Raw genomic sequence first — 72089 nt, forward strand, 5'->3', positions numbered from 1 at the left:
TATCATGATGTGTTGGGTGTTCTGGATCCGTGGAACGCATACAGGTCACCAACACTTGAAATAGTGCAACACTATTTTATTGAATCATTAACTGTTTAACATACTCAGACTATGGGTTTACACAATACTAGCTTTAACTAATGACCTTTGTCTTGTCCGGTCCAGTCTATGCACTCAGCACATGGTGAATGTCTGTGTTGCAGGTTGTGAGCTCTGTCCTCCTAGCTAGCTGCAACTCGAATGAGCGGGAACTCTGATGCCCCCTGGCTTTATAGTACGTGTGCTCTAACTGGTGATTGGCTGCGGTGCTGTGTGTGTTGATTGGTCTTGCTGTGTGTCCATCAGTGTGTATCTGCACCATGATGTACTGGTGTATATTATGACAACTGGGACACGTCTACCTTTGCAGGTGGCTGTAAGGTTCCTAAGGCACGATTGCAAAGGAGAGCAGGGGAGCTTTCCCTGGTTTCCTATATCACATCCATTAGCTGTGAAGCATTTTGAGACTGTTATGATCACATGAGGGGGGATAAAATGACTCCCCAGCTTTGACGGTAACAGGGCATTTTGTGAATTTAGAAAGGATGTGCTTTGGCAATTCTGTAAGAGTCTCACTATTTTCACTTTCAGATTGTAAAGAACTAGTTCAACAGATTTTCTTCGGTTAAACAAAAGCAAGATAAATTGATTGTAGATTTCTCTTCTCAGGCTAGTTACTTTGCTGCAGGCGCTGGGAAACACTCCGCTAAACGCGCCTGAAATGGGACTCTGTTTTTGTCCTGTTGAATCGCATCCAACACACATTTTTAATCAGGTTCAACAACCCTTGAAGTTAAAGAGATGGATTAAAATGGGGTTAGAAGGTGAGTGGTTCTGGAAAAAGAAACAAAGTAGAAAAACACATGGATGTTGCCTAGCGACAGTGGTCAAATGACACAGAGACACAGAGAAAAACAGTGATGTATTCAGTGTGTGTCAGAGAATGAAGACCGGGGATCGATTCTCCGCTCCCGCGCCGGTTGGGAGAATCGCCTGGGTCGCCAAATTTTCCCGTGATGCCGGTCCGACGCCCTCCCGCGATTCTCCCAAGCGGCGAGAACGGCCCCGTCGAGTTCCGCGCGGCGCAGGCCGGAGAACCGCCCGAGACACCCAAAATGGTGATTCTCCGGCATCCCTGCTATTCTCAGGCCCGGATGGGCTGAGAGGCCAGTCCAAAACGGCGGGTTCCCGTCGGCGCCGTCCACACCTGGTCGCTGCCGGCGGGAACAGCGCGGGAACGTTGGGGGGCGGCCTCCGGGGGGGGGGGGGGGGGGGGCAGGGGGGGATCCTGTACCGGGAGGGGGCCTCAAATGGGGTGTGGCCCGCGATCGGTGCCCACCGATCGTCGGGCCGTCCTCTCTGAAGGAGGACCTCCTTTCTTCCGCAGCCCCGCAAGATCCATCTGACATCTTCTTGCGGGGCAGACTCGGAGAGGACGGCAACCGCGCATGCGCGGGTTGGCGCCGGCCAACCCGCGCATGCGCGGGTGACGCCAGTTATGCGGCGCCGGCCGCGTCATGTATGCAGCGCCGTCTTTACGCGGCGCCAAGGCCTGCCACGCGTAAATGACGCGGCGCTGCTCCTAGCCCATTATTGGGCCCTGAATCGGTCGGGATAGAGGCCGTTTCGCGCCGTCGTGAACCTCGACAGCGTTCACGGCGGCGCGAACACTTTACCTCCATTTCGGAGAATCCCGCCCATGGATTTTCAGTTTAGGGAATTCATGTTTGCTCTGCAGTTGAAGCAATAGTGGGTATAAAGTATGGTTTTGTGTGTCTCAGTGAAAAATACGAGTTGGATAAGAAGCATCAAAAATTCATTGGAAGAAAACTGTTTGCCTGTCTGCCAGTCTCAAGCAAGGAACCTTTTGTGTGAAACTAGTTGTAACTCTTCACTGGTTTATGTGCTTGTAAAGTTATTGCTGGGAAAAGGAATACTTGGAAATTGTATCCTCTTCTTGTGTTTGTATTGAGATCTTTCCAGTCTTTTTGTCTGGTACAATATAGTTCATTTTTCTTGTTTTAATAAATATTTCACTCTTTGTGTTAAAGGTTTACAAGCAGACCTCTGTGAATTTGTTCCTCCATGGTTTATTAAAAAATATGTTCCGATCTACCAAGTCAGATCCAGAATGAAACCTGACTTGACAGATAACTTGTCCAACATTAACATCAACTGAGATCGCAACACCTTAAAAAGAGCATTCTTGCAACAGAGACATCTGGTGGTCATGAAAAGTACTATATAAATGCAAGCCTTTCTTTTTTTTCTTTTTGATGTTATTGCAAATAATTATTTTATCACAAATATATTTAAAAGAAGGTCATGTGGTCACCATCAATTTTCTGTTTGTGGGAACTTGCTTTGGACAAATTCACTGCTGTGTTTCTGTCACTACAGTTGTGGCTGGACTTCAAACGTACTTAACTGATGTGACAAACCCCAAAGAAAGCAAGAGGAAAAAATGTATCTTTAAATTGGAGATCGGGACCTCAAGAGTTCAGGAACCGACTTTGGCGATCTCTGCCCGTGCTCGGCTGCACAGTGGTCACATATGTGCAGTTCATGTTTTTATTTTTATTTTTGGATTTTCTGTGCAAATGCTGGTTAGAGAATAGCCGCACATGTGCTGTTGGTGCATTTCCTTGTTTCCAGCAGGGAACCAGTCCTGCAAACATGCACAGTTCATTTCTTTTATATTTTTAGATCGGGAAGTCAGCTCTGTGCTGCGCAGAAGGAAAACAACAACAAAAGTTAAATAGTGTGAAAAAGAGGCCAGGTGACCTGGAAGAGGAATGCCATTCAGGAGAAGCTGTCCAAAGGAGCAAGATATGGAAGGGGGACTTTCTCAGGGATTTCTTATGAGGAGAGATTGACTAGGTTGGACCTGTACACAATGGAGTTTCGAGGTACATAGGATTCTTAGGGGGCTTGACAGGGTAAATGCTGAGACGGTTTCCCCTTGTGGAAGAGTTCAGAACCAGAGGTCATAATCTCAGAGTAAGAGGTTGTCCATTTAAGACAGAGATAAGGAGGAATTTCTTATCTCAGAAGGTGGTGAAACTGGAATTCTTTACTGCAAAAGCTTGCAGAAGCTGGGTTGTTAAATATGTTCAAGGCTGAGATGGACATAGTTATAATCGGTCAGCAAATTAAGTATTTTGGAGATAAGGCGGGAATGTGGAGTTGAGGGCTATCATATAAGATTAGCCATGGTCTCATTGAATGGCGGAGCAGACTTGATGGGCTGAATGGCATACTCCTGCTCCTACATCTTAGGTCTTATGGGACAGAGAACAGCTCCCAAATCAAGTAGAAGGTCCCAAACCAATGAATGGGATAGCAATGGATCCCAAGAAGACAGTCTAGTTATGGTACAAGGACAGAAATCTGAAGCGACAGGTCTTGTTCAGTAAAGTTAAAAATAAGGAGTAGAAGAAAAGACTCTGGATTAAAGAGACTGTAATAACTCCGTCAAAGAAGAACAAGAGCCACAGTCAGAGTACAATGCTTGTGACCCAGCCTGGGGACCATCAGGAATGCCGGTCCGGGTCTGGGCTGCAGCTTTTAAACTCTCACCAAATAGTTCCTATTGGATGAGCCTCCGCTCACTCAATAGGTGAACTCATATTCCATGAACCCCACGGGGAGACCTATCGATGATTCCCCGTGGCCTTTCATCATAACATTTTACATTCCAGTAAGCATGCAGCATCCAATATGTATGATTGTCCTATGCTGCTGTGTTGGGAATACTTCATCAGTTCTCAGTTGGCAAGGTTATGTGAATATCTGCCATGGACACAGTGTCAAGTACTTGAGGAATCCAAAAGCGTATTTAGATATCTCACAGACATAATTGTTTCCTGTGTGGGAATGGGTGCAAGATTTTCATCCTTCCAGTATCTATTGGACTTTGCTCAATGGGTTGGAATCCTGGTGGAATGAGAATGTCCCCCATTTTCCATTTCTCCACTGGGAGATCCATTTGATTTCCACCAAGGTTAAATCAGAATTTTGGACATTCATTGTTCTGCTTAAATAAAGATGTCGAAATTCAGGTTTAGATGTAATCCTGTATAGCAGTGGGGCAGAGAAGGGCTGGAAAAACTGATCATAAAAAAATCTTATGGTGATGTAACATTAGAAGAAAGTATTTGAAAAATCCCTTTGAGCGTGTTCTTGAGGAGAGCGATTGTGCTGGTGTGCTCAACCTAAACCCAAAATGACATGAAAGTGCTTTTTCTCCATGTCAATCACCCCAACCAGAGTACCTACATTTAGACATAGCAGCTCCAGGCAATGGGTTTTCACCTTACTCTTAAAGCAAGAGGCACTAAGCTGCACAATGGGCCCTGCAATTTGTTCCTGAAAGGGACAGGCACCCAAATTACAAATAAGGTCATTTTCTGTTGCAAAGTTTCTGACCGTGCTTTGGACTGTTTTTGGATTTGTTAGAGAGCATTGCAGTGGGCGCTCACGAGTGGAGCGGCCACGTTAAGAAGAGGCTCCCGCCGGTTCGCAATATTCCGGTCTTCTTCGGGGGTTTCCCCGTTGTTTTTTTGGAATCAAATTTCTTCGGCCTTTGTGGCCTGAGGGATGGGCGCCGGGTCGGGCCGGTTTGGAGCTGGTGAGGAGCCCCGCAGGAGTGTCCGGCGGCCGGAGGAGCAGGGGGCATCGAGCCTGAAGTGAGCGGCGGGGGCGGAGCTTGACACGAGGCATGGCCCGAATCCAGGACGCAATGTAGAGGGGGAGCAGAGCACATTGGGTGGTCCCCGCTGAAAATGGATGTTTGAGAAGTTTGAAGTCCGGTCCCAGGGGAAGAGATTTTTTTTTGATTTTAGAAAAAAAATGTATTTTTGGGGGGGCGTTTTTAAAATTTATTATTTATTTATTTTATGACTGAAGAAAGAAGAGAAAAATAATAAGCCGCTAAAAGATGCCAAAAGCAGCTGTGAACAAGGGAGGAAACACGGGCTCACCATCGAACGAGAGGACCAGTAAAAGCGCTGCCAAGATGGCGGATTCCGGACTGCATGGTGGGACCGCACTATTTACGGTGGAGAAGATGACCGAGGTGATGGCTGTGGAGCTGGAGAAGCAGTTTGCGAGGCACATGGAGGCTTTGAGGAAGGAGATGGCGGTCGCACTGAAATCATTGGTGGAGGAGGCAATCGCCCCGGTGAGGGTAGCTGTGGTAAAGACATCGGCCGAGGTGAGAGAACAAGGTGAAAAAATGAAGGAGTGGAAGAGGCCGTGTCGCAGCACAGCGACCAGCTCACCCCAATGGGGGACGAGCTGTGGAGGGTGGTGGAGGTCAACAGAGGGCTCCGAGTAAAGCTCGAGGACTTGGAGAACCGCTCAAGGAGGCACAATCTGAGGATTGTGGGCCTGCCTGAAGGGGCAGAGGGCTCGAGGCCAACAGAGTACTTCGCTAAGATGCTGGCGGAGTTGATGGGGGAGGGTGAAGACCCCTCCCAGCATGAACTGGACCGAGCTCATCGGTCGTTCAGGGCGAAACCCAAAGTAAATGAGCCCCAAGAGCAGTAATTATCTGCTTCCATAAATATCACGTGAAGGAGAAGGAGTTAAGTTAGGCGAAGCAGAAGCGGGAGGTGCAGTGGGCTGCTGCTAGAATTCGGATTTCCCAGGACTTGATGGTGGAGGTGGCGAAGAGATGAGCGGCGTTCGGCCGAGTGAAGGCGGCACTGTACAACAAGAGGGTACGATTTGGTATGATATACTCGGCAAAGCTGAGGGTGATGCACAACACCTAAGATTTTTATTTTGAAACAATGGAGGCGGCTGAGACGTTCGTGAAGGCAGATGGCTTGGGACAGAAGTGAGGAGTGGAGCTGGAAGAGAGATCGTGGACTGTGATTGGGGAGCTAGAAAATGTATAAATGTTATAACTTTCTTTTCATTGACCTGTATCATAACTTACTTGAGTTCACATTGTTATAGAGTTTAAGTTTCTGTTTGGTTTGATTTTCATTTTTATTCCATATTTTTGTTGCAAAGGTTATATGTTATTTTATTGAATTGTACGGGTTAGATTGTTTTTCTTTTTCTTCTGGAACTGGGTGGGAGGGGACGGTATGCCTTGGAGGGGGGCCACCCACGCTAGCAAACTAAAGTCGGCTAGTGAACGGAGGTGAGAGGAGGGCTGCGGACATTGGAGCCTGGTTAGCAGGTTTCGATGGCCAACGAGGCAAGCAAGGCGGGGGGGGAGGATCGATACTGGGTGAGATTTTTTCGAGGGGAAGTGCGGTGCGGGGGATTCTGGCAGGAGGGGAGGGTGTTCGATGTTCATAATGGACAGGGGTGCGTCAGGCTCATGGGACAGGGACCGGTGGTATGATGATGGTGGATAAGTGGATAAGAAGGGAGCGGGGGGGTGGGGTGAGAGACCTCCAGTTTGGATAGTCACGTGGAACGTGAAGGGGTTGGGAGGTCCAGTCAAGAGGCCAAGGGTGCTTGCACATCTTAAAAATTTGAAGGCCGATGTACCAATGCTGCAGTAGACTCACTTGAGGGTGAAGGACCAGGTGAGACTTAAAAAGGACTGGGATAGCCAGGTGTTTCACTCTGGATTTGATGGAAGGGCTCAAGGGGTAGCGGTAATGGTCAGCAAAAGGGTACGGTTCCAGATGGAGAAGGTGGTTGCTGATCGGGAGGGTAGATATGTGATTATGACGGGGGTGCTGGAGGGGAGGCTAGTGGAGCTGGTAAGGTCCCAATTGGGATGATGTGGGATTCGCGGAGAAGGTGTGTGGGGCCATATACGATTTGGACCTTGGACTCACACAAACTGATAGTGGGGGGGGGGACTGGAACATGGTGCAGGAGCCAAGGTGGGACAGGTCACGGCCGCGCTCGCTGTTCCCGTCGGGGGGTGGGGGGGGGGGGGGGTGATGGGAGGGGGAGCGGGGGCGAAGGTGTTGGCTGGGCTAATGGTGGAAATGGGAGGGGTTGACCCTTGGAGGTTTCTGCACCGGAGGGAGTGGGAGTACTCGTTTTTCTCACCGGTCCATAAGGTACACTCGCTGATCTACGTTTTTGTGGTGGGGAAGGCGCTGCTGGCTGGGGTTAAGGGGTCAGAATACTCGGCAATTGCAATATCAGATCATGCTACACATTGGATGGATATGGTACTGGAGAAGGCGGTGGTACAGAGACCGAGGGATCTGTGACAAAATTGAAAAATTAATCGAGGAATACGAAGGTTTCAACTGCACGGGTGAGGTATCGAAGGCGGTTGTCTGGGAGGTCTAAAGGCGGTGGTGAAGGGTGAGGTACTCTCGTTCAAGGCTAGGTTAGACAAAGAGGAGAGGTTCGAATGTCGGAGGGTAATAGACGAGATGCTGGAGGTAGATAGGATGTATGCAGAAGATGGGGGCCCAGCAAAGTTGGAAAAGAGGAAGGAACTACAGGCGAGCTTTGACTAGCTTTTTACCAGGAAGGCGGTACGCCAATTGAGGCGAGCAAGGGGTGCAGTTTACGAGCATGGAGAGATGATGGGGCATATGTTGGCAGGTCAGCTCCAGAGGGAGGCTGCGACAAGGGAAATTATCCAGGTGCGGGACAGGACAGGGAAGTTGGTGATGGCTCCAGATCTGATTAACAAGGTCATTAAGGAATTCTATGAAAGTTGTACAGGTCAGGGCCACCTGGGGGAGGCCAGGGGATGCAGGAATTTCTAGATGGGCTGGAGTACCTGTGGTTAGGGGAGGGGGACAGGGCTACATTACAAGGGGCGATAGTGGAGCAGGAGATAAAAGATGTGATTGGGACAATGCAGTCGGGGAAGGTGACAGGGCCGGATGGGGTTCCGGTGGAATATTATAAAAAATTCAAAAATAAGCTGGTATTGCTGATGGTGGGGATGTTTGAGGAAGCGATAGGGAAGGGGGTGTTACCACAAACTTTGGGATAGGCATCAATTCCAGTGTTGCTTAAAAGATATAAGGGGCGTCATTCTCCGACCCCCCGCTGGGTTGGAGAATCGCCGGGGGCTGCCGTGAATCCCGCCCCCGCCGGTTGCCGAAGTCTCCGGTACCGGAGATTGGGCAGGGGCGGGAATTGGGCCGCGCCGGTAGGCGGGCCCCCCCGCTGGATGGGCCGAAGTCCAGCCGATAAATTGACTGTCCCGCCGGCGTGGATTAAACCACCTTTTGAACGGCGGGACAAGGCGGCGTGGGTGGGCTCCGGGGTCCTGGGGGGGCGCGGGGCGATCTGGCCCCGGGGGGTGCCCCCACGGTGGCCTGGCCCGCGATCGGGGCCCACCGATCCGCGGGCGGGCCTGTGCCGTGGGAGCACTCTTTCCCTTCCGCCTCCGCCACGGTCTCCGCCATGGCGGAGACGGAAGAGACTCCCTCCACTGCGCATGCGCGGGAAACTGTCAGCGGCCGCTGACGCTCCCGCGCATGCGCCGCCCGGAGATGTCATTTCCGCACCAGCTGGCGGGGCAACAAAGGCCGTTTCCGCCAGCTGGCGGGGCGGAAATCCCTCCGGCGTCGGCCTAGCCCCTCAATGTTGGGGCTCGGCCCCCAAAGATGCGGAGCATTCCGCACCTTTGAGGCGGCGCGATGCCCGATTGATTGGCGCCGTTTTGGGCGCCAGTCGGCGGACATCGTGCCGTTTGGGGAGAATTTCGCCCAAGGATCCGACGGAGTGTGAGTCGTATAGGCCCATATTACTTTTAAACGTGGACGCAAAGATACTGGTGAGGATACTGGCAGGTAGGCTGGAGGAGTGCCTCCCGAAGGTGATAGGTGAAGATCATATGGGCTTTGTGAGAGGGAAGCAGCTCTTTTTGAACATTTGGAGGGCATTGAGCGTGGTTATGGCACCAGTGAAGGGGAAGGAAACAGAGGTGGTTGTGGCATTAGATGCTGAGAAGGCGTTTGACCAGATAGAATGGGGGTTCTTGCTGGCAGTTCTGGAGGGGTTTGGGATTGGACCAAGATTTGTGGACTGGCTAAAGCTACTGTATAAGGAGTCGAGGGCGAGTGTCCGCACAAATAACATCAGCTCGGAATACTTTTCTCTCCACCGTGGGACTAGGCAGGGATGTCCTGTGTCCCTCTGTTGTTTTCACTCGGGTTTAAGCCTTTGGCCATCGCGTTAAGAAGTTCGAGGGTATGGAGAGTGATAATGCGGGGCGGGGGGCGGGGGGTGGGGGTGGGGGGGGCGGGGGGGTGGGGGAATGCAGATAGAGCATAGTGTGTCCTTATATGCCGATGACTTGTTGTTATACATGTCTGAACCGAGTGTGTCAATAGGGGGAATACTGGAGCTGCTTCGGCAGATTGGGTCTTTCCTCGAGGTACAAATTAAGTCTAGACAAGAGTCAATACTTTGTGGTGGCTCAGCCGGGGATCGGGCAGGGGCGGGGGGGGCTGCCATTCTGTAAGGCAAGGACTCACTTTAGATACCTGGGGGTGCAATTTGCTCGGGATAGCGGGGGTTCCGCAGATACAACATCACTAGTTTGGTGGGGAGAGTGTAAGCTGATCTGGCAAGGTGGGATGGTCTCCCTCTGTCACTGGCGGCTCGAGTACAGCCGGTTAAAATGAACGTGTTGCCGCGATTTCTGTTTATTTTCCAATGCCTACCGATTTTCCTGCCAAAGATATTTTTTAGAGAGATTGAAGGGATGATTACCTCATTCATATGGGGAGGGAAGGTGGCCAGAATTAGCAAGGTGCTGCTACAGAGGGGAAGACAGGCAGGGGATTTGGGTCTTCAGAACCTGATGTATTACTACTGGGGGCAAATGAGGAGAAGGTGCCGAGCTGGGTCAGAGGGGTGGACTCCCAGTGGGTCAGATTGGAGGAGAGTTTGTGTATGGGGTCGGAATTGAAGGGACTAGCAACAGCACCGCTCCCGATGTCCCCGGGGAAATACTTAGGGAGACCGATAGTAATTGCTTCATTGAGAATTTGGAGGCAGTTTCGGCAGCATTTCAGGTGGGGGGCAGGGTCAAGGGAAATGCCAATTCGGGGGAACCATAGATTAGAACCAGGGCAGTGGGAATGACATTTTCAGAGTTTAATGTAAGGGTGGATGGAGAGTTGAAAGGAATTAGGACACAAAAAGATTTGTTTCTTGGGGGCCGGTTTGCAGGATTGAAGGAGCTGGGAGCAAAGTATGGGCTGGAGCAGGGGGAAATATTTAGATACATGCAGGTTCGAGACTTTGTCAGAAAGGAGATACAGAGCTTCCCGGTAGAGCCGGCCTCCACATTGCTGGAGGAGGTGCTGATGACAGTGGTCTGGAGAAGGGAGTAGTGTCGGCGGTTACAGGGTTATTTTGGAAGAGGAGAAGGTACCACTGGATGGGGTCAAGGGGCAAAGTGGGAGGAAGAGTTGGGAGAGGGTATGGAGGAGGGGTTCTGGTGTGAGGTGCTCCGGAGGGTGAATGCCTCCACCTCGTGCGCAAGGTGGGGGCTGATACAGCTGAAGGTGGTATATAGAGCACGCCTCGCAAGGGCGAGGATGAGCTGACTCTTTGAGTTGGTAGACGATGTGTGTGAGCGTTGTGGGGAGGGGGGGGGGGGGGGGGGGTGCGCAAACCACATTATTATGTTTTAGTCCTGTCCAAAGCTGGACGATTACGGGAAGGAGGTTTTTAGGGTAATCTCTTAAGTGGTGCACGTGAAACTGGACCCGGGCCCTCGGGAGGCCATATTCCGGGTGTCGGACCAGCTGGGGTTGGAAACGGGTGCGGAGGCAGATGTTGTAGCCTTCGCCTCGTTGACCACCCGAAGGCAGATCCTGTTGGGATGCAGAGAAACATGTCCACCCTGTGCCCTGGCGTGTCGGGGGACCTGCTGGAATTCTTGACTCTTGAGAAGGTCAAATTTGAACTGAGGGGAAGGATGGAGGGGTTGTACAATTCATTTGCGTTATTCATTATGCACTTTCGAGAATTGGATTACATTGAACATTAGGGTGGGGGTTTGGGAGGGTTGGGGGAAGTGGGACTTACGTGTTAATGGTGACTATGGGTGATACCTGATTCTTCTTTGTCATTTGTTTATGTTAACATGGTGGCTAATGTTTGGGGGTCTGGTGGGATGATGGGATTGTTGTTATTGATGTGGGGATTGACATTACATTTGTTACTGATTATTGTTTATTGTTGGTGGGTGTAAATTTGGGAGAAAATGTGAAAAAGGAGGAGAATAAAACTATTTTTTTAAAAAGGTAGCATTGCTGCATCTTCACAGAAATGATAGAGGGGTAAGACTCATGTCACACAAAGGCTACAATGAGCAGGAGTGGCAGTATCTTTGGGTCTGCAGAACGAAAAGCAGATGACGTACATTCTGCGTAGAGGGCAAACTCTGCGCCATTCCCTCTGCCGACTTGGAACCGGGCTCCATGCTCCTCGACAGTGACAAGAGCCTGTCTGCTGGGCCTCCCATTGCTTTCAGCATCTCTCCTTGTTTGCCCATCAATGTTCTCCTGCATTCTGCTCCATTGAGGTCCTTCTCTGAGACCCCGGCAACAGAGGTGATCTGCGATCTCTCCCTCCAGTGAGCTGGTAAACAAATTATCCTTTTACCCTGGCCTGGCTGCATGCACAGATGATTCCCCACATGCTGCTCCGAAGTCTATGCTTGGCTCCAAGGTAAGTGCAGTGTCAGTTTTCCAGCTGATGTTTGCGAATGTTTGATCAAGTGACGATGTTGTGTTGTGGCCTCCTTCTTCTTCCTTTGGCTGTTGTGCTGGACAGTTGGCAATTCTTGGGTGTCTAAAAGCAGGAACTCAGAAAGAAAATGGTTGGTTCAAGGCAAGGATGGGTGGGGAGGAAAGGACGAGGTCCATGGTCACATCAGCTGTAACTCCTTCATCACAGCAGTTAGCAGGGCAGTGGTGAGCTGGATGCTGAGAAGAATCATAAGGCAGAAGATCTTCAATGTCCTAATGCTCTCAGTGATGTGGGTGCTGTGGCTTTTTTGCAGCTGACTCTGTGCTGCTGAGAGCAACTTGCCTTTCAGGCTCCGTTGTTGCAGGCCTCCTTGTTATCTTTTCCTCTGCTCACTTCTATTGCATACCATCTTATCCTGCAATAGAAAAGGAATAAGGTTAGTAATTGTGTAACATTATGTTTGGGTGACATGCACGCTATTGCAGAATAACTGGAGGTATGTGCAGTCAGCAAGAGGTGGATGTGAGACTGACATCATTGGGTGATAAAGGAAGGCAAGGTGAAGCCCCTGGATATTTGGCTTGAGTCTTGAGTGCCTGCATGTGACAGTAAATGAGTGATGGGAGTCTGGTGCATAGAACAATGTGAGAGGCTGGTGCTTTGGTGGATAATGGATGTCTTGTGAAGATGTAATTACTAACCTTGATCACCTTTGTGAAGTCTTTAGATTTCTTTCAGTATTGCGACCAGGTCCTCAGTGCCAGACTCTGACAGCTGACCACCCTGGCTACTGATTCCCATTCCTTCAGACAGCCTCCGCCTATCTCCACTTCTGCCCAAATCTACTACTAATGCCTTCAGTCCTTTAAGAGGGACAGACTGTCTTTAAGAACAGAAGACTAGCTGCATCATGTGCTCTCAGCACAACCCTGTACAGTCGGAAGCTGAGCATAGAGGCATCCAACAACAGGGCAGAAGAAGCAAGTAGTGAGGACCCTGAAGGGCCCCACCCTGCAATCATGGTAACTTACACCAAATTTGCGTGATGCCTAGCTCCAATAGAACCAATATGGCAGGTCAAAATTTGTGATTCCTTGCTGAGAAAACAGGGCAGTTTAATAAACGTGTTGAAGTTATCTCCACGTCTGAACCTTCCTTTGTCAAGTGCACCACAAGGAAGCCGCTTATGTTACACCTACAACATAACAAATCAACTCTCTTGCTGTTGTACTCTACACCTAGTGGGCAGCACGGTAGCATAGTGGTTAGTGCAGTCGCTTCACAGCTCCAAGGTCCCAGGTTCGATTCCCGGCTTGGATCACTGTCTGTGCGGAGTCTGCACATTCTCCCCGTGCCTGCGTGAGTTTCCTCCGGGTGCTCCAGTTCCCTCCCACAGTCCAAAGATGTGCAGGTTAGGTGGATTGACCATGATAAAAGCAAGACAATGACAGTCCACCCACATTGTTTGCACCACCAGATGAAGTCTCTGACCATTTACCCAACACAAGTGAACAACAAGCAGCTACTGAGGCTCTACCCACAGTATGTGAGACGAGTGACGACAGCATCCCACTTCACATGAAAGATGTGCAAAGTGACAGACCTCAGCTAGTGTGTACAGAGGCACTCGACGATCACTGTGAGACCACTGGTGACTCCAGTGACACCACGATTCTTCCACCCTCATTCGCTCGAACCTCTCCACAAGTCAATGCATTCCTGCATGTTCTGACTCCAGACGTGCAGCTTCAAGAAATCTCAGCTGACTCCAGTGAACCTGCTAAGACTCCGGACGGGGAGCATCAACAAACCAACACTGACTCAGTTAAAATAGACCAGATTCCAGATGGGGAGCATCCAAACACAGACTCTGATTCATGTAAGCCGGACTTTACTCCAGACAGGGAGTGCCGCAACCTCAGTGATGGCACGCTCAGGGTGACAGCAGATGCCACAACGACAGGAGATGGATCACTTAACAATTACATTGGGTCAGTAATAACAAGCAGCGGCTACAGTCCAAGAGGAACACACCAATATTCACCACAGCTATATCCACACATTTTTTCCACACCAGCAGTGTGGCCAATGACAGCTCATGCTGGATAAACCCAGCGTTCAGACATGCAGCAGCCAGCAGTCTATGCAGCATATTCTCAAACAGGCCAGCACTACGGATTGCCCACTAATGGAATCAAGACCGAAGGAGAACTACTGCAAGCGCAATCTGCACTACAGACTGGATGCCTTAGTTACAGCCCAGGATTTGCTGCACCCCAGCCTGGCCAGACGGCATATTCCTATCAGATGCATGGTTCTAGTTTCACACCATCACCAGGTATTTATGCGAGCAGCAATTCTGTTTCCAATTCGACAAGCTTCAACGGTTCTCATCAGGATCACCCTTCCAGCACAGCACGTGGCCAGAACAAGTATCTACAGTCTTATCCAACTTCAACATATGGCACATCCATGACCTCGAATGATACTGTTGATGGTACCACTTCAACATCAACACCTTATCAGCCACAAGATGCCATCCGACAGCATCATCACAAACATCGAAAAAAGAAAGGGACTCCAAATCAGACAGCAAAGTGATTTGACCACTTCTTGGTTCCTGTGGCACAGGGACGTTGATGGCGTTCATAATCAAGAGAGACATTTGACCATGATGATTGATGGTTTTTGGACTCACACGAATGATTTGAATTTATTGTTTAATCACTGTTCCCATGACTTGTATATACCTTACCTTATCTACCTGTTCATTGTTCAATTTTCTTAAAGTGTACAGAAAATATGAACATATGAAAAAGGGAGGATGTAGTGATGTGCATCAATGTAAATACATGTAGGCTAGCTAGACACTAGATGGAGCACAAGTGACATCACACACACACACACTCAACCAATAGATCAAGTAGATAGGACACGACCAATAGACATTCACGGTACACAAGAATGTGACACGACCACAGGAGGGCATTACACCAACCCATATATAAAGGACACCACACACATGATCTGCCTCTTTCCAGTGGAGACAGTCCGTGAGTACAGACACAGGGTTGATTCAATATTATACCCACCACGTGCAATGCAGCAGCTGGTTAGTCAGTCTGGGTAGCTATAGTAGGATTAGCAGTAGTGTTGAACCCGAGTAATAGAAGTGTAAATAGTTTAATAAACGTATTGAAGTTATCTTCACGTCTGAACCTTCCTTTGTCAAGTGCACCACAAGGAAGCCGCTTATGTTACACCTACAACATAACAAATCAACTCTCTTGCTGTTGTACTCTACACCTAGTGGGCAGCACGGTAGCATAGTGGTTAGCACAGTTGCTTCACAGCTCCAAGGTCCCAGGTTCGATTCCCGGCTTGGGTCACTGTCTGTGCGGAGTCTGCACATTCTCCCCGTGCCTGCGTGAGTTTCCTCCGGGTGCTCCAGTTCCCTCCCACAGTCCAAAGATGTGCAGGTTAGGTGGATTGACCATGATAAATTGCCCTTAGTGTCCCAAAAATGTTAAGTGGGGGTTACTGGGTTACAGGAATAGGGTAGATACGTGGGCTTCAGTAGGGTGCTCTTTGTAAGGGCCGGTTCAGACTCAATGTGCCGAATGGCCTCCTTCTGCACTGTAAATTCTATGATTCTATGAACCTCTATTTATAAAGCACAGGATCCCACCTGCCTTTTTAACCAATTTCTAAACCTGCCCTGCCACCTTCAGTGACTTGTGCACATATACCCACAAGTCTCTTTGTACCAGAACCCTTTTGGGTTTGTACCTTTTATTTTATACTGCCGCCTCCTCATTTTCCTCCAAAATGTATCACTTCCTGCATTAAATTTCTTTCCTCTTTCCCAAGTCCTCTTGCAGTTAATCACTGTCCTCCTCATCATTCACTACACATCCAAGCTTTCTGTAATCTGCAAATTTTGAAATTGTGCCCTGTATCTCCAAGTCCAACTCATTAACGCACATCATGAAAAGCGGTGGTCCTGGTAATGACCGCTGGAAAACCCCGCTGGATACATTCCTCCAGTCCAATAAACAACCATTCACCATGACTCTCTGTTTACTGTCATTCAGCCAACCTCATATCCATGCAGTCACTGTCCTTTTGTTTCAGGGGCTGATTAGTTGACTATGTGACACTTTATCAAAAGCGTTCTGGAAATCCACAGACTACATCAAATCTCTCATTTACCTCATTAAAAACTCAACCAATTTAGTTAAACATTATTTGCCTTGAACAAATCTTTGCTAACTTTCCTTAATCCAGCCATACGTGTCCTAGTAAAATCTTTGAAAAAAATGTGCAAGCGTGTCCACTAGATGGCACTGTAAGCTTTCTATCACTAAAATATTAGCATGCTGAAAATTCAGATTTGAAATAGTAGATTTTATAAAGTTTATTTGTGATGTTTAGACATATAAATAGTGGACAGGGAGTAAGAAGGTACAGTTGGATGGATTGGGAATCAAAAAGGAGACTCATGCACGGAGGTAGAGGGCATGGATAATACATCAGACAATTTGTCCTGGCTTTACCAAGGAAGACAATGCTGCCAAACTCATAATCAAAAATGAGGCAGTTGGGATACTGAATGGGTTAAAATCTGAAACAGGAAGTACTGAAAAGGCTGCCTGTCCTTAAAATACATAAATCATCAGAACTGGGATACATCCTAGGTTTCTGAGGGAAATTAGGATGAAAATTATGGAAGTGCTGGCAATTCTCTTTAATTACAAGAACATGCCGGAGCACTGGAGAATCACAAATGTTAGACCCCTGATCAAAAAATCATGTCTGAATAAACTCAGTAATTACAGGGCAGTCAGCTTAACCTTCATGGTTGGAAAGCTTGAAACAATAAGGCAGGACAAAATTTACAGCTACTAGGACACGTATGGCTGGATTAAGGAAAGTTAGCAAAGATTTGTTCAAGGCAAATAATGTTTAACTAAATTGGTTGAGTTTTTAATGAGGTAAATGAGAGATTTGATGTAGTCTGTGGATTTCCAGAAGGCTTTTGATAAAGTGCCACATAGTCAACTTATCAACTAATAAGCCCCTGAAACAAAAGGACAGTGACTGCATGGATATGAGGTTGGCTGAATGACAGTAAACAGAGAGTCATGGTGAATGGTTGTTTATTGGACTGGAGGAATGTATCCAGCGGGGTTTTCCAGGGGTCATTACCAGGACCACCGCTTTTCATGATGTGCGTTAATGAGTTGGACTTGGAGATACAGGGCACAATTTCAAAATTTGCAGATTACAGAAAGCTTGGATGTGTAGTGAATGATGAGGAGGACAGTGATTAACTGCAAGAGGACTTGGGAAAGAGGAAAGAAAATTTAATGCAGGAAGTGATACATTTTGGAGGAAAATGAGGAGGCGGCAGTATAAAATAAAAGGTACAAACCCAAAAGGGTTCTGGTACAAAGAGACTTGTGGGTATATGTGCACAAGTCACTGAAGGTGGCAGGGCAGGTTTAGAAATTGGTTAAAAAGGCAGGTGGGATCCTGTGCTTTATAAATAGAGGTTCATAGAATCATAGAATTTACAGTGCAGAAGGAGGCCATTCGGCCCATTGAGTCTGAACCGGCCCTTACAAAGAGCACCCTACTGAAGCCCACGTATCTACCCTATTCCTGTAACCCAGTAACCCCCACTTAACATTTTTTGGACACTAAGGGCAATTTATCATGGTCAATCCACCTAACCTGCACATTTTTGGAGTGTGGGAGGGAACTGGAGCACCCGGAGGAAACTCACGCAGGCACGGGGAGAATGTGCAGACTCCGCACAGACAGTGACCCAAGCTGGGAATCGAACCTGGGACCCTGGAGCTGTGAAGCAACTGTGCTAACCACTATGCTACCGTGCTGCCCACTAGGTGTAGAGTACAACAGCAAGAGAGTTGATTTGTTATGTTGTAGGTGTAACATAAGCGGCTTCCTTGTGGTGCACTTGACAAAGGAAGGTTCAGACGTGAAGATAACTTCAACACGTTTATTAAACTATTTACACTTCTATTACTCGGGTTCAACACTACTGCTAATCCTACTATAGCTACCCAGACTGACTAACCAGCTGCTGCATTCCACGTGGTGGCTATAATATTGAATCAACCCTGTGTCTGTACTCACTGACTCTCTCCACTGGAAAGAGGCAGATCATTTGTGTGGTGTCCTTTATATATGGGTTGGTGTAATGCCCTCCTGTGGTCGTGTCACCTCCTTGTGTATCGTGAATGTCTATTGGTCGTGTCCTATCTACTTGATCTATTGGTTGAGTGTGTGTGTGTGATGTCACTGGTGCTCCATCTAGTGTCTAGCTAGCCTACATGTATTTACATTGATGCACATCACTACATCCCCCCTTTTTTATATGTTCATATTTTCTGTACACTTTAAGAAAATTGAACAATGAACAGGTAGATAAGGTAAGGTATATACAAGTCATGGGAACAGTGATTAAACAATAAATTCAAATCATTCGTGTGAGTCCAAAAACCATCAATCATCATGGTCAAATGTCTCTCTTGATCATGAACGCCATCAACGTCCCTGTGCCACAGGAACCAAGAAGTGGTCAAATCACTTTGCTGTCTGATTTGGAGTCCCTTTCTTTTTTCGATGTTTGTGATGATGCTGTCGGATGGCATCTTGTGGCTGATAAGGTGTTGATGTTGAAGTGGTACCATCAACAGTATCATTCGAGGTCATGGATGTGCCATATGTTGAAGTTGGATAAGACTGTAGATACTTGTTCTGGCCACGTGCTGTGCAGGAAGTGTGATCCTGCTGCGAACCGTTGAAGCTTGTCGAATTGGAAACAGAATTGCTGCTCGCATAAATACCTGGTGATGGTGTGAAACTAGAACCTTGCATCTGATAGGAATATGCCGTCTGGCCAGGCTGGGGTGCAGCAAATCCTGGGCTGTAACTAAGGCATCCAGTCTGTAGTGCAGATTGCGCTTGCAGTAGTTCTCCTTCGGTCTTGATTCCATTAGTGGGCAATCCGTAGTGCTAGCCTGTTTGAGAATATGCTGCATAGACTGCTGGCTGCTGCATGTCTGAACGCTGGGTTTATCCAGCATGAGCTGTCATTGGCCACACTGCTGGTGTGGAAAAAATGTGTGGATATAGCTGTGGTGAATATTGGTGTGTTCCTCTTGGACTGTAGCCGCTGCTTGTTATTACTGACCCAATGTAATTGTTAAGTGATCCATCTCCTGTCGTTGTGGCATCTGCTGTCACCCTGAGCGTGCCATCACTGAGGTTGCGGCACTCCCTGTCTGGAGTAAAGTCCGGCTTACATGAATCAGAGTCTGTGTTTGGATGCTCCCCATCTGGAATCTGGTCTGTTTTAACTGAGTCAGTGTTGGTTTGTTGATGCTCCCCGTCCGGAGTCTTAGCAGGTTCACTGGAGTCAGCTGAGATTTCTTGAAGCTGCACGTCTGAAGTCGGAACATGCAGGAATGCATTGACTTGTGGAGAGGTTCGAGCGAATGAGGGTGGAAGAATCGTGGTGTCACTGGAGTCACCAGTGGTCTCACAGTGATCGTCGAGTGCCTCTGTACACAGTAGCTGAGGTCTGTCACTTTGCACATCTTTCATGTGAAGTGGGATGCTGTCGTCACTCGTCTCACATACCGTGGGTAGAGCCTCAGTAGCTGCTTGTTGTTCACTTCTGTTGGGTAAATGGTCAGAGACTTCATCTGGTGGTGCAAACAATGTGGGTGGACTGTCATTGTCTTGCTGTTGTCCTTCATTTGGACTTGGACTGTCATCGTCGCTTTGTTCTTCACTGTAGCATGATAGACCGTCATGGTCGTCCTGCTGTGCACTGGAGCGTGGTAAACTGTTATAGTCTTCTTGCTGTTTATTTGAACATAGCAGACTTGCATCGTCTGCTGCTAGTTGGTCAGAGGAGATTGCTAGACCCTCATGGTCTTGTTCCTGCAAGGACTGCGCGTCAGAGTCTTGCGTTGCTTCTATCATGGAGGCTGTCCACGTGCTCGCTGCGGAGGCTTGTGAGACTGGAGTCACTACTTGTTCGTGCAAGGACTGTGCTCTGGAGTCTTGCGTCTCTGCAATTGTGGAGTCTGTCCACGAGCTCGCTGTGGAGGCTTGTGACCCTGGAGTCACTTCTTGTTCATGCAAGGACTGCGGTGTGGAGTCTTGCGTGTCTCCTTTCATAGAGTCAAGAACCCTGAGCGGTGCGTGGACCATGCTCTGTGTAGCAGCAGGCCGCTCTCTCTGGGCTTGTACCGCTCTCTGTCTCTTGGTTTCAGGCTGCAGCATCATCCTGCACTCACGAGTTGGGATGTCATATCTGCTGGGCTGAAGATCCTCAACTCCGAAGAATGAATCCACGGCTGCGTCGGATTCAATACGGGGGTCGTCAATGTGCAACACGTCTAGTTGCGGTTCGGATTTGGTACTGGTGTAGCCTCCCAAGTTGAAAGGTTCGTCCGAGTTATAGTCTTCTAGGACCATATCATCATTGTTTGCGTCGGAGCTGGCATTGGGCTCGCGAGGTCCAGAGAAAATGTAAAGGTCAGTATCGAAGTATTCAAGGTCGGAATCATCGGTTTGGGCGTAGGTAACTGCTTGTTGCAAGGTTCTTCGGAGGTTAATTTTATTTCCTGGTTCAATTTGAGGCATTGTGCTGTCATTCCAGGTGAAGGAAGTTTGTTTTACAACTTTAAAAGATTTTTTCTTTGATTTGGGACGTCTCCCCTTTAAGTGGGCGTGGTCCGGGGCCTCTGATGTAATGACGCATGTGACGTAGCGCGTAGGAAGCGATTGCGCATGCGCAGATCGCGATTCCTTTACTGGGGGCCGTTTTCGTGATTGCGCATGCAAGGCTTCTCACGCATGCGCAAACAGACATTCACGTTCTGTGCGCGTCTTGCGCAACTGCGGTCCCTGTAGAAAGATGGCCGCCGACCAAAATTGTTCTCTGCTCTGGGATTTCGGCCTTGAGGTGAGTACTGGCGCTTCTCTTACCTTTTCTTGCTGGTTGGAGTGTGTTTTCCACACAGTATTTGCCAAATTTGTCCATGACTGCCTGGAAGTCGCTCCTGTTTTGCCCCTTGGGGAACTTGTATTTTTAAAAGGTTTCTCCTGCTCTGGCACCGGCGATGGTGAGGAGAAGCTCTGTTTTTTCAGGATCAGCCGCTTCTTCTGGTTCGGCTGCCACCAGGAAGATTTCAAACTTTTGCCGGAATGCCCGCCAGTTTTTGTGGAGATCGCCGTGGCACTGGAGCTGCTGCGGAACCCGGATCTTGAACATCTTGCCTGGGCATCATTGCTGGTTGTCACTGTACGCTGAGGTATGGCTATATGAATTGAAACAGTTCACTTCTGGTACCATGATTTGTTATGTTGTAGGTGTAACATAAGCGGCTTCCTTGTGGTGCACTTGACAAAGGAAGTTTCAGACGTGGAGATAACTTCAATACGTTGATTAAACTATTTACACTTCTATTACTCGGGTTCAACACTACTGCTAATCCTACTATAGCTACCCAGACTGACTAACCAGCTGCTGCATTCCACGTGATGGGTATAATATTGAATCAACCCTGTGTCTGTACTCACAGAGTCTCCACTGGAAAGAGGCAGATCATGTGTGTGGTGTCCTATATTTATGGGTTGGTGTAATGCCCCCCTGTGGTCGTGTCACCTCCTTGTGTATCGTGAATTTCTACTGGTCGTGTCCTATCAATTGATCTATTGGTTGAGTGTGTGTGTGTGATGTCACTGGTGCTCCATCTAGTGTCTAGCTAGCCTACATGTATTTACATTGATGCACATCACCACAAGAGTGATAATGAAACTTTATAAAACACTGGTTCGGTACCAAGTGAAGTATTGGGAGTCCTGGCTGAGGCGTAAAAACCGGCATGCAGTTAACAGGCTGCACAACCGAGCATTCTCTTCAGAATTTGAGGCACTGTGCACCAAAAATCTGGAGGTCTGGTTTTTGCCATCACGCTGGTGAGGCGGGACCTGATATAGCCAGCAATGCTGGCTCCACAGAGGTCAGGCGTGTCCCTCTTCCCCAGGGACTTAGCTTTGCGCCCCTGACCAGTTCCGCTTGACTGCTTCATGTTTTTAAAAAGCATTTGAAAACCTTGCTGAAGTCAGTCACATCAGCAAGGTTAAAATTCTGAGTGTGCGTGGAACTAATGACAGGGAAGCCCTTTAATTATATTCTAATTTATTAAAAATACACTTAAATTAGGTGTTTGTGCTCATGGCTCATGCGGGTGCAAAATCACCCCCCTGTGTCCAATTCTGGGTATTACATTTTAGGGCAGATGTGAAGGCATTACATAAGGTGCAGAAAATATTGGTCCATTTAGCAGAAGGTTCTGTGGTGACTTACCAGGCCTAGCTTTTAGGCCTGACACTTGCAAAGAATGCAGGGAAAATTGGACAATACTGAGAAACAAGCAGGTGCAAGGTCTGTCTGTTGATTAGAGCCTTAGCTCCCAGACAGGACAGAAACTGCTCAGCCATCTACATACTAATGAGCCATCTCCAGGGACAAAAGGGAAACATTTAGATAAACAATGTTAAGGCAGACACCCCGGCGCCAGAGGAGACTCAAACAAAGCAAACCAACGGCCACCTAGGACATGCCCAGCAACCAGGAAACCCACCCCTCTATTGGAGGAAGATCGATAAGAATGATTGTGAAAGGCCCAATTAATTTAGGCCAAGTTCAAGGCCCGCCCAAAAGCACGCAGAGCCCTTTTAGGTATAAAAGATATTCCCCAAAGGAGAATCTTTCTTCTTTGGTCTTGGCTCTTATCGAAGAGAGAGGCCAGCCAAGCAGCTACATCAGACCAAGTAAGTTCCAAGTCAACGCACGCTACGAGATAGACGCTCCTAGTTGCTATCCTGTAAACAGCTCAACCCAGCAGCCTCAGTACCGAGCAACAGCCATTGTTCTTCTGACTGAGTGGGCACCCAAAGCTAAATATAGGCTTTAGTAATAGTGATAGTTTAGTTTGTAGAGTTTATGCATGAGTAGAGTTGACTGTGTGTAAATAAATGAGCATTGCTTTTAAACTTACTAACTGGTGTATTGAGTCTGTGATCAGTATTCAGTTCTGAACCTTGTGGCGGTGTCGAAAGATACCTGGCGACTCTTGAGCAAACGTAATTAAACAGAGCCAAATTAAGAGACAACACCAAAGAGAGCAACAATGACGACGGACCAGAGGAACAATGATCAAATCCATAGCCCTACCAGGCCATCTTTACGGGTAGTATACACTAATCTTGGGTACCTCCAGAATATATTTTGAGGGTAATTTCTGGGTTAATTGTGTTAAATAAATATTGTTTAACTTGAACTTGTGATTGTGGTTTGTTCTCCTCGTTATTAAAGACACCTAGGTAAAACCTTTGAATAAGTAAACTGGTCGAAAGTATCTGAGGTTTCACAGATACAACAGTTCTATAACCAGAGGACGCAGATATATAAAGTGATTAAAAAGAACCAAAGGTAATATGAGAAAAAAAATTTCAGCACTGATTGCGATCTCGAAAGCACTGTCTGAAATGTTGATGGAGATAGATTCAATTGGGGCTTTCTCAAGGGAATTAGGTCATTACCTTTAAGGAAAAGATTTATAGAGCTAGGGGAATGTGTGGATGAGTTAAGCAAAAGTATTAAGGGATATGGGCCAAAGGAAAGTAAATGAAGTTAGGCCACAGATCAACCATGACCTCATTGAATGTAGGAGTAGGCTTGAGGGGCTGAATGGCCTCATCCTGTTCCCATATTGTTAATTGATTTTACTTTCATTCAACAGTCTACATAGCCCCCACCTGTGCTATATCAATAGCTTTCTGAGTTTTACAAGCATACAAACATACGAATTAGGAGCAGGAATAGGTTACTCGGCCTGAAGCCTGCTCTGCCATTCAATTAGATCATGACTGATATGTTTGTAACCTCAACTCCACATAGCCACCCACCCCGATAACCTTTCACCCCCTTGTTGTGAAGAATCTATCTACCTCTGCCTTAAAAACATTCAAAGATTCTGTTTCCACCGTCTTATGAGGAAGAGGGTTCTACAGTCCCACCATCTTATGAGAGAAAAATATTCTCCTGATCTTCATCCTAAATGGGTTATTTTTGAACAGTGACCCCCTAATTCTAGATTTTCTCACAAGAGAAAATATTCTCTCCATCCTATTCATTCTGTCAAGTTCCCTCAGGATCTTATATGTTTCAAACAAGTCACTTCTTACTCTTTTAAACTCCAAAAGCTCCAATCCCAACCTGTTCAGCCTTTCCTCATATTATTTTGGTAAACCTTCTCTGAACAGCTTCTCAAACATTTGCATCCTTCTTTAAAAATGGAGACCAATGCTGTACACAATACTCCAGATGTGGTCTCACCGGTGCCTTGTATAATCATAGAATAATACAGCATAGAAAGGCCCTTCGGCCCTTCGAGTATGCGCTGGTCAAAAACAACCACCTAACTCTTCTAATCCAATTTCCCAGCACTTGGTCCACAGTCCTGTATGCCTTGGGGGCACAAATGCACATTTTAATGCTTCTTAAATGCTATCAGGGTCTTTGCCTCTGTCATAATATACACCAGTATATCATGGTGCAGACACACACTGATGGACACACAGTGGGACCAATCAACATACACAACACTGCAGCCAATCACCAGTGAGAGCACATGCACGATAAAAGCAGGGGACATCAGAGTTCCCGCTCTTGGGAGTAGCAGCCAGCTCAGGGCACAGAGCTCGCAGCCTGCAACACAGATATTCACCATGTGCTGAGTGCATCAACTGGTTAGGATTAGGCAAAGGTCTATAGTTAAAGCTGGTATCGTATTTACCCACAGTTTAAGTATGTTTAAATAGTTAACCTTGTAATAAAATAGAGTTGCACCACTTCAAGTGTTGGTGACCTGTTTGTGATCCAGAACACCCAACACATCAGCCTCCACCACCCTTTCAGGCAGCAAGTTCCAAATTCTCACCACCCTCTGGGTAATAAAGTTCTTCCTCACATTCCCTCTAAACCTCCTGCCCCTTTACTTAAATCTATGCCATCAGGTCATTGATCCTTCCACCAAGGGTAAAAGTTTCTTTCTGTCTACTCTATTTATGCCGCTCATAATTTTATACATCCCAATCATGTCCTCCCTCCGTCTCCTCTGCTCCAAGGAAAACAATCCAAGTTTATCCAATCTCGCTTCATAACCAAAACATTCCAGTGTAACTTCTCAACATTTGGATTAAATTCCCCTTGCAATGAACAATCACATTTTATGAGTTTTTCAAATAACTCACTGTACCTGCATAATAGGCTTTTGCAATTCATGCTCGAGGACACCCGGATCTCTCTGCACCTCAGAACTCTGCAATCTCTCACCATTTGGATAACAAGCTTCTTTTTAATTCTTCCTGCCAAAATGGGCAATTTCACATTGTCCCGCATCATACTCTATTTGCCAGATCTTTGCCCACTCATTTAACCGATCTATATTCTTTTGTAGCCTCCTTAAGTCCTCTTCAAAACTTATTTTCCTATCTATCTCTGTGTCATCAGCATGTTTAGCAACCCTACTTTCATTCCTTTATCCAAGTCATTTATATAAATTGCAAAACGTTGAGAGCACAGCACTGACCTCTGTGACACACCACTCATTACATCTTGCCAATCAAAAGATTGTCCATTTACATCTACTCTGTTTCCAGTTAGCAAGCCCATTTTCTCCCTATGACAATATGTTACCCCTACAAGTTTTTATTTTTCATAATAACATTTGATGTGACTCTTGATCAAACACCTTCTGAAAATCTAAGTACAGAACATCCACCATTCCCCCCTTATCCACAACACATTTTACTTCTTCAAAGATCTACAATAAATTGGTTAAACAGGATTTCCCTTTCACAAAACCAAGTTGACCCTATTTGATTACCTTGAATCCAGTGCCCTACTGTAACATCTTTAATAAAAGTTTCTAACATTTCCCCTGTGAGAGATGTTAAGCTAACTGGCCTGGCGTTTCCTGTTTTCCCCCTCCCTCCCTTTTTGAGTAAAGGAGTTATATTTACTACTTTCCAATTGAATGGAACCTTCCCTGAATTTAGTGGATTTGGGAAAATTAAAACAAAAAAATATCAACTATTTCCCTAGCCACTTCTTTTATGACTCGAGGATAAAGTCCATCAGGATCCGAGTTCATGTCAACTCACACCTCTAGCAATTTGCTTAGTACCCCTTACATCCCTGCTGATTGTAATTTTCCTGGGTCCTTCCCTCCTTTCCATTTCCTGATTTGCAGCTATTTTTGTGATGTTACTTGCATCCTCTGTAGTGAAAACCAATATAAAATACCAGTTTAATTCATCTGCCTTCTCCTTATTTTCCATTATTAATTCCCAAGACTCACTATAGGACCAACACAACAGCCAATAAAAGTAAAATACTGAAGATTCTGGAAATCTGATATAAAAACAGCAAGTTTTGGAAAAACACATGTCTGGTAGCATCTGTGGAGAGAGAAACAGAGTTAATGTTTTAAGTCCATATGACTTCTTCAGAGCTGAAGAGATGTAGAAATGTAATGGGTTTTTAACTGTTGAAGATAGGGGTGGAGCAGGTGCAGCAAAATAGGAAATTAGGGATTGGTGGGAGCTCAGGAGAGATTTGAAAAAGATGTAATGGACACAAGGCAAAGGGAGTGGTACTGATAGTGCTAAAGACTAAGGCAGATGTTAATAGTGGCATAAAGGTCAGTTAGCAGAATGTATTAATAGCAGAACAAGGGTCTTGGCTCTCTGACAGAAAAACATGATATCAAGTTGCAGGCTGGCTCTGTGGGGGGAAGGGTTTGGAAAAAGATACCAAAATGGAGGGCATGGTCTTAAGTTGTTGAACTCAATGTTAAGTTCAAAAGCCTGTAAAGTGTTTAATTGGAAGATGAGGTGCTGTTCCCCCAGTCTGCGTTGGGTTTCAGTGGACAGCAGCCAAGAGCATGAGCATGAGACCAAAACGATGAATGGAAATGGCAAGGGGCAGGAGCGTCAGGGTAATGCTTTTGGACTAAGCAAAGTTGTCCCACAAAGTGGCCACCCAGTCTGCATTTCGTCTCCTCATTGACCACATTGTGAGCAGTGAATGCAGTAGACTAAATTGAACGATATTCAAGTGAATTGCTGCTTCACCTGGAAGAAGAGTTAGGAGCCTTGGACCGTGAGGAGTGGGGAGATACGGGGTCAGATGTTACACTTCCTGCGATTTCATGGGGAAATGCCACACGAAGGTGAAGAGGTGTTGGGCATGATAGAGGAGTGGACCTGGGTATCACGGAGGGGACAGTCCCTACGGAATTCTGACAGAGAGGTGACGGGAAGAAATGTATCCTCGTGGCACATTTGGAGTTGGCGGAAATGACAGAGGATGATCCTTTGTATGTGGAGACTGGTGGGGAAAAGTGACGAAAAGGGGAACCTTGTCATGGTTCTGGGAGTGAGGGGATGAGGTGAGGGCAGAATCACAGGAGATGTGTAAGACACGGTTGAGGCCTCTGCCAACTACAGTTGGTTGGAAACCTGAGCTTAGGCAAAGGGACGATATGAGAAGCAGTATTGTGGAAGGTAGCATCATCAGAACTATTTACAGCTATTGATGCGATGGATGCGGAGCAACTGGGAGAATTAAATGGGGTCCTTGCAGGGAGCAAGTTGTGAGGATGTGTAGCTGAGATAGCTGTAGGGGTTGGTGGACTTGTAATGAATATTGATAGACAGTCTGACAGCAGAAATAGTGACAAAGAAATCAAGGAAGGGAAGCAAAATGTCGGACATGGACCATGTTAAAGTGAGAGGGGGTTGGAAATTGGAATAAAATTGATAAATGCTTCCAGGTCCAGATGAGAGCATGAAGCAGCAACAACACACTCATTGACGTACAGGCATTAGAGCCTGAGTAGGTCTGGAATAATAAATATCTCACATTCTAGACAAAAAGGCAGGCATAACTAGAGCCCATCCAGGTACCCATAGTGACACTTTGTTAACTCTTTCCTTATTTAAATATCTATTTAAACTCTTACTATCTGTCTTTATATTTATAGCTAGCATTCTCTAATATTCAAATTCTTCCTCCTTATTAATTTTTTAGTCTTCCTTTGCTATCCAATCTCCTGACCTACCACCCATCCTTGCGCAAATGTATCTTTTTCCATTAACGTCGATACTAACTTGAACATTTTTAGTAAACCATTTTTTTTCTCTCTTATTGGGCCATATCTATTCTGGTTATTCTGAAATTTCCTTTTAATTGTCTGCCATTGCATCTCTATTGACCTATCCCTTAACTTAATATGCTAGTTCACCTTTGCTAGTTTAAAACTTTCATGCCCAACTAATTGCCCTTAATTAAGTTTAAAATACTAGACTTAGACCCACCCTTTTCTCCCTCAAACTGAATGGAAAATTCAATCATATCATGATCATTTCTGCCTGATTTTTCCAGTCTGTATGTAGATTAAAATCCCCCATCGTTATCAACGTATCTTTCTGACAAGCTGCCATTATTTCTCCCTTTGTATTCTCTGCCCTAACATGTAGTTACCATTACGAGGCCTTTATATCACTCTCTCAAGTGATTTCTTGCCTTTGTCATTTCTCATCTCTACCCAGACCATTTTTCATCCTGATTTATGAATTTAAGTCATTTCTCCCTATTGTGTTAATACCATCATTAATTAACAGAGCCACCCCTCCACCTTTTCTTATCTTCGTGTCCTTCCTAAAAGTAACGTATCCTGCAGACATATTTCTGCAATGGCTATCAGATCGCGCTAATTTATTTCTATTTGTGTTTTCAGCTCATCACTTTTTTTATGAATGCTACACACATTCGGACACGTTGGGCGCGATTCTCCGCTCCCGCGCCAGTTTGGAGAATCGCCTGGCATGCCATTTTTCCCCGTGACGCTGGTCCGACACCCTCCCGCGATGCACCCAAGTGGCGGGAACGGCCCCGTCGAGTTCTGCTCGGAGAATCACCTGGGAGAATCGCCCGGGACACCCAAAATGGTGATTCTCCGCTACACCCGCTATTCTCCAGCCCGGATGGGCCGAGCGGCCTGCCCAAAGCGATGGCTTCCCACCGGCGCCATCCACACCTGGTCGCTGCCAGTGGGAACAGCGCGGGAACGCTGGGGGGGGGGGGGGCGGCCTGTGGGCGGGCGAGGGGGATTCTTTCACCGGGGTTGCACTCAAAAGGGGTTGAAGAATGTGATATAAAATAGTTACTTTAGAGATACTAGTTAATGTAATGTAGAAATAAGCCACTTTGATTCTGGCAGATAGAGACAAAGGGATTTGAGACCGCATGGAAAAAGCAGGAAGAGGTGTGTCTATGAGAGTGATGCTGCATTGATAGGGGCCAGAGAAAGGGATTGGAAGTGAGCCAATCAGAATAGATCAAACAGGTCAGGAGGGATATAGGCTGACCTATGGGCGTCGAGTATGTGAAACTTGATACCATTTGAATTGATTTGCAGAGATCCCTTTGTCTCTTTGTTCATTCGCTTTCTGGAGTGTAGGAGACTGGATGTCTCTTATGTTTCTATGAAATGAATCAAGCTTGCAAGCTAAATAAAATAACTTCTTTTTACGTGCAAATCCATCTCAACTTTTATTGAGGCCAGACTGACGGAGAAAGAATTTTGGGAATCAACATTTGGTGCCGAAAACCGGGATTTCTCAGGGCGATCCTGATCCAACTGCGAAATCAGAATTAGACTGATTATGAACAGGAGGATGGGGAACAAAGGGCCCTCAATGTAGAACTGGAAAACGACCGCGCATTGATTGTTCCCCTCTTCTTATCGTCTGATTAGTCTGGTCACTTGGCACAGAAAGACCGCCTCGACGAAATCACAGGTCAGTCTGGGGATTAGCATTTTAATTGATGGGACTTTATTTGTGAGTTAATTCGGCTGGGGTAGGCTGTATTGTTGATGTAACATTTAAAATATAAATGGTTCAACTTTATTTGTGAGTTAATTCGGCTGGGGTAGGCTGTATTGTTGATGCAACATTTAAAATATAAATGGTTCAACTTTATTTGTGAGTTAATTCGGCAGGGGTAGGCTGTATTGTTGATGTAACATTTAAAATATAAATGGTTCAACTTTATTTGTGAGTTAATTCGGTTGGGTTACGTTATGAGAGGTAGATGTAACATTTGAAATTGAAAATGGTTCACCTCGAAATGTCTGTGTGTTAAAAATATAGTTGATTAAGCTAAAATTGTCTCCTTGGACTGTATTGGCGAAAAACGCAGTTCCGAGGGCTAGTTGAGATTGTGGGGAATGCTGCATATTGGTTGAAGCAGAAGTCTCTCAAAGGGTTAACAGCAGCAGGCAAAGTCATGCCAGACAGTGCTTCTCACTCAGGCCTTGAGATAACAGCGCCAGTCGCTAGTGTAATCGGATACCTTTCCTTTGAGTCAGTGAACTCCAGCAAAGTTACGTTTTGAATTAATTAAAGGAAACCAGTGGGTTTCTCCACCTCTTTGATAAAAGTTATTATTTTCGAAAGCAATTGATTGAAATTGCCAGAATCTTAAGTTTTACTTACTTGAAATAAGGTTTATCTCATTTTATCTGGAGATTAATAGAAACTTAAAGAAGATCATGGACACCATTTTAAAAAGTGTCAATCTGGAGATGATAGTTGATTTTGCTAATACTTATGTGTATGTAAAAGAAAAAAAACTTGTTAAAAGAAAAATTGTTAAGATAAAGAAATAATTAAGTTGTAAATGTTATACAAGTTTGTGTTAAGCAAATTGTAAATTTAGTTCTGAGTTGAGATCAGAGCTAAGCTTGCAAGTTGCAGTAATTCAATTTGAATTTTCAAACATTTTTAAGTTTTAAAAAAAAAAGAGCAAATAGAGAAAAGAAGGACACAGATCATGAATGCGTTGAATAGCACATTTCAAAGGCCCATAAATCTTTCTGTTATCTTAGACCTAAAACCTAGGAAGACTGAAGAGCCAGAGGAATTTCTGGAGCGTTTTAATGAAATCTACCGGGGGCAGTCAGGCGATTTGCTGTATCAAAATGGTCAGAATTCCCCTCAATACTGTGCTATGTTAATGCATTGCCTACCACCTTCTGTGGTTACTGCTGTGAAATGTAATAACATGAATTGGACAGAGAACGACCCTTCCCAGATGGCAAGGGCAGTCAGATTTTACTGGAAGGAGGGTGTAGGCCAAGAAGGAGGCTCAGTTACAAAGGTTAAGACTGAGTATGTAATGAAAAAGGATGATCTGCGACCCCAACAAGCGGCAGAAATGGTAGTTTACCAGCAGGAGCCCCAATATAGTGACTTTGGGTGGGTGGATCAGCGAAGAGGAGGATGAGACAACAGTACTATATTTCTATCACCCCCCAGTGGTGGACGTTAGACGTTGAACAGTCACTGTATCACGTTACCCTGGCCTATGACAGAACTGGACGAAACAGGGAGTAGGAGGACAAATACCGGCCATTACTTGAGACCGAATGGCCAGTCAAGGTTACAGCCACAGTCACGGGAAAAGAAGGTACAGCCGATTTTGTTACAATATCACCACATTTATGGCCACAGTCAGCTTCGGTAAGCCCTCATATTCCACGTCAGGTCCATGACCAGTACCATGCCAGGGATATGGGGCGAATGGTCAGGAGGGCAGTGGATCATTCATATCCAACAGACTACGCACTTCAAGTCATGCCGGACGGCACTACCATAAAATATTTTGAGGTCCCTGAAACGATTAACACTCGACTGCAGCATCACAGGGGACATGATGTGTTGGAATATGTCAATCCACAGGTCTGGGCGGAATACCCATCACAAGTGGGAAAGACAAATGTTACACCTATTAAGGTGATGATTAAGGATCATGTAAAGCTACCTTCCATTCGACAATACCCCCTGAAATCTCAAGCTGCTCCATCAATAGATAAATTAATTCAAGAGCTGATGCAACAGGGTATTTTGGTCCCTTGCCAATCAGAATGTAACACCCCCATACTTGCTGTGCCTAAACCAGCCAAACCAGACCAGTACCGATTAGTACAGGATTTACGTTCAATCAATGCCATCGCATAGCCATTACATGCTCTCACCCTCCAACAGGATATTACGGTGTATAGCTCCCACTCGGTAATCGCACTATTGGGGCAACTGCAGACTCAGCATCTTACCGCAGCTCGTCAGAATAGGTATGAGATATACCTTTTGAACAATCCACGTCTGACATTTAAATACTGTACCACTATCAATCCAGCCTGTTTTCTTAGCGGTCCCCCTGTCCATGAAGACGCGCCTGGTCACGACTGTTTAGCCTTGATTCAGGAAACTACCACAATAAGGGGCGATTTGAGTGACATTTCGTCAGAACAACCTGACATGATTATGTGTGGTCAAATATCCCACCGGGGTTTAGTTAATGACCTACTGCAGGCCCTCCTTATGCCAGCGCAGATTTCCGTTATTAAATGCGCTGCCCACACGAATGGTACAACCCCAGTTGACGTTGGTAATGAACGAGCAGATCGTGCAGCGCGAACAGCCGCGCAAATTCAGCAAGTGATGGTGCCTAAGATGTTAAGTCAGACTAAACGGTCTACTATAAATATGTCTGCTTCTGACAAGTCAATGCCAACCATCCAAGACGTCATAAGGTTACAGGAGGACGCTCCTGAGAGTGATAAACAAATGTGGAAACGGTTAGGTTGTACATATGATTCTGTTTCCTCTTTATGGACCACGCCTGCACATCAGACTTGTATGTCTGATGTGCTGGCTTTATGGGTCATTGAATGTGTACACTTTGCAACTCATTGTGGGGCTCGAGGGACTAGTGATTTGTTGCTGGACACTTGGTGGCACCCTAAAATGCAGGGGTTGGCCCAAAGTATCAGTAATCGGTGTTTGATTTGTCAGCAATATAACACCGGAAAAGGTATCCCTTGTGGGAAGGGGCAAACCCCGTTGCCCAGTGGTCCCTTTGAGACGCTCCAAATGGATTACATTGAGTTGGAAAGGTGTCAATGTTACAAATATGTTTTGGTCATTGTGAATGTGTTCAGCAGATGGGTTGAGGTGTATCCGACGATCGATAATATAGCTGCTACTGTGGTTAAAGTCTTGATGAGGGAAATCATTCCCCGGTACGGTATACCAGCTCAGTTAAGTTCTGATAATGGGCCTCGTTTTATTGGACAAATTAACAAGGAGTTTTGCTCCCAGTTGGGCATACGCCAGCAGTTACACTGTGCTTACAGACCGCAGGTGGCCGGGTTGGTTGAGAGACACAATCAGACCCTCAAAACTAAATTGGCTAAATTAAGAGCAGACACGGGACTGACATGGCTTAAGTTGCTCCCCGTTGCCCTCTTCCAGCTGCGGGTTACACCTGCGGGATTGGCCCGGCTCTCTCCCGCCGAGATTCTTTATGGCAGGCCTCTTAGAACTCCCTGGAGCCTGCAGGTTCCCAGACTGGTTCAGTTTCATCAGATGACTGAAGAAATGACCACCTATGTTCTAGCCCTTACGCAAGTGCTCAAGGAACTCCATGGCCAAGTCCGCGCGGCTCACCAGCCATTGCCCCCAGTACCTAGCTCACTTTCCGTCCAGCCCGGTAGTTATGTCATGGTCAAAAATTGGACTAGGAAGGGGTCGGAGCCGCGATGGGACGGGCCCTTCCAAGTTCTCCTTACCACCCCCACAGCAGTTAAAGTGGAGGGGCGAAGTGCTTGGGTCCACCTACATCACTGTAAATTGAGTCCATCTCCACTACTGTAAAAGGTCGGATACTAACCTGCCTCCCTTCTCCAGTGCTATTTTACAGGTGTGGAGCATGATGGAGTGGCTACGCATCGTCTGTCTGATATTTGGCCTCACTTCGCTTGGCGTGTTATTGGCGGTGGACATGGAAAAGGGGAATATTATGTATCTGTGTAGCCCCAACCAATCTACAAGGATACATCACCTATGCAAAGGTGATGTTCTTCGCTGCCCCCATATACGACGACATGGTATCGACTCATGGAAGGTCATCAAAGTTAAGGAGAATGCAGGAGTCATGAAGCAGTTGCACCGGTCCCGGCGATGGGAAGGGAACATTATATGGACATTGCCTTGTTTTTGGAATACATGTAAATTTGATTTTGGATGGGTTAAGAGTGGTACAATAAAGGTAAAATCAGGCTGTCAGAAGAGTGTAGGAAGAGGCTATGAGAAAGAGAAAGGGACTAGAGAGAGGACGGGGCGTATGAGAAGGGAAGTACAGCTAGAACGTAGGTTACCGGGAGATACACTTAAGTTAATTAAAGGCCAAACTGAGGAAAACCCGGGTAGTATGAATCTCTTCTACCAGATTTACCACCGCTTGTATGGCCAGGGACTGGTTGTCTGCTACCCAAACCCCGCAGCGGTGTCTAGGTTATTTTCTGTTTCACCGCTTTGGGGCACTCCCCAAACGGTGGTTCATTGTCAGCATTCCGAACCACTGCCCGATCAGGTCACTCTTCCTTACGATCCGGGTTCAGCACCACCGGCTATTTGCCTTCCCCTTCCTCGGGATAATTCCCATTCACAGTACGATAGGCTGCGACGGTGGAGGGTGTACATACCTAGCCACTTCACTCCCAATAGGGATTCCCGGTCGTACGAGAATTGCTTCAGCAGTGAAGGATATGGCTGTTTGCTGGTAGAGGTGGACACAAATATAACATGTCTGTTTCCCACCTGTACGGACAGGAGGTGCCATATCACCCAGGCGTCTGGCCAATGCGTTTGTTACAACACCACTTGCGTTCCATTGAACGCCGGCCTCCAGCTCCTTTGTGGCTGGGCGAATGTCTCTCATATCATTGTTGGGACTAGGGCTTTCCGCATTGCTGGGCGGCCCGAATGGGCATTTCAAAGTTGGATAAACTGGGCTACTGGGAGGTCCTTACGCAACCGATATGCTGATTGTGATGCTAGCCTCCACACGGAACAAGGATACTACTTTTTATTTAATGGTACAGCGACCAACGTTTTGTCACTCCCATTTCCCCGCCGAATTGCTATAGGGACTCTAGTCCCTACCACAGTCCCCTGCCCTTCGGCGTGGAACCTGCATAATCAGTTAGCACGCCGGGCAGTCTCTGCTGAATTTTGCGAGAACTGGAAAAAACCTCAGGTTCTTGCACCCAACCGGGGCCACTCAGCCAGGTGGGGCATTCTGAGCGTATTGACACTGGGAGGTGTGGGGGGTTCCTTGGCTGTCAGTGATCGGAATTATTTTATTTGCGGCCTTACCATCTTGGGAAATGAAACCTTGGGAGCCCTCGGGGCAATAACTAAGGAGTTGTCTCAGCTACGGTTGTTTGCAATGCAGAACCGGTATGCTCTTGACTATCTTCTGGCCCGTGAGGGTGGGGTATGCGCCATAGTACAGGGCAAGTGTATCATGGGAGTTCAGGACTTGACCGCTAACATCACTAAATTTATGGATCGCATACGGGATCACTTGGACGGGATGCAGGATCCTGGCTCTTGGGGTAACTGGGGATTTGGAGGATGGAAGGACTGGTTGATAAATATGGCCATGTATCTAGTGGTAGCTATCGGCTGCATCTTTGTGGGCCTGGCCATCCTTAAATGTGTGATGGGTAGAATGCGGGGTGCACTGGATCAGATCACCGCCCCAATCACCGAAAAAAAAAATTTAACTGTTAAAATCCATGAGGGTGAGGCAGATGAAGGGGGGCTAAGACAGGAATTGGAAATGCAGTGACGGATCTTTTTAGATGAGGAACCGTAGCTATGGATTGGATAGTTCGGTTATCATGGACTGATAAAAGGAGGGAATGACGAATGTGATATAAAATAGTTACTTTAGAGATACTAGTTAATGTAATGTAGAAATAAGCCACTTTGATTCTGGCAGATAGAGACAAAGGGATTTGAGACCGCATGGAAAAAGCAGGAAGAGGTGTGTCTATGAGAGTGATGCTGCATTGATAGGGGCCAGAGAAAGGGATTGGAAGTGAGCCAATCAGAATAGATCAAACAGGTCAGGAGGGATATAGGCTGACCTATGGGCGTCGAGTATGTGAAACTTGATACCATTTGAATTGATTTGCAGAGATCCCTTTGTCTCTTTGTTCATTCGCTTTCTGGAGTGTAGGAGACTGGATGTCTCTTATGTTTCTATGAAATGAATCAAGCTTGCAAGCTAAATAAAATAACTTCTTTTTACGTGCAAATCCATCTCAACTTTTATTGAGGCCAGACTGACGGAGAAAGAATTTTGGGAATCAACAGGGTCTGGCCCGCGATCGGTGCCCACCGATCGGCGGGCCGGCCTCTCTGAAGGAGAACCTCCTTTCCTCCGCCGGCCCGCAAGATCCATCCGACATCTTCTTGCGGGGCGGCCTTGGGGAGGATGGCAACCACGCATACGCGGGTTGGTGTCAGTTAGGCGGCGGATGACGCGGCGCTGCTTTTATGTGGCGCCAATACGCTGCTTTAGCGACACGCCCCTCCCCGAGTTTCTCGCGGCCCCGATCCTAGCCCATTTGCGGGCCCTGAATCGGTCGAGATCGGGGCCATTTCGCGCCGTCATGAACCTCGACGGCGCTCACGACGGCGTGGGCAGCGGAGAATCGCACCCAGAGTCTTTTTTTTTGTCCTTTGCTTATTTTTGTAACCTTTAGCCTTACCTGCTGACAGATTCTTATTCCTTCCTGTCATGGTCTGTTTATCATTTCCCACATTGAATCCTTTCTCTCTTGTCCTTACTGTTTGATTTACCACATCTTCCTAAATTTGATCTCTTGCCCCACTGTGTATTTTAAAACTCTCCCTACTTCCCTACTTATGTGGCTCACTAGAATACAGGGGTCAGCACAGTTCAGGTATAGACCGGCTCAACAATACGGATCCCACTTTCCCCCAAATTAGTGGCAGTGTCCATGAACCAGAAGCCACTACTCCAACACCAGTCTTCTTTAAAAATTTAGATTACCCAATTAATTTTTTCCAATTATAGGGCAATTTAGCATGCAACCGACCTTGCACACCTTTGGGTTGTGGGGGCGAAACCCACGCAAACACGGGGAGAATGTGCAAACTCCACAGACAGTGACCCAGAGCCGGGATTAAACCTGGGACCTCGGTGTCGCGAGGCAGCAAGGCTAACCCACTGCACCACCATGCTGCCCTCCAACACCAGTCTCTGAACCATACATTCATTTCTCTAATCTTATTTGCCCTATGCTAATTTGCATGTGACTTAGATAATAATGCAGAAATTATTAACTTTTATTAACCCTGCTTCTTAATTTGGTGCCTAGTTGCTGATACTAACTATACAGAACCTCTTTCCTAGTTCTACTTATGTTGATGGCACCTAAATCGCCACAGTCCCAAAGGGCCATCGGCTGTTCTCTCTTTTTCGAGAGAGAGCTGGCTGATGGTGGTGTAACCTGAGGGTCACCAGACCTCAGGTCATGGCAAGGGGCGAAGTTGAGAAGGCGGGGCCTCCATGGAAAACCTTAGCTGGTACGGGAATTGGTCCTGTGTTGTTGGCGTCACCCCGCATCACAAACCAGCCATCCAGCCAACTGAGCTAACCATCTCTCATACACCACATGGACCATGACAACTGGATCCTCACTGCAAGTTCCTTTCCAGCCTTGAGCAGATGTCCAGAACCCTGGAACTGGGCAGGCAAAGGCAGCCTTCTGGATTTTCACTTTTTGCTGCAGAGATTAGTGACAATCTCCCTCACTGTCCTCTGCTACTATTGACTCCGTTTTTATGACGGCCGCTCGGCCCATTCCGGGCCCAGAATCGGCGAGCCGGCGACGTAGTGCGGCCCCCGACCTGCGGCGTGCCAACCACGCCGCCGCCAATGGCGCTGATTATCGCGTGCCGGCGGCGGGGCGGTGTGGCGGCATGGTGCGGTTCGCGCCAGTCGCGGGGATTCTCCACCCGTGCCCGGGCTGAGAAAACCCCGCCCCTTATGTTAAATCACCTTTCCGCACCCTCACTGGTCTCGGTACCCACTCTCTTCCCACCCCACCCACCCACCCACTGCCCAGTGCTGAGCGTGTTTCATGCTGGCCCCAAGTTAATTGGTCACCGAACATGAAATCGCTGTCCGGAGCTGATGGAGGGCGGGAGCAGATTTCAAATCCGTTTCCAGACCCGTCAATCGTACTCACCCAACAAGGTAAAAATTCAGACCTGAGTGTTTGGGAGACAAATAGCGTCGCTTAGCTTTTCCCAATGTATTGATTGTACAAGAGTGAAATAATATTGTTGTCCACTGCATGGGGTACCAGCATCAATTTCAGAAACTGAATTAAACTCAAGATATTAAAGATTAAACTGAAAAAATATATATATCTACTCACATTCCAAAAAGCTTCCCAATAGGGAACAGCTAATTAATCGAGTTTAAAGCCACAATGAGGCATTGAATCAGTTAACAAGTAACAGCTCTCACCATGTCATGCCATTACTTGGTTGTTAATAATTTGGTTGAACACAATTAAATGTGTATCCAGAGAAAAGCAGCTGCAGAACATTGAATCTGGTTTTATTGTTGCAAATTCTCATGTCAACTGGATCAACTCAGAGTAGTTTTGTGAATTGGGTATGGCTCTGACATTGAGACAAAAAATGTCTCTTAACATTGCAGAGTGCCCAAAGCATGGGTATAGACTAAATAAGTGAGCAAAACTGGCGGTTGAAGTTCAATACGGGGAAACGTTAATTCATCTACTTTGGATCCAAGGAGAAAAAAATCTGAAAATCTTCTTAATAGTGAAATACTAACAACACTGAGCAAAACAATTCAGGCATTCATGTACACAAATCACCACAAACTAGCACACAGGTACAAAATGGTTTCAAAAGATATTGCAGTTTGCTATCTTTACGTTCTTCAGGCCGAGGATAGGCCCAGGACAGACCCTGTACATCTTCACATGGAGTGAAAAGAAGAAAGGTGCAAAAGCCTTGGTCAGGTGACAGGGAGTGGAGTACCATAGCCGGGAAATGTCCTAGAGAGAGAGGCAAAGGAGAGAGGATAGATAAAGATCTCAAGAAGTATCGCAGGTAAGGGTCAAGGGAGAGGGATAGGGACAGGTCACAAGAAGAAGAGTCCCAGGTGAGGGACGGAGATAAGGGACGGAGATAAGAGACAGGAACAAGACCCAGTTAAGTCAAGAAAAAGAGAGGAACAGAGAAACAGGCTTAAATTGGAGAAAGGACGGTGGGTAGCCTGCTTTAAGTGAAGTGGGCTCAGGAGAATAACTGAAGGCCTCAGAAGGCCACCATTAGGACCAATGTACTCCTTTGGAGCAGTAGTGTTCTGTTCTGCACGGCCGAAGAGTTGAAATTATGTTTGTGAATTGTCGTTTGAGCATACTCGGGCATCAGGAAACATGGATCTTGGAAGGTGAGGATGGAATCTTTGAGGTAGGCAGTTGTTGAAAACATCCAAGTTAGAGTGACTTTTGGAGAGAATTAAGATCTTCAAAGCTGAAGATTGGAAAGCCTCATCAGAAAGAGGTTTCAGTGAGATTGGTCAACTCACAGTGTTGACTGATGTCTGGGTGGGTTGTTGAAAAATCCATGGATTCTGCCTTGATCGCATCTACCATTTATTATGTACAGTGGTGTGTTGAACCACAGTTGGTTTGTTAATTCACATGTACCTCAAACATACCTTGAATGTTGGAATATAAGGTGGAATATAAGATTGATATTATAAGTTTTTTTTTTCTAATTCTATATAGTAAAGTTTATTTTTGTTTGTTCAAAACCCGAGGAATCATGTGTCTTTTTTCACTGAGCAAGTATCTTGAATCTCAAACTTTATCTACTTTAAACAAAACAACTTGGGGGTCGGTCCAAGAATCATACCACATTAGAAGTTATATGGCTTTGGCAAACCACAGTACGCAACATATAACAGTGCACAAAGGTATTTCTGCAAACAAACAGCACAGTAATGCCCTGAATTGGCTAAATAAGGAACTTCCTTCACTCTCAGCTGGTTCATTGCATCTATCACTAATCCATTGCAAGAATGTTTCTAATGCAGGAGCAGCTGGCACATTTAGCCAAACTAAGCAGCAGGATGTCACACACAGGCTTAAAAGAAGATACGATAATTCCACAGTCTCTCACTGGTGCATTCTCCTTGAGAAAATTAATATCAAGTGTTATAGGGTGTTGGTTACATCTTAATAGGTTTTAATGAAGTCTTCATAGTCTGAAGTAGGTTAACTGTAAATCTTTATTAACTATTGGAGCTACATAAAAATATACAGTAAATGGAACAAGTTAGGAACTCTCTCCATACTTTCTAACTCTACACTGACCCTGGGTGCAGGTCATATGCTCTCTTACATCGCGCTGTGGCAGTCCTAAACTCAGTTACACATAAACCCTATATGTGCCAGGCCCTTACACTACACCTCCTCTTCATTCTTTATCCAATATATTTGGAATTGTATTAGTTTCATCATGTCTTACATTGTTACATTTCCTACATCACTACTCCCCCTCCCCCTGCATGTCCTTGAATTCAAAGGTTCCAGTGGTCTGGAGGTCTCATTACACTTCCATTTCTCATTCGCTATCCTGTTGGAGCAGTGGTAGGCTCTGTCTTTGCTCAGCTTCCTGTTGGTTTGGAGGCTGAGCTGGTATCTTTTCATCCTTTTTTTTTATTCCTTTGTGTTGAACTGTTTTTAGTTAGTTTGGCTGTTGTATTGATCAGTGGTTGCTGCTACTCTCACTCATTTCTTGTGGGATGGGCAACCAGTTACTTGTTTCCTTGTCGCTTCTTTCACTTTTTCCATCATCGTGTGGGTTGCGTTATCGTCCTCTGGCTGAGGAAGAGCATTCCTGTGGCGTGAATAAGGTTTAGTGGTATACTCCGCCTCTGCTTCTTGTTGCCGGCCATGGAATGCTGCTATCAGGTTCTAGCATCTCTTGTGGTTTTGGTTTATTGGGAGTTGCAGTGTTGGCACAATGGTTGCAGTGTTGCCCTGCCATACTGTCAGCAAGGCTGGAGATAGAGCCTCCTTTGAATGCTGTGCACTCTCTTTCACCTCACCCACTGGAGGTATTGTGGTTACCTTCTAGGTGGTTGGCTGATCTGACTATTGATGTTTTTCTGGGACCTGTAACGAGAAAAGGACAAAAATGCTCCACAAAGAGAGAAGACTATTTAGAGCTGAAGTCCCAGTCAGGGTACTCATATGTTTGAGGACTTGGGAACACGCAGTTCTGTTTGGTTCATGGCAGAGGTTGCCTTGACATCACCTGCCTTTTTGAGGAGTATCAGGACTATGCAGGCATCCGTGCTCAGGAGAGAGACAGGCGGGTTAAGGATGACACACACCAACTTGGTGGTTCAAGGGTCACACTAATGAGTGGAAGTCAGATTCCCCAGGCCTGTAAAGAGGCATGTCCATTGTTCAAAGTCAGATGTCTTTCAGCCATGGTTCTTTTTCCAACAGGATTTCTACGCTGATTCCTTTACCTAATATCAAATTTGTTTGATAGCCATTGTCAGAAATGTCCAAAATAAGAAGCCTAAATCTTTGATCTCGCCCAGGAAATATGGCTGTGTGTCTTCTAGGTTTTCAGCCTTGATCTCATGGATAACCTTTAGGCCGTTTGCGCATTTCAGAGTTTTGCCTGTGCACAGCTTGCCATAGTGTGCAATCATGTTGGAAGCATTGGGCTAAACTCACAGAACATTGATCTCAGCTGTGAGGGCGCTTCACTCCACATTGCTGGCATGGTCGCTCGGCTGGCCTGTTTGGTACTGCTTTCCCTGACTTAGGACTGTATCTCTGTTTTTGTGGTTTGACTAGCTGGACTGATGGTTGGCCTCTGCACCACATTTTATTCTCTCCCCTTAAAATGGTCCAGTGCGTCTCATGGAGTTCTGACTGTCTAACTATCTGGATTTTATTTTCCATGGTTAGATCTTCCGTTCCTTGAAGGAGGTCAGAGAGTACAAGTCTGATACTTCTATCACTATTTTGTCTCTGATGAGTTTGATTTTAAATCTCTGTACTCTCAATGTTCTGCCATCCTGTACAGATCATTAATGAATAAATATATAAGTTCCCTTAGCTCTTGGACTCTCTTACTGAATTTAGTTCTTTTGAGTACTTTATTGCTTCTTAGATTAAAAAAAAGTCAAATGATTTTAATACTCTTCGAATTTTGTGGATGATTCATTTTTTCCTTGTCTTGCAATAATGTTGTCTGCAATTGGCCCTAATAATAATAATAATCTTTATCAGTGTCGCAAATAGGCTTACATTAACATTGCAATGAAGTTATCGTGAAAATCCTCTAGTCGCCACACTCCGGTGCCAGTTTGGGTACCAATGTTTTGCTTGCTGCTCTGACTTTTTATTTAAACGTGAAGTGATACTGTATCATTAAAATCTTTTACTCCAAATTCTCCCAATTTTGTGATTGATCTGGACCTTGGATTAGTCTGAATAAACTTGGAAGTGAGGAATTTTGTTCCATGTTCAAAATTTGAAAGTGTATATTCAGCTTTAAGAGCTTTCTGAATTTTAAGATGGTGTTGCAGTTCACTTGGAGACAAAGGGATTCCTGTGTTTGCTGGTTTTGGCAGGCTCCCCTACAATGGTGATAGTGCTCAGCTTGAAAACATTTTCAGCAATGGCTGCCTGGATTGACTGCCTGCAGAGTTCTCTTGCTCAGCATTTTACTTTAAATTCATATCCTTTATTCAATCATTTTTTCCATTTCAGCGTGAAATCGGATGCCACATTGACTCGGGGATCAAATTCTAGCAACAGTTTTTTTCCAAACTGTACATTAGACTCTGAATTATTTAAAAGTTTATCAATAATTCATGTAACCCAGAGTTTAAAATATTAAGTTTACCCTGCCTACTCTCCACTCTCGGATTTGAAGCTGGACTTCCAAAGGAGCTGCAATGGAGTCTTCTGCTGCAGAAAGGAATTTTAAATCTTTGCCTTCAGCTTCCGAGTCTTTCTTTGCAACGTTTTCATGGTGATGTTTTCTCTGCACCTCTGCCTTTTGATTTTTTTTCCCCTCAGTCTTTGGTTTGTCTCTGCATTTTAGTGTGGTCTGGCATTTTTGCACAATATCACAGGGTGTTGATTACATCTTGCTAGGTTTTAATGATGTTTCATAGTCTGAATGAGGTTACCTGTAAGTCTTTATTGACCACTAGAGCCATTTGCAAATATACAGTAGAAGGTACAAACTAGGAGCTTCCTCCATGCTTGGGTCTGCATGTGGCTCTGTCAAAAACTATCCCCCTCCCCACAGGCGTGTCCATGTGCTCTCTTTCATCAATGTGTGGATATGTGGGCGGTACTGTATTCAGTCTCATGTAAACCTATAAATGCCAGACCTTTATACTACATCAAGAGGCACAAATTGTTAGCTGCACATGGCAGAAAGCCTGCATGTGATTTCACTTGCCCCAACCAGAAGGAGGAGTCAGTGGCGCTATTTAAAAACTCTTTCATCTGCAAGACTGTAGGCCTTTGCTGAAAGAAGTTCCTTACTGGGGCAGGCAAGGTGACTTAACCCCATTTTGTTTTGTTCTATTGTCCACTATAATCACACTCTCTGACTGCAATATTAATACATACAGTAACTCCTCAACATGGATTTTGGTTAAAGGCAGTTGTAACTTAACTGAACCAACCACATCATTACTGCGGCTACAAGAGCAAGCCAAAGGGTGGGAATGTTGTGAGTGAGCAACATCACCTCCTGATCCCTCAAAGCCTGTCCACCATCTACAAGGCAGATGTTGGGTGTGTAATGGAATACTCTCCACTTGCCTGAATGAGTGCAACTCCAAATAAGACTTCAGATGCTACAAACCATCCAGGACAAAGCAGCCTGCTTTACTAACACTTCGTCCACCACCTTAAACATTCATTCCCCTCCCTACGGACACACAGTGAAAACAGTGTGTACCTTCTATAAGGTGTAAATCACCAAGGCACCTTCTAATCCAATGACCTCCTCCTCCCAGAAGAACAAGAGCAGCCAGCACATGGGAACATCACTACCTGCAAGTTCCCCTCTAAGACACACACTATCCTGATGTGGAACTATATCATTGTTTTTTCACTATTACAGATTCAAATTCTGGACCTCCCTTTCTAACAGCACTGTTGGTGTACCGACACAACAAGGACTGCAATGGTTCAAGAAGGCAACTCCTCATCACCAAGGGGAGTTAGGGATGGCCCTTCCACTGATGCTCAAATCCTCAAAATGAATTTAAAATAACTTGGGCTTTGCATGATAGTTACACCTGTCTCAACACAGTAATTACTTACAAACAACTCTAAAATCTCTTCATCCACTTTAACAGCTTCAGAGAGCCACTGAGTGAATTTTATGGGGCGGGGGCCAGAGAGAGATTTTTACTTCCTCGCTGCCTCCCAGCTGAAAATTCGGTCAGCACTTCGCCAATTCTAAAACAGGTGCAACAATAGTAGTGTGAGCAATCTTAACAAGGTCAGAGTGTCATTTCTGTCTGTCAGGGGCGGAAGTCTTGGCCTCGAGAGTTGCCAATTAATTAGATTGAACGGCAGTTGAGTAGTCTCACCAGTACCAGAACACAGCAGTGGCCGCTCCTGGGCTACAAGGATCCCAAGAAAAAAGAAGGTGGATGCTAGACTTCGATGGTAAATCTGATGGCAACAGGGGACCTTTAAAGGAAATAGGCCCCTTCATTGCCATCTTTCAATCTGAGCTTTAAAGTTGTACCTTCCCCCAGCCATTGTATTACGACGGCAGAGGCGGAATGACCCCTTAAGCGGCCTTTAAACAACAGATTACGGGTCTCATTAGTCCTAAGGATGGTGGGCTGCATTATTCACCCCCCCCCCTCCCCCACCCCTACCCCAACAACATCTCTTATTTCAACTCCAACAAGCTAACTGGCACACATCACTCAACTGCTACTTTTCACCTAATATGCCCAATCGTATTACAGGAGATATCGGCTCACAATGTCCGCAGGAGTCATGACAGTAGAGGAAACAACCAATCTTCTAACACCTCACAGTGCATGAAGAGATCAATATGCAGCTCATGGGAAAGCAATCTGCTCTTGTCAAGGGAGATGGTGAGGTTTCACCACCTTACCAATGCCAGCGTACATAATTGAATGCGAGCACTGTCACCTTCACATCCATGCTAAATATACACAAACTTTCACTCACTTACCTGACCACTTAATCCCAGGGTGTAATGTTTACTCAGTCTCAACTTCCAGCCTCCTATCTTACAGATCTACCACTACAATGAGGGGTGAAGCAAGAAAATAATCATGATAATCATCACTGAATATGACTTTGCAGAGAGAACAGCTGGGAGATTAGTGAGTGCGGAGTTTGGTGAAGATGTGAAGGAGTGCTCCTTTATTTTTCTAACCTTTTCTTTTTTTTTCTTTTTAAATAAATTTAGAGTACCCAATTCTTTTTTTTTCCCAATTAAGGGGCAATTTAGCGTGGCCAATCCACCTAACCTCCACATCTTTGGGTTGTGGGGGTGAAACCCACGCAGACATGGGGAGAATGTGTGAACTCCACGCAGACAGTGACCCAGGGCCGGGATTCGAACCCGGATTTTTCTATCCTTTTCAGCCTCCAGTATTTGGTTCTAACTTCAGCGGAAGAAACTGATTGGTGAGTAACTGGTAAGTTGCTCTATATACTCCAGTAGTAATAAATAGTTTGTATAGCAGAGCCGCTCATTAGAGTGGAATGTGCATCCTGTGGAATGCGGGATGTTGTGATGCACCATGTATCCTAGATAAACACATCAAAAAGACTTGGATCATTTTCAGTTTGGGCTGACAAGTGGAAAGTAAAATTCACACCACACAAAAGTGCCAGGCAATGATCAGCTCCAACAAGAGAGAATCTAACCATTGCCACTTTACATTCAATGCCATTACCATTGCTGAATCCCCTGCTGTCAACATCCTGAGGGGGGGGGGGGGTTCCAACTGACCAGAAGCTGAGCTGGATTAACCATATAAATACTGTGGCTATAAAAAGCATGTCAGACGTTAGGAATTCTGGAGCAAGCAACTAACCTCCTGTCTCCCCAAAACCAATCCACCATCTTTCAGGCACACATCAGCGTGATGGAAAACTCTCCACTCACCTGGATTAGTGCAGCTCCAGCAACACTCAAGAAGCGTGACATTATCCAGGACAAATAAGTCCACTTGATTGGCATCCCATTTACAAACATTCATTCCTGAGACAGCACCTTCAAAACCCACGACTGCTACCATCCAAAAGGAGATGGGCACATGGGAACAACACCACCTCCCAAGCCAATCACCATCCTGACTTTAAAAAAAATTTGTTCATGGGACCTGGGCGTCGCAGGCTGTGCCAGCATTTATTGCCCGTTCCTAATTGTCCATGAGGGGGAAGTTAAGAGTGAACCACATTGCTCTGTGGGTTTGGAGTCACATCTACGCCAGACCAGGTAAAGATGGCAGATTTCCTTCCCTAAATGGCATGAGTGAACCAGATGGGATTTTACGACAATGGACAATGGTTTCATGGTCATCATTCGACTTTTAATTCCAGATTGTTATTGAATTCATATTTCATCATCTGCCATGGCGGGATTTGAACCTGGAACCTCAGAGTAGTACTCTGGGTCTCTGAATTACTAGTCCAGTGACAATAACACTAAGCCACTGCCTCCCCTTGACTTGAAAATAAATGCTGGCCTAGCCTGCAATGCCCACATCCCAATAATTAATTTTAAAAAGGAAGTGCAATGGGAATAGAGAGGACAGAGACATGGCTCCAGGATGGCGTGTTACCTCCCTGGTGCCAGGGTCAAGGTGCCACAGAGCAGGTGCAGGACAGTGTTATGGGGAAGGTGAACAGCCAGACGTCATGGTCCGCATTGGGCCAAGAACATAGAAGATGGGTGAGGTCTTGAAAGCTGATTTTAGGGAGTTGGGAAATAAATTAAAAAACAGGATCTCAGGATTGTTCCCATTTTCACATGCTAGTGAACATAGGAATAGGAGAACTGAGCAATTAATCATGCAGTTGGGACTTGAAAAAGATGGCTGGATCGCACCTTAGCAGGACTAGGACTAACATCCTCACAGAGAGATTTGCTGGTGTTGTCCGGGAGGATTTAAACTAGATTGGCAGGGGGATGCACATTTGAGAGGGAGCTCAGATTAAAGGGAAGCAAGATTAGTAATAAGAGGTAGAAAACCCATAAGCAAAATTAGAAGACAGAGGAACCAAAGGTAAGTATCAAAAAAGATTAGAATGTGGAATAACGTTTCAAAGAGCAAATTAAGGGCACTCTTATGTGAATACACACAGCATTCTCAAAAGGCAGATGATGTGAAGGCACAAATAGGAATAAATGAGTATGATTTAATTGTCATTACCAAGACATTGTTACAGGGTGACTAAAACTGGGAATTGAATATTCAAGGATATTCCTAATTTCAGAAGGATAAGCAAAATAAAAAGGAGGTTTTGAGTGGAGCTAAAAAAACAGCAAAGGCCATAAAACTGCAGTCAAAATGTTGGGCACAGTATAAATAAAATAAACAAATATTTTGTGTCTGTCTTCATGGAGATAGATACAGGAAATCTTCCAGAAATACTAGAAAACCAAGGAGATTGTGAAGATGAGGAATTGAAATAAATTAGTAATAATGAAGAGGTAGCATTTGAAAAGTTAATTGGATTGAAGGTTGATTAAACCTCTTGATCTGATGCATTACATCCCAGAAGGTTGAAAGAGGTGGCCAGAGAGATAATTAATGCATTGTTGGTTATCTTTGATAATTCAACACATTCTGGAAACTAGCAAATGTAACCTCACTATTTAAAAAGGTGTGGTAGGTGGTGGGGGGTTAGAAATGAAATGGAGGGACTTCCGGGTGCAGCTATGCAGAGCTAGGTCGCATATTCGGCAGCTCCCGCTTGGAACGGACTTTTGGGCTCTTTTACAGGGCCCCCACGGCATTTGTTTGACATTTCCCGGTGTGGGAAGAAGACTGCAGCATTCCCCTGACGGTGTCCCCCAGGAATGTTGTGTCTTTTGGCTGCCAGACCCGGCAGAAACAGTGAAGGATTTGGCTTGATCTGCAGCAATAGACAGAGGCCTCTTCCAGCATGCAGGCGGGGGAAGGGCAAGCTTAAAGCTGCAATCTGACTTGACTCTATTAAAGGTGAATTCTAGCAGCAGAGGGAACAACTGTGAAAGGATCTACCAAGGCCATTGAAGAAGCGGGGACGAGGCTTCTGGTGGCGGCCATGGAGGAGTAGGTCGCGCATTCGGCAGCTCCTGTCTGGAACCGACTCTCAGACCTTTTGCAGGAGTTTCCATAGACTTTTTGGGGCAGACTGGTGAAGCAAACACTGCCAACTTCTATGAAACGGACCAGAAGTGTAACGGCCAAAGGAGCGGCACTGGAGCAACGGGAGAAGCGAGGGAAAGAAAACAAAATGGCGGCGGCCAGGGACAAAGGGGAGCTGCAGGAGTTCATCAAGCGCTGCTTCGAGGAGCAGCGCGAGGAGATGCGCAAAGAGATGTTGGCGCCTATGCTTTCGGCAATTGAAGGACTTAGGATCACGCAGAAGGCCCACGAAGCTAAGATCCAGGAGGTACAGAAAAGAGTCAGTCAGAACGAGGATGAGCTTGTGGGCCCAGCGGTGAGAGTGGAGCAGAACGAGGCACTACACAAGAGGTGGGTGGGAAGACTCGAAGACCTGGAGAACAGGTCGAGGAGAAAGAATCTGCGAATCCTGGGTCTCCCTGAGGGAGTGGAGGGGGCTGATGCCGGGGCATACGCGAGCACGATGCTCGAGACGATGATGGGCACGAAGGCCCCTTCGAGGCCGCTGGAGTTGGACGGGGCACATCGGGTGCTGGCGAAGAAGCCCCAGGCAAATGAGCCGCCAAGGGCGATGGTGGGGAGGTTCCACCGGTTCACGGACAGAGAGTGGGTCCTGAGATGGGCTAAGAAGGAGCGGAGCAGTAAGTGGGACAATGCAGAGATCCGAATATACCCGGGCTGGAGCACGGAGGTTGCAAAGCGGAGAGCGGGTTTCAACTGGGCCAAAGCGGCGTTGTACTGGAAAGAAGTGAAATTCGGAATGCTGCAGCCAGCGCGACTGTGGGTCACATCCAAGGGCCAACACTATTACTTTGAAACGCCTGAGGAGGCGCGGACCTTTGTACAAGCCGAAAAGTTGGACTCCAACTGAGGGTTTGTGAGGGTGGCGGGGATGTTTTGGGATTTGATGTGTGATGGTTGTTGTATATAGGGGGTCAATTACGCGCAGGAAATGTTACATGGGCTGGGGGAGAGAAACAAGGCCGCGACAGGAGCTGCGCCAGAGGGGGCGGAGCGGGCTTTGGAAAGCACGGGGTTTTTTCCCGCGCGCAGGAAGAAAGGCGGGAAAGGGAACGAAGTAATGCATATGGATTGGGAGACTCCCACGCGGGGACGTCAATGGGATGGCGGGGGAAGCCGGGGTCAGCAGGCGTCAGCTGACTTACGGGAGTGACATGTGGGGAGCAAAAAAGTTAGACGGGTCTAGCGGGGGGAGGGGAGGGGGGGAAGGGGGGGAAAAAGGGTTGCTGCTGCTCTGGCCGAAAGGGAATGGGACACAGAAGAGGTGGTCGGGACGGGGATCCCCCCTCTGGGGGACTGGAGGGTGAGGGAGGCGTGGACACGGGACTGGCCCAGAAAAGGAGATGGCTAGTCGGCGGGGCGTGTGGGGGGTGAGAGCCCCTCCAATCCGGCTGATAACGTGGAATGTGAGGGGCCTGAATGGGCCGGTGAAGAGGGCTCGAGTGTTCGCGCACTTAAAGGGACTGAAGGCGGACGTGGCCATGCTCCAAGAGACACACCTGAAGGTGGCGGACCAGGTCAGGTTAAGAAAGGGATGGGTAGGACAGGTATTCCACTCGGGACTGGACACGAAGAATAGAGGGGTGGCAATATTGGTGGGCAAGCGGGTGTCATTTGAGGCCAAGACTATTGTAGTGGACAATGGAGGGCGATATGTAATGGTGAGCGGTAGGCTGCAAGGGACGTGGGTGGTGTTGGTAAACGTATACGCCCCAAACTGGGATGATGCAGGATTCATGAAGCGCATGTTGGGGCGCATTCCGGACCTGGAGATAGGAGGCCTGATAATGGGAGGGGACTTCAATACAGTGTTGGATCCAGCACTGGACCGCTCCAAATCAAGAACTGGAAAGAGGCCGGCGGCGGCCAAGGTACTTAGTGGGTTTATGGATCAGATGGGGGGAGTGGACCCATGGCGGTTTGCAAGGCCGCAGGCCAGGGAATTTTCTTTCTTCTCCCATGTACACAAAGCCTTCTCCCGGATAGATTTCTTTGTTCTGGGTAGGGCGCTCATCCCGAGGGTGGAGGGGACGGAGTATTCGGCTTTAGCCGTTTCGGATCACGCCCCGCACTGGGTGGAACTGGCGCTGGGAGAGGAGAGGGACCAACGCCTGTTGTGGCGGCTGGATGTGGGACTGCTGGCGGACGAGGTGGTGTGTGGGAAGGTGAGGGGGTGTATCGAAAGGTACTTGGAGGCCAACGACAATGGGGAGGTGCGGGTGGGGGTGGTATGGGAGGCGTTGAAGGCGGTGATCAGGGGAGAGCTAATTTCCATAAGGGCACAAAGGGAGAAGACAGAGGGTATGGAAAGGGAGAGGTTAGTGGGGGAGATTTTGAGAGTGGACAGGAGATACGCAGAAGCCCCGGAGGAAAGATTACTTGGGGAAAGACGACGGCTCCAGACGGAGTTTGACCTGTTGACCACAGGGAAGGCGGAGGCACAGTGGAGTGTGGTGTTGGGTGCTCTGGTGCACAGATGAGCCAACACAGTTGTATGTGGTACAACTCTATTTTATTATAACTCTTATAATACAGTTCGTTCTGGATACTCTGCACGTGCTGTCTCCCTGAGTGTCTTTGGCAATAGCTGTGTCCTGGTTCTCCTCTGCAGCCCTTACTGACCACCAGGGGTCGAGTCTGTGCTTTTATATCTTTCTGTCATTGGTTGTGGTGTTGTGTGTTCTGATTTGTCTGTTGGTGTGTCTATCATGATGTGTGTGTTTGAATATCATGACATCCCCCCTTTTTACAAAGACAAGTGCCTACGTGGTTATAAATATAATTGTGTCGTGAGTGCATCTAAGAGTGTGCGTTTGTGTTGTGTACAGCGTGTGTTTATGACGTAACTATTTACATGGGGCGATGTCGGGTGCGTCACACTAACAAGGTTGTACCATAACAAAACTTGGATGCGAGAGAAAAAAAAACTTGAACATTGGTCCGGTCAGACGATATCTGGAACAATAAACAACAACAGGTTATAATACAGAAGTGTTTGACTTTTTTGAACGTATTAACAGCGTTATAAGTCCAGTCTAATGGGTGACCGCCTCAAGAATGGGCTGGTCCTCAAGCCGGTTCAGCTGTGGAGATTTGGAGTCACACTGGTTCACCTTGGACTGTTGGAGGTGATGCTGTTGCCGAAGTCTCTACTTTACCATTTGCTGTACTTCATGCAGTGCTTGGTTTTTTTTTTTTTTTTTTTCATTCTTGCAAATATAACATTCAACATCTTTGTTAGTGGTGCCCTGGCTGTGGTTTGGTTCTGGTGGCGATGGAAGGGGCATGATCCATGGCATCTCCACGAAGTCATCCTTGGGAACCAGTGGAGGATCCGGCGTGTGCGTACGGTGCAGTTGCGAGCGTGGAAGGCGGCACAAAGCCCGCTGATTGCGCCTACGCACCAATCCATCCGCCCTGCATGCCAGGAACAAGGTGAAGTCTGTTTTCTTTTTATGTTTGTGGTGGACGGCATCTTGTAGCCGATGGGTCGTTGCCATTGAAGTAGCACCATCACTAATATCATGCAAGGCGATGACTGTGCCAGATGTGGAAGTTGGCCAAGACCGTGTACGCTGGTTCCGGCCTTCTGCTGTGCCAGAAGGGCGACTCCGCAGAGAAACGTCGAAGCATGTCGCCTTGGAGAGAGAAATGTTGCTCGCATCAACGTCTGGCGATGGCGCGAATTGGTGTGTCCATCTTGGACCGCCGGTGCTGGTTGCCACTGCCGACCCAGTGGGACTGCCACGCGATCCATTCCCTGTCGCCGTGGCATCTGCCGTCACCCTGAGCGTGCCATCACCGAGGCCGCGACACCGCCCGTCCGGAGCAAGGTCTGGCGTGCGCAGATCAGAGTCGGCGCTTGGCTGCTCCCCATCTGGAGTCCGGTCTGCCTTCCGTCGATGCCCCCCGTCCGGAGTCCCAACAGGTTCACTGGAGGCAGCCGAGATTCCCTGAAGCTGCACTTCTGGAGTCGGAACATGCAGGAATGCACCAACCAGTGGAGAGGCTCGAGCCATCGAGGGTGGAAGCGGTGCGCCGCCACCGCAGTCGTCAGTGGTCCCACCGTGATCGTTGAGTGCCTCGGTACGCACTAGGCGAGGTCTGTCACCTTGCACCTTTTGCATGGGAAGTGGGATGCTGTCGTCACTCGTCTCACATCCCGTGGATAGATCGTCATTAGCATCTTGCTGTTCACTAGGGTTGGGTAAATTGTCAGAGTTTTCATCTGGTGGTGCACACCATGTCGGTGGACTGTCATTGTCTTGCCGTTGTCCTTCATTTGGGCTTTTCTTCTTTGGAGCTTTAAATCTTCCCCCAGACATTGCAGAACCTTGTTTATTACCCCCAAATTCTCCCATATGTATGGTCTCGAATATAGGATCCACTGTTTCTATCGACATTGTACCATTTTCCAAAGAACATTCCGTTTCACTTTTCTTCTCAGGTACCTCATATGTAACTTTGTTTAATGTACATGCCTTCATGGTCTCTGGGTCTGATTTTGCTGGGACTGGCATGGTCACAGTCTCTCTTTTACTGTTCTCAATTGCCCACATTATACTCCCCATACATAACTGCTTAATCACTGGGGTTAGTGTGGTACAATGGATAATCGGGTCGACCTTATCTGCATCTTCACCATTAGTGGAAAGCACACTTGGTTCACTTGAAACTGCTGTGGGTTTTAAATTCGTTATCTGGCTACTCGATGTCGGTGTCCTCAGGATTCTTGCTCCAATGTTCTGCTCAATAATCAGTGGAGTGTGTGTAGGTTCAATGCAATTAATGTTCCCCTCCAGGTTTGAAGAGTCATTACTGACAAACTGCTGGTCTCCGAAGTTGGGATTTTGCGGCATTGTGTTGAAGGGAGACATTTGTCCCTGCTGTAGATATGATTCAGGTTGTGTTATTTCCATTACCTGAGGATCAATGTCTTGTCCATTTTTTCGATCCGTACTAAAACACTGGCAATTCTCAGTCTGCTCCTTGGAAGTTAAACATTCAATTAATTTCGTTAGCAAATCCTCAGCATCCTTCTGTGGCCGTGCTGCATTATTAATCTCTGTTCGGCTACAATGATCCTGAAGGTCAGCGCATAAACCTTTTTTCTTCGGGCTTGGACGAGGCGATTCCTTTGGCTTGTCTTCAGTTGGGCTTGAACAGTCTTCAGCGCTGTGCCCTTTATTGTAGCATGAGAGACCGTCATGGTCATGCTGCTGTGTAGTGGAGCATGGTAGGCTGTTATAGCCTTCTTGCTGTTCACGGGAGCATGGCAGACTTGCATCGTCTGCCGCTGGTTGGTGAGGAGAGGTTGCTAGACCCTCATGGTCTTGTTCCTGCAAGGACTGCGCTCTGGAGTCTTGCGTTCCTTCCATCGTGGAGTCCGTCCACGAGCTCTCTGTGGAGGCTTGTGACACTGGAGTCACTTCTTGTTCGTGCAAGGACTGCGCTCTGGAGTCTTGCGTTGCTTCTATCGTGGAGGCTGTCCACGAGCTCTCTGTGGAGACTTGTGACACTGGAGTCACTTCTTGTTCGTGCAAGGACTGCGCTCTGGAGTCTTGCGTTGCTTCTATCGTGGAGGCTGTCCACGAGCTTGCTGTGGAAGCTTGTGACACTGGAGTCACTTCTGGTTCATGCGAGGACTGCACTCTGGAGTCTTGCATGTCTTCTTTCATAGAGTCGGGAACGTTGAGCGGGACGTGGACCACGCTCTGTGTGGCAGCAGGGCACTCTCCGTGTGCTTGCACCGCTCCCTGTCTGTTAATGTCAGGCTGCAGCATCATCCGGTACTGATAAGTTGGAACGTCATATCTGCTGGGTTGAAGATCCTCAAATCCGAAAAATGAATCCGCATCTGCGTCGGATTCAATATGGGGGCCGCCAATGTGCAACACGAAAGGTTCGTCCGAGTCATAGTCATATAGGACCACGGAGCTATCATTGGGCTCGCGAGGTCCGGAAACACTGTAAAAATCGTCATCGAAGTATTCAAGGTCGGAATCATCGGCTTGTGCGTAGGTAACTGCTTGTCGGAGGGTTCTTCGGAGGTTAAATTCATCTCCTGGGTCAATTTGCGGCACTGTGCTGTCATTCCAGGTGAAGGAAGGTTGTTTTACAGCTTTAACAGATTTTTGTTTTTTTGATTTGGGACGTTTCCCTTTTAAATTGGATTTGGGACATTTCCTTTTTAAATTGATCCAGTCTTGGGCCTCTGACATCCTGACGCTCGGTATGTAGCACGTAGGAAGCGACTGCGCATGCTCAGATCGCTGTTCCTTTACCGATGGCCGTTTTCTTAACTGCGCATGCGCACCATATTGCGCATGCGCAAACGAAACTTCCGGTTCTGCGCACTTCTCGCGCAACTGTGCTAGCGTTATACCTTTAGCAAGATGGCCGCCGACCTCGACCCAGCCTTTTCTCAGGCCCGGGATTTCGGGCTCCGGGATCCCAGCCACGAGGTGAGTACTGCAGCTTTTCTTACCTTTAAGTCCCCATTGGATTGCGTATTCTTCACAGTACTTGGCGAATTTGCCCATGACTGCCTGGTAATCGTGCCTTTGCTGCCTCCTGAAGAACCTGAACCTTCTGAACATTGCTCTTGCCCTTGCACCAGCGACGATGAGGAGAAATTCAATTTTTTCCTTATCATCCAGGTCCTTGAGTTCCGCTGCCGCCAGGAACAACTCGAACATTTGCCGGAATCGCCGCCAGTTTTCGTGGAGGTCGCCGTCGCACTGGAGCGCCTGCGGAACCGGGAGCTCGTACATCATTTTGCCTGGGCACTGCTGGTTATCTGTGTACACTGAGGTATGCCGGCAGGTATCGATCCACTCCTGTACCATGTGGTGTTGGGTGCTCTGGTGCACAGATGAGCCAACACAGTTGTATGTGGTACAACTCTATTTTATTATAACTCTTATAATACAGTTCGTTCTGGATACTCTGCACGTGCTGTCTCCCTGAGTGTCTTTGGCAATAGCTGTGTCCTGGTTCTCCTCTGCAGCCCTTACTGACCACCAGGGGTCGAGTCTGTGCTTTTATATCTTTCTGTCATTGGTTGTGGTGTTGTGTGTTCTGATTTGTCTGTTGGTGTGTCTATCATGATGTGTGTGTTTGAATATCATGACATGGAGGAAAGCGCAGGGGGCGACCTACGAGTATGGGGAAAAGGCTAGTCGGATGCTGGCACACCAGCTCCGTAAGAGGATGGCAGCGAGGGAAATAGGGGGAGTCAATGATGGAAGGGGAGCCACGGTTCGGAGTGCGACGAAAATAAACGAGGTATGCAAGGCCTTTTATGAAGAGCTGTACAGATCCCAGCCCCCAGCGGGAGATGAGGGGATGAGACGATTCCTAGATCAGCTGAGATTCCCGAGGGTGGAGGAGCAAGAGGTGGCTGGTTTGGGGGCACCAATTGGGTTGGAGGAGCTGAGCAAGGGTTTGGGGAGCATGCAGGCGGGGAAGGCCCCGGGACCGGACGGATTCCCGGTGGAGTTCTACAGGAGGTACGCAGACCTGTTGGCCCCGCTACTGGTGAGGACCTTTAATGAGGCAAGAGAGGAGGGGACCCAGCTCCCGACAATGTCGGAAGCGACAATTTCTTTGATCCTAAAGCGGGACAAGGACCCACTGCAATGTGAATCGTACAGGCCGATCTCGCTCCTCAATGTGGATGCAAAGTTGCTGGCAAAAGTGCTGGCCACGAGGATCGAGGACTGTGTCCCGGGGGTAATCCACGAGGACCAGACGGGATTTGTAAAGGGCAGGCAACTAAACACCAATGTGCGGCAGCTCTTAAACGTGATAATGATGCCATCGGAGGAGGGAGAGGCGGAGATAGTGGCAGCTATGGACGCGGAGAAGGCCTTTGACCGAGTAGAGTGGGAGTACCTCTGGGAGGTGCTGCGTAGGTTCGGGCTCGGTGTAGGGTTTATCAATTGGGTTAAGCTCCTTTACAGAGCCCCGATGGCGAGTGTAGTGACGAACCGGCGGAGGTCAGAGTACTTTCGACTGTACCGAGGGACGAGGCAGGGGTGCCCCCTGTCCCCCCTGTTGTTCGCATTGGTGATCGAACCATTGGCCATGTCATTGAGGGAGTCTAATAAATGGAGGGGGGTGGTCTGAGGGGGAGAAGAGCATCGGGTGTCGCTATTTGCGGATGACCTGTTGCTGTACATGGCGGATCCAATGGAGGGGATGGTGGAGGTCATGCAGACTCTAAGGGAGTTTGGAGAGTTTTCGGGCTATAAGCTCAATGTAGGGAAGAGTGAGCTCTTTGTATTACTGGCGGGGGACCAAGAAAGAGGGATAGGGGACCTACCGCTGAGGAGGGCGGAGGGGAGCTTTCGGTATCTGGGGATCCAGATAGCCAGGAGTTGGGGGACCCTACATAAACTGAATCTGACGAGGTTGGTGGAGCAAATGGAGGAGGATTTCAAAAGATGGGTCATGTTACCGCTCTCGCTGGCGGGTAGAGTGCAGTCGTCAAAATGGTGGTCCTTCTGAGGTTTCTGTTTGTGTTTCAGTGCCTTCCCATCGTGATCACTAAGGCCTTTTTCAAGAGAGTAGGCAGGAGTATTATGGGGTTTGTGTGGCCGAATAAGACCCCGAGAGTAAGGAGAGGGTTCCTGGAACGCAGTAGGGACCGAGGAGGGTTGGCGCTGCCAAACCTGGGGAGCTACTACTGGGCAGCAAATGTGGCGATGATCCGCAAGTGGGTTATGGAGGGAGAGGGGGCGGCATGGAAGAGGATGGAGATGGCGTCCTGTAAAGGAATGAGCCTGGGGGCATTGGTGACGGCACCGCTGCCGCTCTCGCCGACAAACTATACCATGAGCCCGGTGGTGGCGGCAACGCTAAGGATGTGGGGCCAGTGGAGACGGTACCGGGGTGCAATGGGAGCATCGGCGTGGTCCCCGATCAGGGGTAACCACCGGTTTGTTCCGGGGAAGATGGACGGGGGGTTCCAGAGCTGGCATCGGGTGGGGATTGGAAGAATGGGGGACCTGTTCATCGACGGGACGTTTGCGAGCCTTGGGGCACTGGAGGAGAAGTTCGAGTTACCCCCGGGAAATGCCTTTAGATAAATGCAGGTGAGGGCTTTTGTGAGGCGACAGGTGAGGGAATTCCCGTTGCTCCCGGCACAAGAAGTTCAAGATAGGGTGATCTCGGGTGTATGGGTCGGGGAGGGTAAGGTGTCGGAAATACACCAGGAGTTGAAAGAAGAGGGGGAAGCGCTGGTAGAAGAGTTGAAGGGTAAATGGGAGGAGGAGCTGGGGGAGGAGATCGAGGAAGGTCTGTGGGCTGATGCCCTAGGTGGGGTTAATTCCTCCTCCTCATGTGCCAGGCTCAGCCTGATACAATTTAAGGTGGTCCACAGAGCGCACTTGACGGGGGCGAGGTTAAGTAGGTTCTTTGGGGTAGAGGACAGATGTGGAAGGTGCTCAGGGAGCCCGGCGAACCATGTCCATATGTTTTGGTCATGCCCGGCACTGGAGGGGTTCGGGAGAGGAGTGGCGGGAGCAATATCTCAGGTGGTGAAAGTCCGGGTCAAGCCAAGCTGGGGGCTAACGATATTTGGAGTAGCGGACGAACCGTGAGTGCAGGAGACGAAAAAGGCCGGCATTCTGGCCTTTGCGTCCCTAGTAGCCCGGCGAAGGATCTTGCTAATGTGGAAGGAGGCGAAGCCCCCCAGCCTGGAGGCCTGGATAAATGATATGGCTGGGTTCATAAAGTTGGAGAGGATTAAGTTCGACTTGAGAGGGTCTGCGCAGGGGTTCTACAGGCGGTGGCAACCGTTCCTAGACTATCTCGCGGAGCGTTAGAGGAAGGTCGGTCAGCAGCAACCTTGGGGGGGGGGGGGGGAGGGGACGTTTTGGGAGGGGGGGAGGGGGGGGGAAAAGGGGGGACTGCTGGGAGGTTGGATGAGCAAGAGATAACATGAAGGGTTGGGGAAACTGGCACGTACGGGTGAGGGCCAGTGTACAAAGCTGTGTAAATATATCATTTTGCCATGTATATATCTTGCTCTGCGCGATTTCTCGTTTTTTTTTTTTGTTATGGGGGGGGGGGGGGTTATTGTTTGTAAGGGAGAAAAATGGTGTTAAAAAACTTTAATAAATATATATTTTTTTAAAAGAAATAAAATGGAGAACTACAGACCTGTTAGTTTCATGTCAATAGTGGAGAAAATATTACAATCTGTTATAAGGGTTGTGATAATAAGGCGCTGGGTAAATAATATAATTGGGCAGAGCCATCATGGATTTATGAAAGGGAAATCATGTTTGACAAACCTGTTATAGCTTTTGAGGATGCTACTTGTAGCACAGATAAAGGGGAACCAGTGGATGTGGTGTATTTGGATTTTCAGAAGAATTTCTAGTGGTGGTCAAATCTTAACTCAAATTGGAAACTATTCAAACAGTAATTCCAAATTTATCTAGAAGCACATGATTTGACCATTGCTACTGAGGCTAGGAAAATAGCTCTACTTTCATCCCTGACAGGACAGCAGGCTATAGAAATTTATAACTCTTTCATTTTCTCTGAAGGGGAGGACAAAAGCAAATTTAATTTGATAATTGCTAAATTTGACAACCATTGCAAAACGCAGACCAATGAAACCTTTGAATGATTCAGGTTTAACAAACGATTACAAAAACATGGGGAAATTGTTCACCAGCTTTGTCACCGATTTAAAATTGCTAACACCAACTTGTAACTACGCAGATTTGCATGGTTCGCTGATCCGGGATCAGGTAGCATATGGAATATGTGATGAGAGTCTAAGGGAAGCATTGTTACGGCAGCAAGATTTAATGCTGAAAATTGTAGTTTTGAGTTGACGAGGAGCTTCAACGTGATCCATCAAGGCAATTTGTCTTTGTTATGGGCCAGGTTTTAGAGAACCCCAAAGTGTATTATGGAGTTCACCTGACCCACAACTTTTAATAGATTGTGGTTTTGGGGAGCACACAGGCCTACCTTACAGGTGTGATGCACCAGAGATCCTCAATACTCTTAAATTAAAACACTGTTTATTTATGAAACCAGTTAACACTTTATAAACCCACAGCAAACATCTTAACAACTATCAACACCAATAAATCCCCCAAAGAATACAGTACTCTCTAAGTAACTCTTAATCTTTCCTTGCAAATCCATAAGACAAAAAGAACCCTCTTTACAGAAAGACATCAGATTTAACTTCACTACTGAGAACCGTTACCACTTTGAAATCACCAAATGAACATTCGTAAGCTTGCAGAGATTCATACACATCTTGCTGTGATTGCAGCTTTTCCAAATCTAAATTGAAACTAAACACACCCTGTAGCAAACAGCCAAAAGCGAAAGTAACGCAGACAGACAGCTCAGCTCCACCCACACTCTGACATCACTGATAAACACCCATTTCTTTAAGGTACATCCACTACAGATATTTTTATAAACACACATTTCTTAAACACCCATTTCTTAAAGGTACTCTCACGTGACATCTTTGAGGGATCCGAATGCTGCAAAGCCTTTCTAAATCGATTAGTCGGTACGAATTATTCTTTTTTCTTGCTGATGCTAATCTAATCTAATCTCATAAATTTTCTTGAAGTCAATAACCTGGTACCATGTTATATTACATTGTGTAATATATGTTACTCATTTACTGCTTCCCAAGATGATCCTGTATTCAGTGTTCATTAACACTCAAACTCTTCTAGTTACAGTAAATTATTTATTGAGTAACGCAAACAAATAAACTGTGAGTTTGTTCTCTCTTCAACAACTAAACTAGAGATTGAATAAACAAGATTAAATATATATTAACAATGATTAACAACACCTGCACTCTGAGATGTCTCTCTCTACATCTGGGGCGTCATTCTCCGACCCCCCGCCGAAGTCTCCGGAGATTGGGCAGGGGCGGGAATCGGGCCGCGCCGGTTGGCTGGACCCCCCGCTGGATTCTCCGGCCCGGATGGCCGAAGTCCCGCCCAGAAATTGCCTGTCCCACCGGCGTAAATCAAACCTGGTATTTACCGGCGGGACCAGGCGGCGTGGGCGGGCTCCAGGGTCCTGGGGGGGAGCGCGGGGCGTTCTGACCCCGGGGGGTGCCCCCACGGTGGCCTGGCCCGCGATCGGGGCCCACCGATCCGCGGGCGGGCCTGTGCCGTGGGGGCACTCTTTCCCTTCCGCCTCCGCTACGGCCTCCACCATGGCGGAGGCGGAAGAGACTCTCCCCACTGCGCATGCGCGGGAAACTGACAGCGGCGGCTGACGCTCCCGTGCATGCACCGGGAAACTGTCAGCGGCCGTTGACGCTCCCGCGCATGCGCCGCATTTCCGCGCCAGCTGGCGGGGCAACAAACGCCATTTCCGCCAGCTGGCGGGGCGGAAATCCCTCCGGCGTCGGCCTAGCCCCTCAATGTTGGGGCTAGGCCGCCAAAGATGCGGAGCATTCCGCACCTTTGGGCCGGCGCGATGCCCGTCTGATTGGCGCCGTGGGGGGAGAATTTCGCCCCTGGTCACTAATCACTCCAAACACGAAGAACTGGGAACTCGGCTTGAGTTTGTCTTTTATACCCATCTCTAGTTCTGCCATCTAGTGATTACTTAGCTGTTACTTCTAAATATGAACCCCTTATATACGTACAGATATGTAGATCAATACAATTACATCCTCCAAGACTTCCAGTTGATTTGGCAAGCATAATTTCCCTTTCATAAATCCATGTTGACTCGGTCCGATTCTACCATTGTTTCCCAAGTGCTCTGTTATAAAGGCCGGAATTCTCCGGCTGTTGGGATTCTCTTTTCCCGCTGTCAGCGCACCCTCACCCATGGGTATCCTGGCGGTATGAGGTGGCTTCAATGGAATACCTTATTGACAAGTGGCGAGAAGAGTGAATCCCACCACCAGCAAACAGTGCGTTGCCGAAAAACACAGAGCCGGGGGATCGGCGAATCCAGCCCCAAATCATTGATATTGGACTCTAGAGCTTTCCCCACTACCGACGCCAGACTGACTGGTCTACAATAGTCTGTTTTCTCTTTAAAACCCTTTATAACTAGTGGGGTTACATTAGCTACCTTCCAATCTGTAGGAACTGTTACAGAGTCTATAGAAAGTATCACTGGGGGGTGCTATACGCATATTTCAGTCGCCTGGACAAGTTGAGGGGTGCACTGGGTGTCACATTGGGTGTCAAGAATAGTTTGGTCTTTGTGGCCTCCACAGTGTTGCCATTTGGAAAAAGTGCTTCCACTGGTGCATTGGAACCAGAACTAAATAGAGCGGAGCATCAGGATGACGTTCTCAACGAATGCTTCCATGTGCATGAGAACACACATTATCTCTGACTTCTTCCTTGTTGTATAAGAATGTCAATCTCTGACACCACTTCCTGACCTGCTTCTCCTCCACTTGCTGACAAGGATCACTCCCCTAAGGAATCAGAATAGAACAACCTCCATAGGCCAGAGACAGGTGAGCATTGTTTTTCAAAAGGGGTAACGAAGCAGAGTTAATTTTGAGAAAATTTCTTCCGCTGCCAAACTGTGCCCATAATATTCAATGCAGAAGTTGTCGAACAATTTCTCAACAGCTACACTAGATTTTGATATTGGGTGAGCATGGTGCCTATTTCACGAAACATTTGTGCTGAAGCAAGAATCATTGTAACGATAATTCTGTTGGAGTATGTGGAATGGACCCTGTACTTTCAGCTGTCAAAGCTGTAATAGCCCGGGCAGGACGGTGGCACTGCTGCCTCACGGCACCAAGTCCCAGGTTCTATCCCGGCTCTGGGTCACTGTGCATGTGGAGTTTGCACATTCTCCCCGTGTTTGCGTGGGTTTCGCCCCCACGACCCAAAGATGTGCAGGGTAGGTGGATTGGCCATGCTAAATTGCCCCTTGATTGGAAAATATAAATGGGGTACTCTAAAATTTATATTTAAAAAAAGCTGTAATAGCCCACATAATAATCTTTATTGTCATAAGTAGGCTTACATTAACAGTGCAATGAAGTTACTGTTAAAAGCCCCTATTCGTCACATTCCGGCACTTCTTTAGGAACACTGAGGGGGAATTCAGAATGTTCAAATTACCTAACAGCACGTCTTTCAGGGCATGTGGGAGGAAACCGGAGCATCCGGAGGAAACCCACGCAGACATGGGAAAATGTGCAGACTCCGCACAGGCAGCAACCCAAACCGGGAATCGAACCTGGGACCCTGCCGCTGTGAAGCAACAGTGCTAATTACTGTGCTCCCGTGTTGCCCCAAGGAGCTCCGCTGCTGCGGACGGGGGATCTCTTTGTACAAAAGGTCGGTCAGTCAGGCACCGACCAGAACAAGACCCCAATAGGGATCGTCCGGTCAGTGTATATATCGTGGTGAAAAATAAAACTACAGGCGGGATTCTCCGTCCAACGATGTCGGAATTGTGAATCCCGATAGGGCAGAGAATCGTGCATTAACTGAAAATCGAGGTTAGTGCTGGGTGCCCAACATAACGCCATTCTCCGGCACCTCGATAGTGGCGTGAATGCATTCCACTCTGCATCCCGGCGTGGGCATGCAAATTGTACAGTAACGTCCATTAGCATATCATTAATGGGCCGACCCGATAGCCTCCGGCCTCCACGATACTCCACCATCGCCAGGCGGAAGGAATGCCGATGTGGTTCATTTGTGTCAAATGGGAACCAGGCGCCATGGCTGCTGAGGGTGAGAGAGGAGATAAGACATGTTTTCAAAAGCGCAGCTGTGGGCTGCCAGTTGTGCCACTGGCTGGGGGGGGCGACTACCAGGGCGGGGGGGAGTAGCGGGGGGCAGGGGTGTCCTCCCAGGATTGAGGTATCTGGGCATGTACTGCCATTGCCGCCGTCTGCAAGTCAGCCATCTGGCTGCGCACTCCACTAACTGCCCACCATGACCCGTAAATGTGCAGAGTGTTACCAGCCTTCTGGGTGTGTGCCCCCCTCCCCCCGAACCCCTTGGCCACCCTCCAGGAACCCCCAGACCACAGCCGACCCATCAACAGAATGGGCTTGAGCCAGTGCAGCTAGTGGCCCACCAGGTGTCAGCACCCCTCAGTGTACCCATCTGAGACATTGAGCCACTGCACATAGAGAAAGGGAGAGGGGGTGCAGAGTGCAGCCCGAACATCGGACTCATGCACCGTGGTCCTTGTCACCCATCCTGGCTCAATGCCCCCCCCATCAGCCACCCCACCCCGCTGGGACACCAGCCTCGCCTGCCCACTGAGCCCTGCTCCCATCCATCCTGCTCCCGAACAGGGAGGCACAACCCATGTGGTGTAGACAGAACCCATGGCACAATACAGCTATGGTTCCAACAGGTGCCCACCTCCCTGCCCAGCCCCATCCATGGACCCTGCCTGCACACATGCCACCAGGCATGGCACGGTCAGTGGCACACTGCTGGCGAGGTAGCACGCAGTCCACACAAGGAGGGTGCCCACAGTAGACCCCACTGGTGGCCTGGGACAGAGCCCGCAGAGCGTAATGCTGGCAGGGATGGGTGGCGGGGCAGGTGGCTCCCCTGGTGACAGGCACCAGGGGGTCCAGGGGCGCGTTGCGGATTGGAGAGTGTTGGGTAGAACAACTGGGGGATGGGGCTACAGTGTAGGCCAGGGAAACTGTGTGGTTCGTTAGACCTGGGTGGGGGCTGGGATGGGTGGGGAGAAATAAAATGCACAAGTGTTATCCAGTCGGACGCATGCAGCACAGGTTGTGGGTAGCCCATGAACTTCGTGGCCAGGGCACGTGGTGGCTGGTCCGGGTGCTGGCTCATGGTGCAGAGTGGGGGTTCAGACGCCCTCCAGGTGCTGGGGGAGGGGGGGATTTACAGGTTAGTGGGAAGGTGGTTAGTGCCAGGGGCACAGTGCTGCTTACTCACCCTGTCCGCCCTGAGGATGTTGTGTAGCTTTTTGTGGCACTGCTGTCCGGTCCTGGCGGTGGGGCCCACGGTGTTCACGGCCTCTGCCACCTACGCCCAGGCCTGGTGTACGGCAATGGGTGGCAGCCTCCTTCCCACCCTGGGGTACAGGGCAGCCTGCCTCTCCTCCACAGCATCTAGCAGAGTCTCGCAAACCGGGGTGCCGCTCTCCGTGCTACCATCGGAGGCTGGGATGAGTGTGTGTGGGAGTAGAGTACTAATATGCGACTGCAGCTTGTCCGCCTCTTGAGTGTCAAACCCGACTCAGTGAATCCAACACCATTTGATGCTGCTGATAGCCCATTAACGGTTGATGAATTGGCCGGGGAGCGGCGCTAATGTTGCTGTCGCAGAGGCCCACCAATGTTGTCCCAGCGTCAACACTTAAGGTTGCATTCTCCATTTGGGAGACTCAGTACTGACGCCAGCGGAGCATGTGTGGATTTTCACGACCGAAAAATCGGTGTGAAACCCTCACTGATTCCGGTACCGGTGAGGGGCTAGCACTGGCGCCGACTGAAACTCCCGCGGACCGCACTGAAAATGGCCGGAAAATGGCCAGTTCCGGGACGTGCATGAGCGCAGCTGACGACCTGCATCGGCCGGGCCGTACAACATGCGCCAGCCGTGTGCGAACCCAAGCCGCAAACCGCGACCCCACAGCCCACCTCCTGGCCACTCCCAGGCCACCCCCCATCAGCCCCCCCAGCCCCAGCAGAAACCCACCCGGCCAGTGGCATGGATCCCAGCCAAGTGTGGTGGCACTGGACACAGTCTGCAGCTGGCACACCAGGTTCCCACACGTTCGGGACCACACATGGCCCGTACCGTGGGGACCTTGGCCCATCAGGGGCGGAGCATCGCTGGTGGGCTGGCCGATGATGCACCAACGCTGTTGAAAGGGCACGTGGTATGCGTCACGATGACGCCAGATTGGAGGGGGTGGAGCATGGTGGATCAGTGTCAAACTGGCGCCGGACACGATTCTGGCGCCGGAATCCATTCTCCGCCCGATCCCCGATCACGATTTTGGCTTCGCGTTACGGAGAATCCAGCCCTTAGTCTCTGAAATGGAGAATCTCACCCAAAGTGTTTTCAATACAACACAGGCTGTGGAACACTGGTATTCCACAACGCTATGCCCTGGTTGACCATGAGTTTTGGGCTGTTCTGTAAATCTGAAATATCAATGGTTTTTAAATGAGCTACATGATGATGTACGCTTCAAATAATTCTATTGTCTTGAGCGGCAATTACATGTCGCCAAAATCTTCTTATTGATTATGATAAATAAAAGAGTTTTTATTAATAATTCTGAACAAAATATCAACAAGAGTACATGATCAGAGAATACATTGTGGATTTAACGGGGTCTGTAAATTCTCTGGAGAAATACATTCTGATTTTATTTGAAGTGTTATTTAAATTTTGTGCACTAATGGTGAACGATTATAATTAAAGATGTTTTTAATGATTACGATCAACAATACTCATTGATGGTGATTTTTTAAACGATACTTAATAGCCCTTCTGTGGTAATTTGTGCCATTCCTCCAATTGTTCAGTTGCTTAGGTCAGTGAATAGATGTGGCCATACCAAACAGGAAGACTCCAGGTTCAATTCCCAGTTTGTGCAGAATTAACCGATCATAGCCAGCACAGTAAGCAGACAATCTATATCAATGCCTCTCGGTCAGAAAAGAGAAAAACAGTGCAATTCAGTCTTCTGTTGCTACGTGGTATCTCCAGCTGGGGGCCTGGCATGTGTGGACCCTTCAGGATGTAGCTGTGAAGACCTCCACGATTGATCAACATGGGTCAAAATTATCTGTGTTGGTCCAAACGTTGAAGATGGTCCCCAAAGAGCTAAAAGGCTGTTTCTTCATTTGTTTAAATCCATTCATAAGGAAACAACCTTTTATCATCCTCCAAGTCCAGGATTTTAAATAATGGAGGGCTGAAAACCCAACTCAAATGTGCAAAGAAAGAAGAAACTAGAGACTGATTCAATGGAGCCTTGTGGACTTTGTCTTGGATTTCACAGCCATGGAACACCATGAGCAAGCAGACTCCAGAAAGCTGACAACGTGTTTGACATCTCAGCCTCTATATCATGCATCGGACGAGAGGTCAGAAGATGTAAACTTCAAGATTATGAGAAATTGGTGATTTCAAAATGGCATAACTCTGAAGTTGGTCTCTTATATTTCAGTACAAAGTCTTACAACACCAGGTTAAAGTCCAACAGGTTTGTTTCGATGTCACTAGCTTTCGGAGCGCTGCTCCTTCCTCAGGTGAATGAAGAGGTCTGATTCAGAAACACATATATAGACAAATTCAAAGATGCCAAACAATGCTAGGAATGCGAGCATTAGCAGGTGATTAAATCTTTACAGATCCAGAGATGGGGTAACCCCAGGTTAAAGAGGTGTGAATTGTATCAAGCCAGGACAGTTGGTAGGATTTCGCAGGCCAGATGGTGGGGGATGAATGTAATGCGACATGAATCCCAGGTTGAGGCCGCACTCATGTGTGCGGAACTTGGCTATAAGTTTCTGCTCGGCGATTCTGCGTTGTCGCGGGTCCTGAAGGCCGCCTTGGAGAACGCTTACCCGGAGATCAGAGGCTGAATGCCCTTGACTGCTGAAGTGTTCCCCGACTGGAAGGGAACATTCCTGCCTGGTGACGTGTGGGAAACAGGGCCACAGTGTCTTCTGCACTAAAAGTAGTGTCCAAGTGGGACTTGGTAACAAAAGAAGCTGAGAAAATGAAATCAGGACATAATCAAACTACAATCAATGTTTTAATTAGATAAGCAAACACCATCATAATGCCCCGAGTTGAATTTTACAGATAAACTTACTTAATCTATCCAAAAAATTATCAGCAATTAGATTGGAGACTTCTTGAGGCAAATGATTGACAAAAACAAGAAAAAGTAGTGAATGAACCCTGGGGGTGAAATAGCTGGTACAGATGAAATGTTGAATATGAGAAATATGGGTTGAAGCTTGCATGGTAATTAGAACAGTGGCGATATCTATGTGCTAAATTCACACTATTTTTAATTGCATTCCAGCTGAAAGGTCACTTACCATTAAGTCAAGTTTCTGTTTTGTGTGCAAAAGCCAATTGGTGCCAGTGATTCCATGCAGATCACAGTTTTAAGTAGAATTTATGAATACTTCAAACTTCTTGGACAATATTGCACATCTCATGATATAAAAAAAAGTATGAATGATTGTGGAGTACAGAATTCAGTGAATTTGGTTTTGTAAACTTTAATTCTTGATGATTACCTAATGCATTGCAAGGGACTGCAGTCAGTGTATTCCAATGCACAGATTTTAGTTTTATTACCTGTGTTAAGAAATTGTACATCCGCCAGAGGATTGATTCTAAGAATCAAGCGAAGCGCGTGATATTTGCTGCATCTCATTCAACCAGGGGCAGTTTAAATTAACTGCATTTAGTAGGCAATTCAAATTGTTGATTCAATGAGCAAACCCAGCAGCTACAAAATAAAAATCTTGTTATAGTTTTAGTCCAATTAGTGATACTGCTCGCTGGTTTGAAATGAATCCAATTTGTTATAACGTCATGGAGAAAAAGGTCAGAGATTTAAACACAAGCCTTAACAGACTAAATTTGCCAAAGTATTAGCATCTCAAAAGCACTGATTTACATCCTGTTAACTGCTGATTGACATCAGTTCCTGGAGAGATGTTGGTGATTTAATGAGGAAAAAACAAAATCCCATTTTGGGCACATTTATCGGGGTGTTTCTCGGCGCCTGCTGTGCCCAGAATGACCCCTTGTCAAACGGGACTCTGGTTTATTTTATCCTCAGTGAGGAATGCACCACCAAGGCCGCACTTACCTTAATTTCCTGCACAGGCCAGCTCAGCTCATCAGTGCAGGAAGAAATCAGGGCGCTACTTTTAAATGCCGCCCTGCGCTCTCGATCCCCCACCGTGGCCTTCGGAACCCCATTGCCTCAACTTACCTTTCGGGTATCCTCGGGCCCCCCTCACGCCATCTCATGCAGGCATCCTGGCATCCGGGCACTGGGGCACTTTCAGCCTGGCGCCATGTAGTGCCATGCCAGCCTGGAAGTGCTACCCATGCATCTTAGCAGTGCCAGAGTGGCACGATCAGGGTGCCCAGGTGACAGTGCCAAGGTTCTAGGCTGGCAGTGCCAAGGTGCCCAGGTGGCAGTGGGAGTGGCAGGGTACCGCCCTGCCAAGAGCCCGACCACCTGGGGCCTCCAATTGCCTGGGAGACACCCCCAGGTGTGTCATGTTGGGTGTTCCTCTATACAGATGAACCAACATGGTTGTAGATGGTACAACTCAGTTTTATTACTCTTAATAGCAACATCTGTAAATTTATGACCGTGGTTTGTAATTTACCCGTTAACCTGTGGACCTAGCCCTAACACTATCTTAGAGAGGCACTCGGCACATGGTGTATGTCTGAGTGGCACGCTGTGAGCTCTGTGCCCTGAGCTGTCTCCTGCTGGAATGAGCGGGAATTGTGGTGTTCCCCGTTTTATAGTGCGTGTGCTCTCACTGGTGATTGGCTGTGATGTTGCGTGTGTGTTGATTGGTCCGTTGATCTGTCCATCAGTGTGTATGTGTGTTTGTACCATGATATGTTTATCTGAATATCATGACATCCCCCTTTTTACAAGAATATGTGCCTATGTGGTAATAAATATTGGTGTGTACTGAGTGCAGCTGAATATGTGTGTGCAATATCTACAACATGTACATGAGGCTAAACTATATACAAAGGAAGGTGTCAGGTGCAACAGAGCAACGAGGTTGTACCATAAACAAAACAAGTGCATTCATCAAACATCGAAAACGAACTCCTGTAACGACAAAAAGAGAAACACATTAACATTGTGGCATAACACTTTAGTGAGTCCAATGTGCAAACAGGCTCATAAGTCCAGCCTAGTAGGTGGACGACGAATTTGGGTTGACCGCCTCAAGGGTGGGTTAGGATCCACCGGCTGAGGAATGGGCCTGGCCACGGGCGAGAGAGGAATAGGCATAGTGGCAGGAAGCTCCACGAAGTCGACATCAGGGACAACAGGAGGGCGTGGCACCGGTGCATGATCACGTAGCGAGCGCGGAAGCAGCCGAAGAGCCTGGCGATTACGCCGACGAATGGAGCCATCAGGCATGCGAACCAGGAACGAGCGGGGAGCCTTGCGGCGGAGAACTTCGGCAGTTGCCGACCAGCCACCCTCTGGTAGGTGGATGCGGACGTTGTCTCCAGGCGCCAAGGCAGGAAGATCAGTTGCCCGAGTGTCATGTGCCACCTTCTGCTGAGCACACTGCTGTCGCATCCTCTGCAGTACTGGAGCATGGCGGGTTTGGGAACATGAATGGACGGAACAGTGGTCCTGAGGGCGCGACCCATCAGCAGCTGGGCTAGTGAGAGGCCAGTGGACAGTGGGGCCGAGCGATAGGCCAGCAGGGCTAAACAGAAATCCGATCCGGCAATAGCAGCCTTGCAGAGGAGCTGCTTGATGATATGGATGCCCTTTTCCGCCTTGCCATTTGACTGGGGATGCAATGGGCTGGACGTCACGTGTGTGAAGCCATACGAAGCGGCAAAAGAAGACCATTCTTGGCTCGCAAAACAGGGCACATTGTCCGACATGACAGTAAGCAGAATGCCATGGCGAGCGAAGGTTTCCTTGCATGCCCTGATGACAGCTGACGATGTCAAATCGTGCAGGCGTACGACCTCTGGATAATTTGAAAAATAATCAATTATGATGACGTAGTCCCTGCCGAGCGCATGAAAGAGGTCCACACCCACCTTCACCCACGGGGACATTACCAATTCATGGGGCTGAAGCTTCTCAGGGGGTTGCGCCGGCTGAAATCTTTGGCAGGTGGGGCAGTTGAGCACCATGTTGGCGATGTCGTCGCTGATGCCCGGCCAGTATACAGCTTCTCGGGCCCTCCGCCTGCACTTCTCAACCCCGAGATGGCCTTCGTGTAATTGTTCGAGGACCAACCTGCGCATGCTGTGTAGAATCACAATCCGGTCCAGCTTTAGGAGGACACCGTCAATGACGGCCAAGTCGTCCCGGACATTGTAGAATTGTGGGCAATGTCCTTTGAGCCACCCTTCCATCATGTGGCACATCACACGTTGTAGAAGGAGGTCAGCCGCAGTCTCCCCGCAAATATGGGCCAGACTTGCATCATTAGCTGGCAGATTGGCCGATGTGAAGGCCACATGCGCTTCGACCTGACATACGAACCCCCCCGATTCGGGCGGTGTGCTCACTGCTCTGGACAGGGCATCCGCGATGATGAGGTCCTTTCCCGGGGTGTAGACCAGTTGGAAGTCGTACCTCTGGAGCTTGAGCAGAATGCGCTGGAGGCGAGGGGTCATCTCATTCAGGTCCTTTTGTATGATGCCGACCAGGGTGTGATGGTCGGTTTCCACGGTAAACTGAGGGAGACCATACACGTAGTCGTGGAACTTATCTATGCCGGTTAACAAACCCAGGCACTCCTTCTCAATCTGTGCATAGCGCTGTTCTGTGGGGGTCATGGCCCGCGAGGCATAGGCGACCGGGGCCCATGATGCAGTGTCGTCCCGTTGCAGGAGTACCGCCCCAATGCCGGACTGGCTGGCATCAGTCGAGATCTTCGTATCTCGAGAAGTGTCGAAGAACGCCAATACCGGGGCTGTCGTGAGCTTTATCTTGAGCTCCTCCCATTCCTTCTGGTGTGCGGGCAGCCACTGGAACTCCGTAGTCTTCTTCACTAGGTGGCGAAGAGCCGTTGTGTGGGAGGCAAGGTTGGGAATGAACTTCCCCAGGAAGTTGACCATCCCGAGAAAGCGTAGCACTGCCTTCTTGTCTGCCGGCTGCGGCATGGCTGTAATAGCTGTCACTTTGTCTGCATCCGGACGCACTCCTGACCGGGATATGTGGTCCCCCAGAAACATTAGCTCAGTTTGGCCAAAAGAACACTTGGCTCGGTTGAGGCGCAGGCCGTGTTCTCGTATCCAAGCAAAGGAGCGCTGGAGACGACTGATGTGCTCCTGGTGTGGTGGACCAGATGATGACGTTGTCAACATAGACGCGCACCCCTTCGATGCCCTCCATCATCTGTTCCATGATTCTGTGAAACACCTTGGATGCCGAGATGATGCCAAACGGCATTCTGTTGTAGCAGAACCTGCCAAAGGGAGTGTTGAAGGTACACAGCTTCCTGCTGGACTGATCCAGTTGAATCTGCCAAAAACCCTTTGCGGCATCAAGCTTTGTAAAAATTTTAGCCCTGGCCATTTTCCTCGTGATCTCTTCCCGTTTGGGTATGGGGTAGTGTTCTCTCATGAAAAATGAAAAAAAAAGAAAATCGCTTATTGTCACAGGTAGGCTTCAAATGAAGTTACTGTGAAAAGCCCCTAGTCGCCACATTCCAGCACCTTCTCGGGGAGGCTGTTACGGGAATCGAACCATGCTGGTGGCCTGCCTTGGTCTGCTTTCAAAGCCAGCGATTTAGCCCTGTGCTAAACAGCCCCTGATGTTGTTGTTCAGGTCTTTCGGGTCGATGCAGATCCAGAGTTCGCCAGAGGGCTTTTTTACGCACACTATGGAGCTGACCCATGGCGTGGACTCTGTGACCCGGGAAAGCACTCCTTGGTCCTGGAGATCCTGCAGCTGCTGCTTGAGGCGGTCTTTGAGTGGTGCTGGGACTCTAGGAGGTGCGTGAATGCCTGGGGTGGCGTCCGGTTTGAGCCATATTCTGTAAGTGTAGGGCAGTGTGTCCATGCCCTCGAAAGCCTCCTGGTTGTGGGAGAGGAGC

The sequence above is a fragment of the Scyliorhinus torazame genome, chromosome 8 (genome assembly GCF_047496885.1).
Source record: "Scyliorhinus torazame isolate Kashiwa2021f chromosome 8, sScyTor2.1, whole genome shotgun sequence".
NCBI classification, from domain to species: Eukaryota; Metazoa; Chordata; class Chondrichthyes; order Carcharhiniformes; family Scyliorhinidae; genus Scyliorhinus; species Scyliorhinus torazame.